Here is a 60,948-nt window from a genome sequence, read left to right as displayed (position 1 = left end):
TATCCCCTCTTACTATGAGGTCTACGTTTCTTCAAAAGACAAATGATTACCTCCAACGTGTATTCCTTATATTTAAATTGTAGCATACACAAGGTAATAGCCATGCAACCTATTACTGGGAGATCTAAGTGATCTTCAACTGTGTTATGTTCACACAATTGAGGTTGAGATTTTTTCAAGTTTTCACTTGAGTATCAAAATTTTGCATTCTTATTACACAAACATGATGGTTTTTAATTTACTACATGTAAATTAATTATCTCTGGTTCCTCATGTAGGCAAAGATGACCGCCAGAGAGTTTGAGGAGCTTGCCCTCAATGGCCACAACTACCCTACATGGGCTATGGACATCAAGATCAATCTTGCGTCCCATGGGATTGCGCGTGCAATCCAGCCCCCTGAGACTCTTCTCCCGGCTGGAGCGACGTCGCTGACAGAACAACAGAACTATGCTGCTTTATTCATCATAAGGCATCATATTCATCCAGATCTCAAGTCTGATTATTTACAGGAGGAATCTCCTAGTACTTTATTTCTGACCCTCAAAACGAGGTATGAACAGTAGAAGGCAGTAGTCCTGCCAGAAGCACTCCATGATTGGACCCATCTCGGTCTTCTAGATTTCAAGTCCATTGGTGAGTACAATCATGTGGTTCATAAGATATCTTCCAAACTGCGCTTTTGTTATAAGGAACCTACTAACGCGGAGAAGATAGAGAAGACTTTGTCTACTATGCTCCCATTAGATAGGATCCTCCAACAGCAATGCGGTACTCGTAACTATGCTGCCTATTACGAGCTTATTCATGTTACTTAAAGTTGAAAAGCATAATGAGCTACTCGCTAAGAATGGCTCTCAGTGCCAAGTTGGGGCACAACCTTTACCTGAATTTCATCTAAATGTCGCAAATAGACAGAAGTTCGATGATACCTTTCGGGGTAAACAATCCAATTTTGAGCATAGGCGAAAGCGCAATGGAACGGGAGATCCATAAACCCAGGCAAAGGAAAAGGCACTTCAAAGCCCAGATTTGATAAATCCAACAAGTGTGGATGCTACACCCATTCTACTGAAAAGTGCACAATGCCCAAGCATCTAGTTATGTTGTACAAGCAATTTCAGGGACGCAAAGCACCTCAAGGGAAAAGGTTTGAAGCCAACTTCAACCTTCATCCGCATAGCGCAAAAGGAGCTGGTGGTTGACACGATGTTCCTCCTGGACAGAGAAACGCCATGATCCCCCTTCCGCCTGAGGATCCAGCTGACACAGAGAACACATTCCTTGAGTACACCTCAAATGATGTGTTTGGCGACTTCGACTAGTCCCTCAATCTCCTTAGTGATCTACTTAATTATGTCCATTTGTGATGATTGTAATAAGAACATAAGTTTGTTGTTGTCTTTATATTGTATTGTATCAACACATTTGATATAATAAGATTGTATTCTATGTATTAACATGAGGTTTTCTTATTGAAAATTCTTTTGTTTTGTATATTTTCTACGGGGACAATCCGATGGAAGAGGAATTATGCCTTGCGGACAGTGGTACCACAAAGTCCGGCCTTAATTGGTTGTGCCTGACAGTGACTTTGTTGAAGGCATTGTTTTGAGAGCGCAGATCTTCTCCAGGGTGAAAACCTAAGATCTAGGATCGGGCGATGACGGTGCTTCTGCACTGTTTCCTTCTTGGAGGCGTCGCTTTTAGAGAATTAGGACTTCGGGTGTTGTCTAGGTGGTGGTTCGTGCTGCAGCTACGAGGAATTGATCACTGTTGTGGGATATTTCTTCTTCTTCTTCTTATTGTCTTTTAGTTGTGTGCATCCGTAATGTCTTTACGATATTGTTGCAGAGGTCGGGTGTAACTGGTATCTCCGCGATATTAATATATTTCCTTTGTCAAAAAAAATTCATAGACCTTTGCAAGATGAAAGTTCAAAACCGTGTCAGCGAAAGGAAGTTTAAACCGTTTTCCTATGACGGTTCTACATGAGTGTTATTATACCTGAGTAGTATGACAAAGTTTGGCCTATGGGTATATCTACACCCTATATAAAAATATAGTAATTAAATAACAAGTCAAAAAATCGAAAATATTTTTGAAATAAAGTTGACCTTTCATTGTACTTGTGAAAAAATCCACAAAAAGAAAATTCTCCCTTGACTTCTTAAAAAACAAATTTTAAGTCAAAATAGTGTGAACAGTGCCCAATAATAGCAAATAAAATTTGTTTCTTTTGTCAACGTTGGGTTTTTTTTCTTGAAAATTTATGTAATAGTGCAAAAGAAAGTCAAGTTTATTGTAAAAAAGTTCTAAACTATTTTTGACTTCTTTGTAATTACTAGTAAATGTGTATGTGCAATGCACGTTGATATTAGGTAATTTATTAATTACACGTAAATATCAGGTAGGATATTATTTACGTATTAAGTATGTGATTAGCATTGGCGTTAATATTTGATATGATATTAACTGCACACTAAACATGTTGAGCGCTCACCATTGGAGCAGCATGAGTCGTCGGATTGACCTGATTTGACGGCCGGGATTTGTTGGATCTGCCCCTTTGAGTCTTTTTAAATGGGTGTGGCTGGGTCTCAGTCGACTGAGATTTAATCAAGTCTCAGTCAAGTGACATAACAAGCAATAGAGAAAAAGAAAAACTGAAAATAAAATTTTGCACGGATCTCAATGTAATTCTTATGAATATAGCATCGACTGAGACTAGACAAAATTTTAGTCGACTGAGAATTAGCAAGACTGTTTTTATATTGATATAGATTTAAAAGAATCCCAGATAAGGTGTATCTACAACCAGGAACCAAGAGGTATTTCCCCGACAAAGTTCACACTCTTACTGAACAAGAGAGAAACATGACATACATTGTAAAAAGAAGAATCTCCGCTTTAAGTTACATTTTGCAAACACTTGAATAAAATTCTACTCTCAGTGTGTGCCGTTACATATGGTAGCTGCAGTCCTCGTCAGCAAAACCTAGCCCTGAGCGCACCGTGTCATACACGACCCTCTTGTTCTTCTGCTGGTAGTTCCCTATGATAGGCGTCTGGTCTTCGTACGGGAGGCCCGCCATCGCCAGGCACACCTGAGACCCGTCCTTCTTCGCCATGAAGAGCATCCCGGCGGCCTCCACGGTCACGTCGGCGCCGCCCTCGAGCCGCAGCGTGAGCAGCGGCACGTTCACCTCGTCGTGGCCCGTCAGGTTGTAGCACGTGTCGAGGAGCGAGAACTCCGGCGCGGCGGGGAACCCCGCGGCGGTGAACTGGCGCGCGAACTCGGCGCGCACGGCGCGGTACACGGACGGCGCCAGCCGCGAGATCACCGTGCCCGAGTCGATGAGCACGTTGCTGGCGCCGAGCCCCGACGCGGTCACCGCGGCGCCGCCGACGGACGCGCCGGTCACGTTCATGAAGTAGAACGGGGGCTGCGCCGGGTCTGCGATCATGCGGGTGTACGCCACGGCCGTCGTGTTGCGGTAGAAGGATGAGTCGCCCCCTAGGGAGAGGGACCCCGTGGAGTCGCCCGACGTGGTCGCCGGTAAGCAGTAGGAGAATACGCCGCCGAACCGGGATGCCGTCTGGGAGACAAGCGACAGCTCGGTCCGGCCGAGGCCCATGAGCCCCGCCGTGCCACCGAACAGGCCGTGGTTGCTGAGCCCGCAGCCAAACACGAAGCCGTCGAGGTTGGCGCCGCCGAGGCCGACCGTGTCCGTGGCCAGCACGCCGCGGCTGAACGACCCGTCGCCGTAGCCGAGCGCGTAGTAGCATCTCTCGTTGCCGCCGCCACCGCCGCCTCTGGCGCAGAACCCGGGCGCGCCGGTGGCCTCCTTCAGCGAGGCCGCGCAGGCGGAGGCGTTGCACGGGACGGCGGCGTAGGTGGCGGAGCTAGCGGGGTCAAAGAGTGGGTCCTGCTGCGCGTAGCAAGTACGGCAGGGCTTGCACTGCACCCAGGTGAGGTCGCTGCCGGTGTCCACGATGACGTTGAGCTTGGCGGCGGCGCCGGAGGAGTCTTTGCCGACCGCGATGGTGGTGACGTAGTTGAGTGTCTGGAAGCGAATGCCAGAGGTCAGCGGGACCTGGGCCGCCGCCTGGCGGGACTGTAGGGACGCCGCCCTGGGGAGCTGCAACGAGGCAGCACGAGCAGCGTCGGCGGCCAGGAGTCGGCTAAGGTATCCTTCGCTGCCGGCAGGCTGGTCGGAGATGGTGGCCGGAGAATGGTGCTTTAGCTCTAGCACTGTGGTTGCTCTGCTTGCTCCCTCTGCTTTCCTGTGCTCTCCTGGAGAAAGATGAGATGGACCAGAGCGACGAGTGTAAGAACCCATCAGGCATCAAAGACCTGTAGATTATACAAGTATTGTACGTACATGCATGCAGGTTGGAGTATCAGATTTTGGAACTAGATCATGATTTGGATTCTAGGTATGTATGGTATGGTTTCGCAGTGTCAGCACTCAGCAGCATAATAGGGCCACCGAAAAATACAGAATGTAAAATTCCACGTACGGCTGTCAGAGAATATAGATAATGTAAACTCGTATGCATGCATCTTTGTAAGACTGAGCCCATGTTGACACTTACCGTTTTATCATTCTGTTTTTTTTTTTGCGAGGACGTTTTACCATTCTGTTCACGGCTTCTCATTTTTGTTCTTCAACACCTCGAATTCTTATCGATCGGCAGTTGTACATATTTTTTTGAGAGTTTTCCCTAGGAATAGTGGATTGTGAATGTGTGGTCTACATAGTAAACTCTACCTCTCATAATGATATTGCCGAGGAATGCTTCGACCATACTTTTAGATAAGTCCAATCTAAGGTACAATTCGTACGTGGAAGCGAAGAAAACAAGTTGCTTACCTAGGATCTGAGCTTTGCTTTGTTGCGCGTAGCGGCCCTGGATCTTCACCGCGGCAGCACCCCACTCCAACTCACGCAGCGACAGCACCGCGCTCCTCTTCCCAACGACGACGGGGCCGCTGCCGGCGGCGGCCGCATTGCCAGCGACGGCGAGAAGCGCGAGGAGGCGGAGAAGAAGGTGGCGCCCGCGCGCAGAGCTGGAAGAAGCGGCCGCCATTGGAGCTGGGCTACTGTGGAGTGGACCTCGCTCGCGGGAGGGAGGGAAGCGAAGCTAGCGACCAAACAGGAAACGGGGAGCGCGCAATGGACAAGAGAACGTGAATGTGAGAGAAGGAGAGGATACGTACACGTACACTGAGAGTGTACATACCTACCGGGAGATGGATGGGATCGACATCTTTGTACTAGTTTTGAGCAGAGATGCTCGAGGTCGACGAGGGCGCCCACAAGAGAACAAAGAGAAGGGGGAGGGAGGGAGAGATCAGAGAATACGCTGTCACTTTGTTGGATGTATGCGATGTGCGTGAGAGAGAAAGCGAGACCGTGAGGGGCGCATGCATGCATGAAGGCACGACGCGGGAGCACGGGGGTACTGTAATTTTGTAGCTTTGTGAAATGTTTAGAATCACGGGCGCAAACAGGAGAGAGAAGAAGACGCTGGTGGCCTGCATCTCGTCAACTCCATCGACTCCTCGCGCGGGGATGCATTGCATGCGGCTTAAGTAGGTTAGCATTGGGAAATATATTTTGGTTCCTGGTTGTATATGCATCCTATATAATTTTTTTTAATATTTTAATAAAAAGTCAAAATAGGTAAGAACTATTTTGACAAAACACTTGACTTCCTTTTGCACTGATATATAAATCTCGACGAAAAAAAAAGTTGACCTCACAGCAAAAAAGACAAAATCTGTTTGCTATTATAGGTCACTATTCACACTATTTTAGCCAAAATTTTGTCTTTTTTGAAAAGAAGTCAAAAGGATATTTTTTGTGTGGATTTTATTTCTCACGAGTACAATAGAAGGTCAAGTTTATTTCAAAAATATTTTCAGGATTTTTTGACTTTTTGTTGAATTACTAATTTTTTCCCCATATAGGGTGCATATGTCCCCATAGACCAAAAATTCCCCTCCGTCTAGCATTACCCGTCACTCAATAATGCTACATCTACGAAACATACGTAAACTTCCTAACTAAATCTCTCTCCCTCCTGATTTTCATGGGATGGGCCCCTTCACCCCCCCCCCCCCCCCCCCCCCCCCCAAATCCTCCAATCCTAACTTGAACCCCTACTAACCAGTTTCCAAACATATTCGTACTACTCATCGGTGGAGGTAAATTAAAGGCCATATGGGCATACCGTCACAAAAGTTTGGCAAGCGGATATTAAAGGAATAGATGTCGAATGGACTCCTTGCTACCAACAAAGCAGTACTTTGTGCTTCCCTGTCAGTTCCTTTTTATCAGGTTATCTTTGGTTAGGATCACCTTTTGATCCAGATACACATGAAGATTTTAATTTTCAACGAAAATTTAAGTTTCGAAATATATTTATGGTATCATTGATGAGGTTCATACACATGGATTTGGCTGAAAAGCATTGGAAGTGTGCAACTTCCAACGGAATGTGTTTGTTTCCTCGCTAAGGTTGACTGTCATTAACCTTGTAACGAGGTGTATCTAGTCTTTTCATTTTCCTCCGATGAGTGTCCGCCGAAATTCAATATTTAGCTGGACTTGGCCCATGACCGTGGCAACAGAAACATCCTTCGGCTCACGGTATGAGAGAGACACAAGTATGACATAGCTAGAGGCTCATCCCTTAGCCACGCGTTCTTCCAAAATCTAGTGGTTAAGCCATTGACCACCAGGAAAGCTCCCTTGAAAAAACACTTTTTTTTTACCCTAATAAACCTTTTTTAGAAAGGTGAGTCACTTGGTTTGGCTTGAACCTAAGAGAGGGTTTTAGAGTGAGGGTACTTATTTTTTAGCACCACTTGCCAAACATCATCCTCAGTGAATATCTTGTAGAGCCATTTTCTCAACGAGCACATACTTTTAATACTAAGATCCTCCACGACCAGTCCTCCTTAGTTTTTTGAAAGAAAAATTGTATCCCATCTTGTGAGACTATATATGTGTTATGTTTGTCACATTGCCAGCAAAATCTAGATCTATAACATTCCAATCTTTTTTGTACCCTTTTAGTTATTTCAAAGCAGAACAACATGAACATCGGTAGACTCATGATAACTACATTGATTAGGCTTAGTCTTGACCCAATGGACATAAGATTTCTCATCCAACAACCTAGCTTGATCTCAAAGATCCTTGATACATTTACATTCCGTGTTGAGGAGTTTCCCAAACTAGATTGGAATGACATGGTATATAAACAGTCAAGAGACAAACTCGTGACCAAAAAAGTGCTTATACTGATCCTCTTCCCCTTTGTCCTTTCCAAAGGCAAAGAGCTCGCTCTTGTGGAAGTTAATCTTAAGACCCGGTAACTGCTCAAACAGATCAAAGATAAAGTTCCATAGTAAAGAGAAAGATTCTTTTCTTAGCTGCTTTTAGAGGCTAGTGCGGAATATAAGTTCTCTAGAAAGGCAACTAGGTGATACAATCCTATATGATGTGTTACAACTAACTAGCAAGCTACACAAAGTAATAACAACAATTAAAGCTAGGGTTCATAGACAACCGAAAGTAGTGGAGACGATGATGTAATCCGAAGTTCACATACTTGGGGTGTGCTAATCTCCGTTGGAGAGGGGGAACATCGAATGCTCCCACGACAATGAATGTCTCACCTTCTTCTCCGAGAACCTCAAGCAACGAATGCTTAGGTTCCCTACCACGAGGGATAGCTCTTGGGGCGAGCTCCAAACCCCCACAAGAGAGCATGGGTAACAAGCACATGATTTGGAAGCTCCCGAGAAACACCTCTAGTCTAGGGCTCCCCACAAATCCAAGCACCACTAGACTTGCTAGGATCTCGCGGAGAATCAGCAAACTCGAGTTGTTCTTCAATGGATTGGTGGAATAGGTGATCCTCTTGTCTCTCTAAAATATGGAGTGGATTGGATGGCTAGAGAGGGGGAGGAATCGAAGAATTAAACTTTTAGATCAATGGTGTGAGCGTAGTGGAGCCATCCCCTTCTCAAGTAAGATCTCAAGGAAGAAGGGGGTATATAAAGGTCAACCCAAAAATCTGCCTGTTGTGCATTGTCCAGCTATGTCGGATGTTCCGACAGGATGTCCGACACAATGTCCGAGCCTGTCCAGTAGACTCTGGATAGAGCCAGATATTGCCTCAAAATATATGATGTAACATCCCACCTATCGGATATTTTGTCAAACAATCCGACTAAATGTCTGACACTGTTCATAAGCACAAAACATAGAGAATTCATGGCACTCTTTCTCACATAGGGTGTGGATGGTCTTTGGCTTTATGTTAAGTGATTCCACACAAGATCCATGTTGCATCCCCTCTTAAGAGCACAACATATCTACGACTCAAAAAGGAGAAAGCATCGAGCAAAAAATTGGCATGTCGTCTTCCTTTGACCTTTTAGCTTAGGGGGGTGACCAACAATATGTTTCATTTACAAAGATGTGTAAACCAAAACATAGTTAGTCATCTAATCTCTATCACTATTAAACACCAAAACCATCATTAGGGACGGATTTCCTTCCGAAAGGCCAGACTGCCCTTTTACCGCTTACAATTTATGCTCCCCTACGTCAATTCAAATAAGCATGTGGTGTCGTTTTTTAGCGATACTTAGGTTGAAGTGTAATTGTTCAACTGAGCAATATAGTAAAGGCATGCAAAATGGTTAATAAGCTGATTTCTTATGTATTTCACGTCATTTCGAGAAATCAATAAACATATTATAGAATGAGTTATCTCATAGTGTATCTCTAGCATTTAATGTTATGAGATCCTAAAATTATGAGCAATTAAAATTAAATCAGGAAAGTGTAAATAATAGAGATAAATGTCTTATCTTTCTTCCTAAGAGATCATCTCTTAACTACGAGAAGGCAAAACTTGGTTTTCTATTTCTTTCTCTTCCACGACCACTTATTCTATGTGTCAGCTATATAGCATCATTGTGCACGTCCTAATAAGGAATATGACTAGGCACGGAACCGAACCGTTTGACTTAGTCAAAATAAGGAGAGTTGCTCCTGTATTGTCCCACATTGGGCAACAAGGAGACAACCCTAGCCGATGGTAGCCTTGGCTCCTTCTTCGTTCCTCCCCCACATTGTCTTCCATGGTTGTTGACAGGCAAATCCCGTGGGATGCACGACATCGAGGGGACCTCCTCCCTTCGTGCCAGGGTGCATCTGCACTAGATGGCGAGTGGGGGTAAATGTGCGCTTGGAGACTGCCAGAATTGCGGGAGGAGGGGGGCTCGTGTGAGAGATGAATCGCCGCACGTGGGTCAGATCTATGTTAAGGTGCATCGATCTAGGCTGGGGCGTGTGTCGTTGTGGATCGACTTTGCAATGGACATGCATCACAGCCGGTGGCAGCAACCATGTTGGCGTTGGCGTGATCATACTAATGGTGGCCACGATGGAGGACGCTGAGATGGCGTCCTCGAGAATGTCATTGACGGATCTGTCAAATGGCTACAATGACGACTAGATCTAAGTCATCACCTTACGTCTAAGTGTCCCTCCCTCTGTCATTGATGGATTCAAAGAAGGGGCAACAATGACTGGAAGTGATAATGCGGGCTACTGATGCTTTCTCCAGCAACGTGGGTGGGGGCCAGATCAAGCAATATCGGGGTGTGTCGAGCCCTTGTTAAAAGTGTTGCTTCGAAGCTCGGCTCAGGGACTAAAAATCCTAAGTTCAACTTTTGGTTGAACTTGTCAACATTAGTGCACATGCAACAATCCCTTCTTAAAGGATTTTTCCAAAATAGCAAATGATCGTTGTTTGAGCACATGTCATAGGGTTTGCGATAAGATTGTGAAGATTGGATGGTCTTAGTTTTTCTTTAAGGCCATGTTTGGCATCAACGATTGGCTTTACCTTAGCTATGTACATCACATGCCTAGGGTTATCCTGCTCTTCGAGAAAGTGTGTTGCTGTGCAACTACCTTTGTGGTTAATCTATCATACCACTACTCTAAAATGTGTTGTTGTGGAGTGCGGCGATTTGTGCCCGGACTCAGATGAGCCCGGGCGTGAGCAGTACCTCGAGTTGACATAGAAAAAAAGTTCAATTTTTTTTGTGGTGCAAGATGCTCCTGTGTGTGAACTCCGTGCAAAATTTTATAAAGTTTGGACATTCAAGAAGCTCGTGGCAAAAGAAAAACAAATTTTGAATGTCTGAGAAACTTTTTAAAATCGCACTGTTCATGCCTGATTTTGTCTTTTTGCCATGAGCTCCTCAAATATCCAAAATTCAGAAAATTTTGCATGAAGTTCACACACAAGAGCATCTTGCACCACAAAAAAATTCAGAATTTTTAAAACTTTTTTCTATTTCAAATCAGGGTACCCCACCTTCTCCCGCCGGTGTGGCAACTCGTGGACGCCGAGGCGCATGGAGCCGGCGTCCTCTTCCTCGTCCGGCCGCTCGTCCGGCTCGCCCTCCCTCTCCCCGTCAAGCCGGCCGGAGCCCCAGGACACGCCGACCGGTCGGCGCACCCGCGGCGGCGGCATCCACATCAACGAGCCCTCCCCCACCTCTGCCCGGCTCATCAGGCCGAAGGTGGAGCCGGGCCTCGCCGCAGAGTACGAGGCCATGGCTCGGGCTGGCTTCGACGACGAGGCTGCCCTCAAATGGGCTCGGGATGACTACCTCCGCGACGAGATGGTCCGGCAGCGCCGAACCCTCGAGGAGATAGCCGCTCGCTGGCGTGGGCGCGAGGAGGACGGCGTTGTTGTCCTCGACGACAGCAGCGACGAGGATGCACTTGGGCTGTCCAACCACCCGCGCATCGGCGACCCTGGGCAGGAGAGCAGCAGGGACGGCGGCCGCGATGGAGGCGGCGACGACCACGGCGGCGGCGACTACACGAAGTTCTACAAGCTCCTCGGCATGTAGAACTTCAGGGCGGCGAGGAACGGCGACGGCGGGGCCAGTAGTGTTTGTTCAATTTGTGGCCGAGTTTTGGTTTTGAAAGAACGAAAAAACGCCGTGGAGTTTGGCGGTTGGGAGCATAACATCCCCACGCCGCGGTTTTCGGCTTACCCCCATGCGGCGCTATTTGGACGTTCTTGTGGGGCCGGACGGCATGCTCTAAGTGGACTAATCCCGCGGTGCCCACATCGCCCACCTAGTTTACCAGCTGAAGTAGCCAAGCCCGTGAGGGGATAAGGCACCGCCGCCGCCTTCCACCTCCGCCATGGCCACGCCGCCGTCGTCCACCTCCGCCATGGCCACGCCGCCGTCGTCCACCTCCGCCATGGCCGGCCTAGCGCCACCGTCCACTTCCCCCATGGTAACCCTAGTTCCCCCCTTCATCTCCACCATGGACGCCGCTGCCTTCTTCCTCAATGTCCGCAAGAGGCCCATCGACCAAGAACCAAAATCAAGATCCAAGTGGAGAACAGTCAAAGAAGAAGCTGTAGCAATCTCCAAAAATCCCAAGGTAATCCCTTATTTTGGCTCTCGGCAAAATTGTTGGGTGAGTTAATTCAGCGATCTGAATTGTAGGCGTTGAATTAGGATGCCACTGCTTGGACTTTGAGCGTGGTTCCTTTTCCTGTTGTGTGTGAACAGCTGAACTGTAGGCGAGATGGCATATTTTTATTTAGTATAGATAGAAGTGTGCTGACTGTTGAGTGATATTTATGATGCAGATCAGTTTTTCAGGGTACCATATTTTGTTATGCCTTAAGCCCTTAGCTGAATGCACCAATTTGTTGGATGCCTTAAGTAAATCCATCCTTTACTGAATGTTTTGTGAAACTTGTGCAACTTGACTGAATGTTTTTCTTTTCAGTGCTGCGATCTACTAGTCCACTAGTTGATAAGCCTACAAACCGTCGAGACTTTGATTGCCTACAAAACTGGCTCAGAACAGCCGGTTAGTAAGTTTTTCTTTTGTTCTTCACAAAGTTAATAACCACAAGTAATCTCGTAATTTCTCTATTTTTGTGTTTTGCAGACCTAGAAAGATGCAAAGGTGTGTCATTAGAGCCGGAGGGAGAAGATCAAGGTATATATTTCTGCACTTGAATAAAAAATTATCCAAATCTCATATGCCTATCTGTCTGCAGAGATACGTCAAATTTCAGATGTATGACAAACTGTTTCCCTCATTGTCTATCTATTACTGGAGTATTATTGTTTAATGCTAACTGTTTGGAAGCTGCTCATTTTTCTCTGTGTTGTACTTCTAAAATTTGGCAAGTCGCGAGTTCTGATTCAAGAGTACTCATTCATGTTCTCTTTTTTGTTAGATTTTAGTCAGCTGAGTTGAAGAAGCAAGTAAGCCTGAAGAAATGGACAGATTGACATTTATACATCAGGAAGATATGAACAAGCAATCTTGTTGTGAACCAGAAACAGGTAGAAGGTGATAAGGTGGGCGTCGGAGTGAAAAGGAGCTCAGGCTGAAGGATTGATCTAATTACTGGTTATGTTGAGCAAACTGAATTTTAGTCTAATTTGTACCTGGATGCTTGTAACTTGTGTTGTTCCAGAAATAAACTGAACTTGTCTATAAAAATGTCTGAATGTCAATTTGCCGTGTTTTGTCTGAGGATATCCCTTTGTTGATGAACTTAGAGACTGATAATTACCACACACATACCAGTAATGTCTGATACAATAACTTAATTAGTACTACAAGCAGACCGACGAGTGTTAAGAGTCTGATTACCACACGGAGTACACTGCCCTGATGCTGACATGAATTAGGCAGTTCTTCAGTTATTAGCCTCCATAGTCTCATCTCAATCTCTAATAGTAACGCTGACATTCACTACTAGTGAACCGGTCCATCAGCTAGTCTTCTTGTTCGCCTCCTGAATCTAATAAAAAAAAAGGAAAAAAGAAGGCAGATAGAACCAAAGGTAAGATCTAAAGGCCAAGCAAAAAAACAGATCAAAACTCGAGGGAAGAAAAAGGGGTTGTTACCTCGCCGGAGCCGTTTGCCTGAGGAGGAAGCTGCGCGCCGGAGCCGTTTGCCTGAGGAGGAAGCCGCGCCTGAGGAAGCCGCGCCCGAGGAACAACAAATCCAGCTGCATACGCGCCGGAGGAAGCCGCGTTAGTAAAGAGGGGCAATCATTAGGGAGGGGAGGGTTTTTAAGTTGGAAAAGAACCATTTTCGCCCTCCATCAGCGTGGCAATTGCAAGACGAACTTCCTCCTGAATTTTGGGGCGGTCTTTTGCTGTCTCCTCAAGGATCGCCTTCTCCTTCTCCAGCTGATGGATTTTCTCGTCCTTCAAATCTTCAGTGTTTGGGGGGGGGGGGGGGGGGGGGGGGGGGGGCAAATGCTAAAAATGTTCTAATCTAAGTCTCCCTAGCGATAGCTGGAACGTAAAGCGCGTGCAAGGCAGCCATCCCGTACGGTTCGCCGCCGGCTGGCATGCTAGCCTAGAAGACTGGCAAAGTTGGAACGGAGAACAAAAGAAAATTGTAGAATAGCAGACGAAGGAATAAGATTGGTACCTTGCAGCAGAGAAGAAGGAGACGAGCGCGAGCTTCTGGATTCCTTGCTTCTGGAGGACGGGGCTGCTAATGGTGAACCTCTGGACCGTGTTTTGTGGGTAGTATATGAGATGAATCATCCGCTAAAATCTGTGAAATATAATACGTAAAGATTTCCTAAATTGTAATGGACAGAGCGGATGGCACTACAGCTAATCAGACCGAAAACGGAAAAGGGCGCGGTATGCGCACATGCGCTCCCTCCTCCCGGCGGGATGTTCCCAGAAGCTGCGGCGGGCGGTGAGAAGAGCTTCATTCTTGGTTTGATTAGGTGAAGCTCGACCATTCAGGCGCATGCCCAGCAAAAAATCAATGTATATAGCTGGTTTGCGCGAAAAAAGTAAAAACACTCAAAATTTGTTATGCTAGAGGATCGAACTCAGCGAACACGTAGGGCTAACCACCTGGACTACGACGAGGTACTGACCAATTCCAGGGCGAATATATAAAGTATATTGTAGCAGCGCAATTTATTACACACGTAAACATTTACTGTAGCGCTTTGATTTTAGATTATTTGAAAACTTTTGCAAAAAAGAAAAATAATCACGAATTACAGGAAAAAGGTTCATTGATTTTGAAAAAAAAAATCGGATTTTGGAAAAAGTTCATCGATTTTGAAAAATAGTTCAGGATTTTGAAAAAAAAGTTAATCGGTTTGGAAAAAGAGTTCATCGATATTGAAAAGTTCATCAATTTTGAAAAAGAGTTTGTCGATTTTGAAAAGAGTTCATCGCTTTTTTAAAAAGTTCATCGGTTTTGAAAAGAGTTCATCGATTTCAAAAAAAGTTCATCGATTTGGAAAAAATGTTCATCGGTTTTGAAAAAGAGTTCATTGATTTTAAAAAGGTTCATCTAAGATTTTGGAAAAAAGTTCATCGATTTTGAAAAAAACTCATCCACTTTGAAGAAAAAAGTTCACGAATTTACTTCGCAATTTTTTTTTCACGAATTTGAAAGAAGGGAGAAAAAAGAAACAGAGGAAAAATGATGAACAAAAGGTAGAACAACCCAGTACATTAACAAACGAGGCGGTCTGCTCGTTATGGCATCGTTCTCTGTTGGAACGCGTGGCAGGTTCGATTCCTCGCTCGCTCGCACTTTTTGCAATTTAAAACAGAAAAAAAAGCTGAAGGAAGTGGGACGGGCCGGCACGCTAATAAAACCAAGCATACGTGGGGTGTGCGCCCTGTATGAAATGGCCTATATTCGGCGCTATTTGGCGCTTAAGGCGCCGAATAGGATCTGGCGAAGGTGAGGGCGGAGGGGTGGCCGGGTGGGGAGAAGATGCTGTTAGAATTAATAGACTAGCCCCATAGTAATTTTTGAAATCTTAAATAGTGGCCCATGTGTAAAATGGCAAGTGGTGGTGTTAAAGTTTAGTCTCATCTCGGAAGTTGAAAAAGAGTTGGACCTCTTTATATAGTGGGTTTTCTTCACCACTTTAAGTGGTGTGTTGAGAAGAGAAAGAGAAGACCACACGCGCGCTCGCCGGGGCGTGGCGTGGCGTGGATGGCCCGCCGAAATTCGGTCCATTGCCTTGCAGGGGCGCAGCTTCCTTTTGCTGTTTTATTTTTTATGTCTTGGCAGACAAGTTAACGATTTCTTGTCCGGTAAGTATACGAATTAGAAACCAAGTCGGTTTGGGATTGTGATTGCGACACAATACCGCCTCTGGTCCTAATATATATACAGCTACCGGCGCCGGCCAAAGACACACCGAAAACACCTAGGGTTTTGCCTCATCTAGCAACTTGCGCCGCCGTCGTAGTCTACTCCATCCCAAACGCCGATGTGCATCGGCGCGTGGGAGAGCAGGTCTCCGGAACCTTCGTCCTTGCGATCCTGCACCGGGAGAGGACGAATTAGGTTTTTGGGAAGCGCTCTGCGCGACTGCTCAAATTCGTCATCACTAGTCGTCTTCTGTCCAAGTCGGGCAGTGCTACTCATCGTCGTCTTCATGCCGTCAGCAGCAGATCGTCGCCAACATCGTCATCAACACCGTCGCACCCACAATAGCTAACGAACAGTACGTCCAACATCATCTGTTCATGTCTGTCTCTACAGCTGTTGTTTCGTGTGCGCTGCTGTTCTGCATGATTTGTTGTTCTTTTAGATTGCTAGATTGTTGCATGCTAGTATCTTTTCTAGTCATGAATTATTTACTGGAATTAATCATGAACTTTCCTAATTTTTCAACAGATGCGGTGGTGCTGGGCGCCGGCTGCAGCTCGACCACTCAGATGAGTAGATGAGGTGGCGGCTGACTCGGGGTGGACTAGTGGTGCCATGGTGGTAGAATGGAAGGGGCGCAGGGCAAGGGTGGCAGGCGGCTAGATCTCTGTAGTAGTGGAGTAGTGGAGTTGGTGGGAGCCTGGGAGGAATCGTGGATGCGGTCTAGGTCAAGGCGTGGGAGTGGGTGGGCTTGTCTGGGCCGTACGCCACGGGCTGGGCCTTTCGGTATTTCGGTTAACCATTCATTTTAAATGTTTACTTAGTGAGATGCCATTTTTAAGTATTTATGTTGATATAAATGTTCAAAATGAATGGTATTTTTGTGCCATATCATTGAAATGGTTTAATGATAAACTTTGACATGTTTGATTGATGTTATTGAAATTATGGTGTGAAAGTTTGACGACAAAATAGTTATTGATGAATTATGAATCAATTTGTAACACATTGAATTGTATTATATATTGATGTTTTACGATAATGTTGGCTATTGGTTTAGTGAATGCTCATATTCTTCATTATGCGATTTTAAGTTTCTCTAGCCAAAACGAAACCAACATGAAATTTCGATTAGACATTTTATTTATGAGCATATGATTTATGGTATATGACAGTATTCTGACCAACGTTGATTATTGGCATGTACCATTTTGAATGAGCATATGACTTATGGTATATGACAGCAAAACGAGCTCCCGCACACCCCCGACGGCGCCGCCTCGTCCTCGTCATCAACGGCCTCCAGAGGCACATCGAGCTCTCCAAATTGAGCTTCGCCGCCACCCCCGCCATCGGCCGAGATTGCGAGCAATTAAGGAGGAGCGCCGCCAATGTCGCGACCCCAGCACGCTCCCGCTATCGCAGTCCGCCTCGACGCCACCGACGCTTCCCGCCTCGCCGCCAAAAATCAACTGCGGCAGCACCAGCGTGCCGCCTCCGCCATCACGCCGTCTAGATTGTCGCCCTTCGCGTAGCCTGAGCGGCGATATGAGCAGACGTTCTCTCTCTCTCTTGGCGGTACAAATAGGTTCGACATATCAAATAGGTTCAACATAGTTAAAAGGTAGCAAATCGACAACACCAACATAGCATACAAGTTCTTGTTCACAACTAGTTCAACTAAGCGAGTTCAACACAACCATATCACTTGTTCCTCCCTCTCTTGGCGGTACGGTCCTCACTTCTCTTCGAGCGGCCTTCGTCCGGCTTCTTCATGCGACGCCGAGTACGCTCTTTCTAAAACAGGGATGGACTCTTCCAGTCGTTCTTTGGCTGTTTCCCTCTCTTCTCCCGGGTTGGCTGAGTCGGTGGAGGTTCGTCATCCTCATCGTACTCCTCCTCCTCACCACCTCCTTCACCGACTTGCTCTCTTCCTCCTCAACAACGTGAGACGACGAGGCAACAGGGGTAGAGGAAGCTCCGCCGGCGTGGCTCGATGAAGCGATGGCACACATCGACCCTCCATGAGCAGGATCATGGACATCGGCCGCGTGAGCGCACCCAAGCATACCCACTATATTACGGCAACGGGTCATGAACTTCTGTAGTAGCAAACAACCAAGAACATAATATGGATCATATTTAGGGTTACAATTAAACTATAACATGGCCAGGAGGCTCGAATTTACCTTTATCATTTCTCTCAGGTTGCTGTCAGATTCCATGGTTCCGGGGTCATACGCAAGCGCGTTCGAGCCATCAAGAATGCTTCTGTTAAGCTCTGAAGCCTGCACGTGTAATCATCATTTGTATGTCAGTGACACTGACTAAAGCAGTTTTCACCCAACCGTTGACAGCTCAAAACAATAGAGAACAACACTTACCGCTTTGTTCGTCAGGGGAGCATACTCCCTAGCTCTCTGAGCTGGTCACGTTAGGCTTCATCCTCAGAGCCATCCTCCTCCAATTCGGCGATATCGGATTCCATCCACTGTGGCCTTAGGCGCAGACGGTACTTTAGGCCATTGTCATACCAGTTCATGTGTTCTTCACCGTACGCGTCCCAGTCAACCGCTCTCCTCTCGCCGTCTTTGCAATACCTCCTCTAGTCCACGCTTTCACGTGATCCGCGTGCTCGTGCCCCCAGTCTGTGATCGACTAACAATTCTTCCTACTCTTCCTGCAAGGCATAACCGCATAAGAAGCAGTGGATGCCATGATAATGTCAAGCACAAATGAAAACATGGCAAAATAGAGAACTATGTCCTCACTAGTGAAGGTGGAAGCCACCGGTGTCAGTGGGTTTAGCCAGTGGGGTATTTTGGAAGATACCAAATTGCGTGGCCACACGCTGTGGTAAGTGCCACTCGATGGCGTACACACATATCAATGGCACAATGCACCGCCAGGCAAGCCTGTCCTCGAAGCACATCGAGTTGAGCTCGAACTCCCATTCTCGGTCGTGGTACGGCCACCCGTTGACCTACAAAAGGATTGGTAAGAATCGTGAAAGTGGCAACAAAACAATTGGTAAGCTACTTGGTATACATGGTAAGTTGCTAGGTTGTCCAGCTTGTTGGTGAAGATCTTGTACAGTGTACTAGCCTTGCCCGTGTGGACCTTCACATTGTCGCAAGTGTACGCGGCGGTCGGGTATCGAGCACCATCGCCTTCTTCACCATACTCCGTCCATGGACGCCGGCAATCTCTCTCAGGACGGTTGACCGGCAATCGCTCCCACATCCAAATAGAGAGTGCTCAGACAAACCCACACATGTTGAAGGTCGCTTCGGTCCTCTGCGTTGCGTCATCCAGCTACAAACATCAAATGATGATCAGATAAACACAATCTAAAGCATCATACATATGTCCATAAATGAATATTGAGATTTTTATCGTACCGAGCGGTATAGGTAAGAGAGGCCGGCAGATCCCCAGCTGTAGCCCGCATCCCAGTCCTCCAGGAATCCTAGATACATCCAAAGGGTGCTATCCCCCGAGCAGTCTGGAAACACGACCTGTTTCAGAAGGTACCACAAGTAAGCCCTCGCGTACTGGTCCACGGTCCGCTCATCAGCATCTTGCGGGCATACAGACCGGTTCTCTTGGATCCACTTGAGTGGCACACCGGATGTTATGCTCCCCTTCATCGGAGGGCATTCACCGATGAGGGAGATGACCCTGTCCCGCCATTTGGTCCTCTCCACTCGCCTAGTGATAGCACGGCCCTAGATCGGTAGGGCCGTGATCATGGTGAAGTCCTCGAGTGTCACCGTCATCTCACCACATGGGAGATGGAAACTATGCGTCATGGGGCACCACCGGTCTATCAGTGATGTGAGAGTCGAGTGGACGAGCGTCGGCGCCTGTCATTTGAACTGAAGCATGAAACCTAGCAGATGTGCTCTCCTAAAGTACAACGTGTAGTGCTCGTCATACTACACCCGAACAGCCTTCGTGTGGCCCCTCATCCGCAACGGGGGTAGCATCCGTCAAAATGTAAATGGAAATAGTTAGTAAGTTCATTTCTCATAATAACCAATACAACAACTTGATCATAGATATTACCACTCCATTCTCCACAAAACGGGCGCGATGACCATTGTTGAAAGCATGGTCATGCATGGTGTACTTGATGGAGATGTCGGGAGCAAGGGGCCGCCTAAAACAATAGGAAATGAATCAAGTTCAAATATAAATGATATCATTTTCAACCAACATGAATCATATCAAGTTCAAATATAAATGATATAATTTTCAACCAACTTGAATCATTTTCAACCAACATGAATCATATCAAGTTCAAATATAAATGAATCATATTCAACCAACAGGAATCATATCAAGTTAAAATATAAATGAATCATATGATGGGAATATGAGCAATTTACCAAATGATTTTATTAATAGAAATACTAGATAAAACATGACTATTGCAGCAGAGATAAAATAAGTCATGCAATCGGACAAAGAGAAGGTAAATAGCATCTGCATGTAGGAACGAGAACCGAACATATCTTGAGCAGACACTAGAGCAAGAAACTGTGGCAGAACATCAAATAGAAAGAGCATGAGGACGTACGGAACAATAGCAGAAGCACCGGTCTTGGGGTTGGTGTCCTCGCTAGCCATGTCGTCGAAGAGGTTGTCGATGTCGGGGAAGAAGTCGTCATTGGGGAAGTGGTCATTAGAGTCCGGAGCGTCCGTGATGAAGAGGCACTACAACAAAATACACTTCCGTGATGATATGCGTTTGTCACAGTAGGTCATGTTTTCTGTCATGCATGTACATCCATGATGATTTTATGACAAAATCAAGATAGTCATACATGTGCTGTCGTAGAAGTGTTCCATGACATTACCAAAATTATCATCACAGAAGTGGCCACTTCCATGACGATAAATGTTCCATGACGATAAATGGCGCGTCATGGAAGTGCTTTCATCAAGGGTAACCGACACGTGGCATCCACTGTAACTGGTCGCCGTTAAGCTATCGGGTCCGGTTTTGGATCCGATAACCCGTTAGCAGCCCAGACCAATGGGGATTTTCCACGTGTAAAATTCTCAATGGCCAGAGGAACCACATGTCGGCTCATCGTTGGGACTGATGTCATCCACTCATTGGACAGGCGGCGCCTATGATACGTCGACACATGGCAGGGCCCAATAGAGGCCCATTCTGGTGAAAAGGCCGGCCCGTTTGACTTGGTCAAAAGGTAGCGGGCCGGCCCACGGAAAGCCTGTTAACAGCCTGTTCGTATATAGCCCATACACGGTCCGCTAACTCACGGCCCGTTACGGCCTATCCGAATTAAGCCCAGTAACATCATTTGGGCCGTCCAATATGATTCCAGCCCGTTGTAACTTCTGTCCCATGTATGGCCCATGACGTCTTTCGGCCCATATGAGACCCTTTGTAACTCTTGGCCCATTAACGACCCGTGGTGAAACTGGCCCGTGATGAACAGTGTACCGCTTTATACCCATTAACAGCCCATTATTCCATTGGGCCGTTTCCAACCAGTGTTATCTTTCGGCCTTCTCAGGGCCCATTTATTCTTGGGCTCATTTCCAGCATTCGGTTACTTATGACCCATTATTGGCCTTTTCTGCTTGTGGGCCAAATTCAGCCCGTGGTTACAGTCAGCCCGTTAACCCGTTGGGCCGTTTTCATAGCGTCATCAAATACGGCCGATTAATGACGGCCCATTATGGTCGGCCTATGAATGGGCGATTCCAAAACTAGCCCATTTACGACCCATAATGTGGTCTATTATTGGCCCATGTTTGGCCAATCGATCATACGGCCCGTAGAAGGCCCATTGATGCTACGACCCGTAGAAGGCCCATCGTTTCTACAGCCCATAGAAGGCCCATTGTTTCTACGGCCCATAGAAGGCCCATTGTTTCTACGGCCCGTAGGAGGCCCATGGTCACTACAGTAAATATGTAGCCCATGGTTATTGTGGCCTAGTTTTAAAAAATAGGTTATTGTGGCCACTAGCAAACCTCAGATCACGGACCCAGTCCGCATCATTTCTACTATCATCTTTCAACTTTTCTCTAGGAACATATCAAAAAATATATAGGAGCTATATCGCGAGCTATTGATCTACAACATAGATATGCAAATACTATCAGGACTAAGTTCATGATAAATTAAGTTCAATTAATCAAATTACTTAAGAACTCCCACTTAAATAGACATCCCTCAAGTCATCTATGTGATACGTGATCCAAATCAACTAACCCATGTCTGATCATCACGTGAGATGGGATAGTCATCAATGGGGAACATCTCTATGTTGATCATATCTACTATATGATTCACTTTCGGCCTTTCGGTCTCCAGTGTTCCGAGGCCATGTCTGTACATGCTAGACTCGTCAAGTTTAACCCAAGTATTCTGCATGTACAAAACTGTCTTGCACCCGTTGTATGTGAACGTAGAGTCTATGACACCCGATCATCACGTGGTGTCTCAACACGATGAACTGTAGCAACGGTGCACACTCAGGGAGAACACTTTTACCTTGAAATTTAGTGAAGGGATCATCTTATAATGAATACCGCCGTATTAAGCAAAATAAGATGCATAAAAGTTAAACATCACATGCAATCAAAATATGTGACATGATATGGCCATCATCATCTTGTGCTTTTGATCTCCATCTCCAAAGCATCATCATGATCTCCATCGTCACCAACTCGACACCTTGATCTCCATCATTGCGTCGTGGTTGTCTCGCCAACTATTTCTTCTACAACTATCGCTAACGCATAGTGATAAAGCAAAGCAATTACATGGCATTTGCATTTCATACAATAAAGAGACAACCATAAGGCTCCTGCGGGTTGCCGATAACTTACAAAACACGATCATCTCATACAGTAACATATATCTCATCATGTCTTGACCATATCACATCACAACATACCCTGCAAAAACAAGTTAGACGTCCTCTACTTTGTTGTTGCAAGTTTTACGTGGCTGCTACGGGCTTCTAGCAAGAACCGTTCTTACCTACGCATAAAACCACAACAATGTTTCGTCAAGTTTGTTGTTTTAACCTTCTTCAAGGACCGGCCGCAGTTAAATTCGATTCAACTAAAGTAGGAGAAACAGACACCTTCCAGCCACCTTTATGCAAAACTAGTTGCATGTCTGTCGGTGGAACCAGTCTCATGTGCGTGGACATGTAAGGTTGGTCCGGGCCGCTTCATCCCACAATACCGCCGAATCAAAATAAGACATTGGTGGTAAGCAGTATGACTATCACCGCCCACAACTCTTTGTGTTCTACTCGTGTATATCATCTACGCATAGACCTGGCTCATGATGCCACTGTTGGGAATCGTAACATGGAAAAACAAAAAAATTCTATGCACACGCAATGATCTATCCATGGAGGTGCATAGCAACGAGGGGGAGAGTGTGTCAACATACCCTCGTAGACCGTAAGCGGAAGCGTTTCACAATGCGGTTGATGTAGTCGAACTTTCTTCGCGCTCCAACCGATCTAGTACCGAACGCACGACACCTCCGCGTTCTGCACACGTTTAGCTCGGTGACGTCCTCCGCCTTCTTGATCCAGCAAGACGACGAGGTATGTAACACCCCGCATGTAACTTGCCATATTTGTAACTCCGACTCTTGCCATTTCCGGCTATGTGTTATGATATTCCCTCCGTGGTCGGGTTTTGTTTGTCGTTTTGCATTTTGTCATGTCATGCATTTTCATATCATGTCATCATGTGCATTGCATTTGCATACGTGTTCGTCTCATGCATCCGAGCATTTTCCCCGTTGTCCGTTTTGCAATCCGGCGCTCCTATCTCCTCCGGTGCACCCCTCTTGTTTTCTTTCGTGAGCGGGTGTCAAACTTTCTCGGAATGGACCGAGGCTTGTCAAGTGGCCTTAATATACCACCCGGAGACCACCGGTCAAGTTTCGTTCCATTTGGAGGTCGTTTGGTACTCCAATGGTTAATTGGGCATCTGCAATGTCCATTTGAGTGTCCAGCAAAACCCCCCTAAAAACCAGCCCAAAACCCACCAAACTCTCTCCCATGCTCTAGGTCGTTCGATCACGATCGTGTGGGCGAAAACCGCACCTCATTTGGAGCCTCCTAGCTCCCTCTACGTATTTATATGTGAGACCTCCCGTATACGAATCTCAGCCCAACCTCAACCTCAGGCAGACTCGATGGGTCGAAATGATTCAAGAGTACAATCCGAGTATTGAATATACTCCAGGCAAGGCCAACGTCATTGCAGATGCTTTAAGCAGGAAGGCTTATTGCAACAACTTAATTCTCAAGCCTTTCCAACCAGATCTTTGTGAAGCTTTCCGCAAGCTGAATCTCCAAGTTGTTCCTCAAGGCTTTCTTGCCAACCTCATAGTCTCTCCTACTTTGGAAGATCAAATTCGTGAGGCACAACTCCTTGATGCCATGGTGAAGAAGGTGAAACGTGGTATCGATAAGGGCCTTTCCAAATACAAGTGCTATCGCATTGATGACATAGACACTTTGTTCTTCGAGGACCGGATTGTGGTTCCTAAAGGTGATCTAAGGAAAGTCATTATGAACGAGGCGCACAATTCTCTCCTGTCCATTCATCCTGTAAGTACGAAGATGTACCATGACCTCAAGCAGTCGTATTGGTGGACTCGAATGAAGCAAGAAATCGCTCAATTCGTGAATGAATGTGATGTCTGCCGAAGAGTGAAAGCAGAACACCAACGACCAGCTGGTATCCTCCAACCTCTTGCTATCCCAGAATGGAAGTTTGATCACATTGAAATGGACTTCGTGACTGGTTTTCCAAAGTCCAAGCGCGGAAATGATGCTATTTTTGTTGTCATCGACAAGCTTTCTAAAGTGGCTCATTTCCTTCCAATCAAAGAATCCATCACAGCAGCTCAACTGGCAGAGCTTTACACCTCCAGAATTGTCTCTTTGCACGGCATTCCACAATTGATTTCTTTAGATCGTGGAAGCATCTTCACCTCTAAGTTCTGGGACTCCTTCCAGAAGGCCATGGGCACAAACATTTGCTTCAGCACAGCTTTCCATCCTCAAACTAGTGGCCAAGTCGAGCGAGTAAATCAGATTCTTGAAGATATGCTCAGGGCTTGTGTCATTTCCTTTGGCATGAAATGGGAAGATTGTCTTCCATATGCTGAATTCTCCTACAACAACAGCTTCCAAGCGAGTTCGGGCAAGGCCCCATTCGAGATTCTCTATGGAAGAAAGTGCCGTACTCCTCTCAATTGGTCAGAGACTGGTGAACGCCAAGTTCTTGGCAATGACTTAATCACTGAAGCTGAAGAAATGTGTAAAGTCATCCGTGATAATCTCAAAGCCGCGCAATCGCGCCAGAAGAGTTACTATGATAGTAAGCATCGTGATTTGGCTTTCGAGATCGGAGACCATGTCTACCTCCGCGTCTCTCCAATGAAAGGCACTCGTCGCTTCGGTATCAAAGGGAAGCTTGCCCCTAGATACGTTGGTCCTTTCAAGATCATTGGGAAAAGAGGCGACCTCGCCTATCAACTTGAGCTTCCTTCCAACTTCGCGAACGTGCACGATGTGTTCCACGTGTCACAGCTCCGCAAGTGCTTCAAGATGCCTGAGCGCACTATCAACTTCGAAGAGATTGACCTCCAAGAAGATTTGTCTTATCATGAGCACCCCGTTGCTATTCTTGAAGAAACTGAGCGCAAGACTCGCAACAAGTCAATCAAATTCTTGAAAGTGAAGTGGTCGCACCATTCCGACCGGGAAGCCACCTGGGAACGCGAGGACCATCTCCGTTCTGAATATCCAGAGTTCTTTCAGTCCTAGATCTCGGGACGAGATCCTCCCGTAGTGGTGGAGTGTTGTAACACCCCGCATGTAACTTGCCATATTTGTAACTCCGACTCTTGCCATTTCCGGCTATGTGTTATGATATTCCCTCCGTGGTCGGGTTTTGTTTGTCGTTTTGCATTTTGTCATGTCATGCATTTTCATATCATGTCATCATGTGCATTGCATTTGCATACGTGTTCGTCTCATGCATCCGAGCATTTTCCCCGTTGTCCGTTTTGCAATCCGGCGCTCCTATCTCCTGCGGTGCACCCCTCTGGTTTTCTTTCGTGAGCGGGTGTCAAACTTTCTCGGAATGGACCGAGGCTTGTCAAGTGGTCTTAATATACCACCTGGAGACCACCGGTCAAGTTTCGTTCCATTTGGAGGTCGTTTGGTACTCCAACGGTTAACCGGTCATCCGCAATGTCCATTTGAGTGTCCAGCAAAACCCCCCTAAAAACCAGCCCAAAACCCACCAAACTCTCTCCCATGCTCTAGGTCATTCGATCACGATCGTGTGGGCGAAAACAGCACCTCATTTGGAGCCTCCTAGCTCCCTCTACCTATTTATATGTGAGACCTCCCGTATACAAATTTCAGTCCAAACCCTAGCCCTCATCCCTCTCCACCGCCGGACACGTCCGGGCGGAGCCGGACGCGTCCACCGCCGCCACCGCCCAATCCGCGGCTGCCACGTCACCGCCGCCGTTCCCGCGCCGCCGCCGCCCGCCGGGCCTGAGGCCGGCCCGCCCGCGCGCGACCGGGCCCCGAGCCGCCGCCCGTTGCTCCGCCCTGCCCCGCCGCCTTCTCCTCGCCGCGCCGCCGCCGTGGCCCCGCCGCCTCGCCGGCACCGGCCACCGCCGCCGCGCGCCACGCCCGCCGCCCCGCCGCCTCGCTGGCACCGGCCACCGCCGCCGCGTGCCACGCCCCTCCGGCCGCCCTTCGCGACTCCCCTCGTCGGACCGCGCCTCCCCGCCGCCTTCCTCTCCTTCCCCGTCGCCGGCCGGCGAGTTCCCGAGCCCGATTGGATCTGGTGAGCGCGTTGACTTTCCCCTCTCCTTCCTCGGAAATTTCTCAGTCCTCTAAAATCTACAACAAGTGCTCATGTTCCTCAGTGCGTAACTTCTTGCATGTAGCTCCGATTCGCGCGTGTAATATGTCAAATTGTTTGTCTCGTGATGCTCTACATTTTGTTCAATTGCACCATGTTAATTAGAGGTCATCTTGATGCCCAAATCTCTGTTGCAAGAGGGCTAGTTGCTATTATCTGCTGGTTCTTAACAGAACTTGGAGATTTGTCATTTTTGTATCATTTAATCTGTGCATCTTATGGGGATGAGATCTACATGTGTTTTGTTGTATGCCATGCCATCTTTCCAAGGGTGTATGCCATGTAGTTTTGTGATCTCTGTGGTGACTAGAACAAGCATGCAAAGTAGGCTCCGTAATATTTCTGATTTCAGGGACTTGGTGATTTCTCGTCCTTGTCTGCTGTTGTTTTGTTGCCATGTAAACTTGATGATACAGAGAGATCCATGCATATTTTGGAGATGTTAACTAAGGATGTTTTGTAGCTATTGTTGTAATTGATCCATTCCTGCATTTGTTTGCAATTATGGAGTGCCATAGCATGACTCAATCTTGCTCTACTTTTGCTATAAAATATTTCTGGCAGATTCTTAACATGACATGCAATTTTGCCAAGCTTATTGTAGTTGATCTATACATTCTATGTATTTGTTCTTACCATGGTTAGCTTCTTAAACATGCCATCTTGCTGTAGGTATTCTTGGTTTGTCATGCATTGCTCTGTAATGAGTGCATCAAGCTCATAAACATGCCTACATATTATTATTTCTGCCATGCTCTGTTTTCTGCCAAGTCTGAAACCTGATAACAGAACTTGCTATGTTTACATGCTTGCCATCATATCTTCTGGTCCTTTTTGGCTTATGGTCAGTAAGGGACTTGTGTCATGTGCATTTAGTAGAACACTGCCATCTTGTTTTGCTATGTTAAGTTTCTGTAACATGTTGATTTCATGCTCTGAACATTGCTACCTGATGCTGTTTTCTACCATGTCCAGTTTTTCACCAAGTCTGTGAACGTGTTATCTTTTGCACTTTTGCCATGCTTGTTTGAGCTTGTTATGTTGTGAACTAGCCGTAGCTCAGTGTTCATCTTTTGTCAAGCATCTCCTGTAGATTACTGTCGTATGCTTTTTTGCTATGTTGGAGTGCTGTAGCTTTGTTGTTTGTTGCATCTTAAGTGCTATCATGCTGTTAATCACAGTTTTGTGTCATTGTTGTTTTGGCTTGCCATTTGCAAACCGTGCATCCGTTTCCGGTGATCTTTATATCGATTTCGACCGAAATCATCTCATGTTTCCAGTGGCATGCTTGGTTTGCCAAGTACTGCCATGTTAATCATTTTCCTTCTGGAGCACGCATATGCATCACATATCATATCTCGCATATCATACATGTTTTGCATCAAGTTGCTTGTGCATTTCTCGTGATTGATTGTGGTTCCGTTTGTTTGTGTTCTTGTCTTGGGTAGAGCTGGGAGATGAGTTTGTGAATAAGGAACCTGTTGAGTACGCTTACGAGGATCAAGCTTTCGACAACTCTGAGAACCTTGCAGGCAAGATGACCATACCCTCGAAATCACTTCTATCTTTGCTTGCTAGCTGTTTGCTCTATTGCTATGTAGCGCTACCTACCACTTGTTATATCATGCCTCCCTTATTGCCATGTCAGCCTCTAACCTTTTCACCCTTTCTAGCAAACCGTTGCTTGGCTATGTTACCGCTTTTGCTCAGCCCCTCTTATAGCGTTGCTAGTAGCAGGTGAAGATGAAGATTGCTCCATGTTGGATTATGTTTATGTTGGGATATCACAATATCTCTTATTTAATTAATGCATCTATATACTTGGTAAAGGGTGGAAGGCTCGGCCTTATGCCTGGTGTTTTGTTCCACTCTTGCCGCCCTAGTTTCCGTCATACCGGTGTTATGTTCCTTGATTTTGCGTTCCTTACGCGGTTGGGTGATTTATGGGACCCCCTTGACAGTTCGCTTTGAATAAAACTCCTACAGCAAGGCCCAACCTTGGTTTTTACCATTTGCTACCACCTATCCCGTTTTCCCTTGGGTTCTGCAGACTCAAGGGTCATCTTTATTTTAGACCCCCCCGGGCCAGTGCTCCTTCGAGTGTTGGTCCGAACCGAGCAGCCTGCGGGGCCACCTCGGGGAAACTCGAGGTCTGGTTTTACTCGTAGCTTGACTTATCCGGTGTGCCCTGAGAACGAGATATGTGCAACTCCTATCGGGATTTGTCGGCACATTCGGGCGGCTTTGCTGGTCTTGTTTTACCATTGTCGAGATGTCTTGTAAACCGGGATTCCGAGACTGATCGGGTCTTTCCGGGAGAAGGTTTATCCTTCGTTGACCGTGAGAGCTTATGATGGGCTAAGTTGGGACACCCCTGCAGGGTATTATCTTTCGAAAGCCGTGCCCGCGGTTATGAGGCAGATGGGAATTTGTTAATGTCCGGTTGTAGAGAACTTGTCACTTGACCCAGTTAAAATACATCAACTGCGTGTGTAGCCGTGATGGTCTCTTCTCGGCGGAGTCCGGGAAGTGAACACGGTCTGAGTTATGTTTGACGTAAGTAGGAGTTCAGGATCACTTCTTGGTCATTGCTAGATGACGACCGCTCCATTGCTTCTCTTCTCGCTCTCTTTCGCGTAAGTTAGCCACCATATATGCTTATTGCCGCTGCAGCTCCACCTCATTACTCCATCCTTTCCTACAAGCTTAAATAGTCTTGATCTCGCGGGTGAGATTGCTGAGTCCCCGTGACTCACAGATTCTACCAAAACAGTTGCAGGTGCCGACGATGCCAGTGCAGATGATGGCGTCGATCTCAAGTGGGAGTTCGACGAGGAACGTGGTCGTTACTATTTGTCTTTTCCTGATGATCATTAGTGGAGCCCATTTGGGACGATCGGGGATCTAGCATTTGGGGTTGTCTTATTTTCATCTGGATTTTGACCGTAGTCGGTCTATATGTTTGTATTTCGGATGATGTATGATTTATATTCATGTATTGTGTGAAGTGGCGATTGTAAGCCAACTCTTTATCCCATTCTTGTTCATTACATGGGATTGTGTGAAGATGACCCTTCTTGCGACAAAACCACTATGCGGTTATGCCTCTAAGTCGTGCCTCGACACGTGGGAGATATAGCTGCATCGTGGGCGTTACAAGGTAGTAGATGAGTTCCGGCAGCACGACGATGTGGTGACCGTGATGGTGAAGTGATCTCTGCAGGGCTTCGCCCAAGCACTACGAAAATATGACCAAGGGAGTAAACGGTGGACGGGGGCGCCGCACACGGCTAAGACAATGTTGTGTCCTTGTGTGGCGCCACCTACCCATGTATATATAGGTGGGAGGGGAGGAGGCAGCCCCTAGGACGCCCCAAGAGACCTGGCGGCAGCCCTAGGGCTGCTTCCTTGCCCTGCGCCCCCTCTTTCCTTGTAAGAAGAAGGGGGAAAGAAAGAAGGGGGGGGGGAGAGGGAAGGAAGGGGGAGTCCTACTCCACACTTTCCTTTCGTTTCCCTCCCCTCTTTCCTTCTCCTCCTCATAGGGCTGGACTCTATAGGGGCGCACCAGCCCCTTGTGGGCTGGTGTGTTCCCTCTCTTTTCCCATAAGGCCCATATCTTTGCCGGGGGTGCCCGAAACTCCTTTCCGGTGACCCGATAAGTACCCGGTACCCTCTGAAACACTTCCAGTGTCCGAATACCATCGTCCTATATATTAATCTTTACCTCTCGATCATTCCGAGACTCCTCGTCATGTCCGTGCTATCATCTGGGACTCCGAACAACATTCGGTCACTGTTGAGGATATAGACCTTAGAGTCACCCGCTAGGAGGGGCCGGGTTACTCGTATGGTCATTGCCAGAAGCCCGGAGCCAAGGTTGAAGACGATGGGCCAGAGATGGGCTAAGACCCGGATATGACTTAAGGCCTGTAATTACAATCATTGTTATTAAAGAACTTGTAGTGTAAGGCAAGAATAGTTGAGAGTCCGAGCCGGACACTCTTATGAGCCGGCCGGGACTCTGAGAGCTGCAGGGCGTCAACCTCCTTATATAAAGGGACGACCCAGCAGCGGTTTAGGGGCGACAACAATCTCATCGAGAGCCGGGCATAGCTGTTTAACTCCCTGGTGATCGTAACCCTAATCAATACCACCTCAAACTGGACGTAGGCTTTTACCTTCACCGTAAGGGGCCGAACCAGTATAAACCCTCGTGTTCCTTGTCCCGCATTAACCCCTTCAAGCTTCCTAGTGGCGATGGCTCCACGACTAAGTCCTAGCTCGAGGACATCTGCCGTGACAATTCCACGACAGTTGGTGCCCACCGTGGGGCCAGCGCACGGTGGATTTGAGTTCTTGAAGGGCAGCTTCGAAGGGCTCAAGGGATACGCTGTGGGCCGGATGACCAAGAGTCGTCGCGGCAAGCTCTACATCGACGATGCAAACTGGGGCCCCGACGCCGGCTCAATTGAGTACGGGTACCGGGTCCCCTTTGGCGGAATTCATGTTTTCATTGGCAAGATTGGTGAGCCGGGCCCTGAGCTGGGTCTCTGCGCTGATCTCATCGAGACGGCTCAGCTTGCGCGACCCGCCCAGGCCCGGCCTGCCTTAAGGCATGCTTTTGTGGGGTGCATCCATGGAGGACTCTCCGATCAATCTGGATCTGGTGATGAGACGGCCGCCGGCTCTGACGGCGAGTCGGCCACCGATGAGTCAACCTCGTTGTACCAACTTCAAGATGGCAGGCTCATGGGTTGTTCCGATGGTGACAGTATTCCGGACCTTTTTGGGCCACCAAGTCAGGTTGGAGTTTTTATGGCTGGTGCGCAGCCTGTTCAGAACCCCGCTGCTGGAGCAGGAAACCCGGTGCCTTCTCCGGCTCAGGTGCTAATGGATCTCACGGACAAGATGACGGCCCTGTTAACCGCCACGGTTGACCCGGCGGATCAAGATCAGCATGATGCGGAGGTGGCACAGTTAAAATTGGATCTGATAAAAGCTAAAGAGGATCTTGCAGCGGAAGCGATCAGGCTGGCTGCGGAGCGGGCGGCTCTCGATGCCCAGACTCAGCTGATTCAGGCGCAGTCCTTCCAACTCACGATGGATCAGAACGCGGCCAATGAGGTCATGAGAAGGAGGCATCAAAAGGCCCAGTCTCGACTCCCACCGGTTTACGATCCACGCAACCTCTTCAACACGCCAGGTGCAGGGTCTAGTAACCCGCCAGGGGTCATAGCGCCCGGGTCTGGACCCCTTATTCAGCCACGAGTGATGGGGCCTCCCCAGGTGCCCCCTGCCCTGCCTCAGTATGTGCCAATACCCCTGGGTCATTATGATAACCCGCTGGAGAACATGGTCGCTGCGGCAGCACGGCTGGCGGCTCTCCCAGTTGACGGCGACTCTCCGACGGCTATTGAAACCCGCCGGGTCAGGGAACTCCTGCAGACGGCACTGACACAGCAGGAGGCGTACTCCTACAGCCGGGATAGGATCCACTCGACCCCTCGTCCGGGGCAGAGCCCGAGTTACAGCCGGCACATGGTCTCAGCAATGCTCAAGTAACGTCCGACGCCATGACCCGCCCCCTGGCCATGGTCCGGCTCATAATGGAGCCTTTTATGCAGCAGAGCAGGACAAAGCGCGGCAAGAGGTGGAGCAAGTGCCTCAATTGACGGCTTACCAGACCCCCCCGGCTTATCCGACGACTTCCGTTGATGTGGGTATCCCTACCAGGACCGGGGGTGTCCCTTGTTTGGTGCCAGCTATCCGTAATGAACGTCTACCTAAGGACTTCAAGGGCCCTAGGAAGGTGCCTAACTACACAGCTGACTTACAGCCTGCAGCCTGGATCGAGAGTTATGAGATGGCCATGGAGCTACTGGAGGTCAGTGAGGCAGCCATGGCTAAGTACTTCACCATGATGTTCGATGGGACTGCCCGCACTTGGTTGAAAGGGCTACCACCGAACTCCATCGGATCTTGGGCTGAGCTGAAAGCCCGGTTCATCCAAAACTTCAAGGATACCTGTAGGCAGTCTATGTCAATTGTGGATTTGACTAACTGTAAGCAGCAGGAGGGTGAATCCACGACTCATTGGGTTCGCCGGGTCAAGGAGATCATACATTCATCAGATAAGATGGATGCCGGCTCTGCAGTCTTAATGTTGGAACAGAATTGTCGCTTCGTGCCCCTGAAGATGAAACTCGGGTGGCTTAAGCGCGACTGCAGTGACATGGGCACGCTAATGGCGGCTCTTGTCAAGTACGCCGATTCTGATGGTACCAAGGATCCCCCTTCAGATGATGAAAGGGCAGGGAAGGGAAAGAAGAATGGCAATGGCAAGGGTCCCCAGCATAACCCGGGGAACCAAGGAGGAGGCAAGCGCAAGGCCGATGGCAGCCTAGAGTTTGTAGCCAACGCCAGCTCACAAGGTAATAACCAGCGACGCAAGGGGAGACCCCCTCCCCGCGGCGGCGGATCAGGTCCGACGCTGGAGCAGCTGTTGAATGAACCTTGTCCAAGGCATGGCTCTAGAGAGAAGCCAGCGACTCATCTATGGAAGGATTGTGCAATCATGAAAGCCTTTAAAAACTACAATGGCCCGGGCGGCGGCTCAGGCGCCGGCGGCTTTCATGGCCCGGGGGGGCGGCTCAAATTCTGGTCCTCAGAGTGGTCAAGGGGGCTTTAATCAACAGTCTGGCCAGGGTCATCAACAGCAGCAGGGGGGTTATCAGACCAATCCAAAGCAGCTTAGCGGTGGACAGTATCATGTGTTTACCACTAGTTTGTGCAAGCGAGATCAGAAGCTTCACAAGAGGGCTGTGAATGCGGTTGAGCCGGCGGTCCCACGCTACTTGCGGTGGTCTGAGCAGCCTATAGTGTGGAGTAGGGAGGATCACCCTCCCCGGGTGGATAACCCAGGCCACTTGGCCTTAGTGGTGGCTCCTCAAGTAGGAGGATATAAGTTCACAAAGGTGCTCATGGATGGAGGCAGTAGCATCAACATCCTCTATTATGAGACCTTTCGCCGTATGGGGTTGGTTGATAAGAACCTCACCAGTCAAACACCATCTTCCATGGTGTAGTACCTAGTAAGTCGGCTTATCCAGTTGGCAAGATCGAATTGGAAGTGGCCTTTGGTGATGAGAACAACTACAGGGTGGAGAAATTGACCTTTGAGGTGGTCAAGATAAGAAGTCCATACCATGCTATATTTGGACGGCCGGCTTACGCCAAGTTCATGGCACGGCCGTGTTATGTGTACTTACAACTCAAAATGCCGGGTCACAATGGGACTATTACGGTTCACGGCAGCCGGAAAGTGGCTCTGGAGTGTGAGGAAGGCGACACGGCTTATGCAGAATCTGTGTGTGCTACAGAGGAGTTGAAGTTTTACAAAGACAATGTTGACCCAACAGATATGACCTCTCTGAAAAAGCCAACCACAGAACAAGAGCCGGCAATGAAATTTAAGTCAGCTGATGAGACTAAAGTTGTTGATTTTGTTCCAGGTGACTCATCTCAGCAGTTTAGCATCAGTGCAAATCTGGATCCAAAATAGGAAAGCGCGCTCATCGAGTTCATCCGTGAGAATAGGGACATCTTCGCGTGGAAACCTTCTGACATGCCAGGTGTACCTAGAGAACTCGCTGAGCATACTCTCAATGTTGATCCGAAATTTAAGCCGGTCAGACAGTTCCTTCGGCGGTTTAATGAGGAAAGGCGGAAAGCTATTGGTGAAGAAGTAGCCCGGCTCTTGGCGGCTGGGTTTATCGTTGAAGTTTTTCACCCAGAGTGGTTGGCTAACCCGGTGCTCGTACTCAAGAAGAACGGCACATGGCGGATGTGTGTGGACTACACGGACTTGAACAAGGCGTGTCCGGCTGATCCTTTTGCCCTCCCCCGTATTGATCAAATCATTGATGCTACGGCAGGTTGTGCACGTTTAAGTTTCTTGGATGCTTATTCTGGTTATCATCAGATCAAGATGGCAGTTAAGGACCAGGAGAAGACGGCGTTCATCACTCCCTTTGGAGCCTTCTGCTATGTGTCTATGCCCTTTGGACTCAAGTGTGCACAGGCGACTTACCAGCGTTGTGTGCAGAACTGTCTTCATAAACAGATCGGACGCAATGTTCACGCTTACGTGGACGATATTGTGGTCAAATCCATCAAAGAGGGAACCCTGATAGATGATTTAAGGGAAACCTTTGATAATCTCCGGGTCTATAAGATGGTGCTTAACCCGGCCAAGTGTGTCTTTGGTGTTCCTGCAGGCAAACTCTTGGGCTTCTTGGTTTCTGACAGAGGCATTGAGGCTAACTCGGAGAAGATCAAGGCCATCACCTCCCTGGCTAAGCCGGCGTGTATAAATGACGTTCAGCGCTTGGCGGGTCGCATCGCTGCGTTAAGCCGGTTTATAAGCCGTTTGGGTGAGAAGGCCATGCCCTTATATCAGTTGATGAAGAAAACTGATAACTTTGTCTGGAATGATGCAGCTAATACCGCCTTTGAGGATTTGAAGAAGCAGCTGGCAGAGCCCCCAGTCCTTGCTGCTCCGATTGATAAGGAGCCCTTACTACTGTATGTGGCGGCAAACGCGCGAGCCGTCAGTGTGGCTATTGTGGTGGAGCGCAAGGAGGAGGGTAAGGAGCATCCGGTTCAGCGGCCGGTTTATTATGTCAGCGAAGTGCTCATTGAGTCCAAGCAGTGGTACCCGCATTGGCAGAAGCTGGTATATGGTGTGTTCATGGCGAGCCGGAAACTTAAGCATTATTTTCAGGGTCATCCCATCACTGTGGTCAGCTCTGCCCCCCTTGGCGATATCATTCAAAACAGAGAGGCCACAGAGAGAATTGCTAAGTGGGCTATAGAACTTGGACCTCATGGTCTCAAATATGTGCCACGCACTGCTGTTAAATCTCAGGCCTTGGTGGATTTCATCAATGATTGGACAGAGTCACAAGTACCCGAGCAAAAGCCGGATAACACATATTGGACCATTCACTTTGATGGGTCCAGGCAGTTGGAGGGCTCGGGGGCTGGCGTTGTATTGGCTTCCCCTAAGGGTGACAAGTTCCATTATGTGCTACAGTTGATGTTCCCTTGCACTAACAATGCGGCTGAGTACGAGGCCTTGCTCCACGGTCTTCGGATAGCTAAGGAGATGAGCTTGAGCCGGGTAAGGTGCTTTGGTGACTCCGACTTGGTGGCTCAACAAGTATCAGGCAAGTGGGATTCTAAGGATCCTCTCATGGCGGCTTATCGCCGCGAGGTTGATGCCATTGCTGGGCACTTTCAGGGCTACCAAGTGGAGCACATTGATCGCAGGAAGAACGAGGCGGCTGATGCTCTAAGCCGGCTGGGCTCTCAGCGAAAGCCGGTGCCGCCTAACACTTTCCTGGACGTCCTGTATAACCCTTCAGTTAAGTTGCCTACAGAGGAAGACTTGGCTATCCCTGACCCGGAGGCACGACTAGTGGCGGCTCTTCATGTCATACCAGACTGGACAATGCCATATCTGGCTTATATAACCCGGGGAGAGTTGCCTGAGGATGAAACTTTGGCCAGGAAAATAACCCGGCGGGCTAAGTCAATGATTGTTATCGATGGCGAGTTGCATCATCGCAGTGTTACAGGGGCATTTCAGCGTTGTGTCTCCCCTGAGGAAGGTCAAGAGATCCTGCGTGAGATCCATGAAGGGGATTGTGGCCATCATGCCGGCTCAAAATCCCTTGTGGCCAAGGCTTTCCGTCATGGTTTTTATTGGTTGACGGCTCATGCTGATGCAGAGGACTTGGTCAGTAAATGTGATGGTTGCCAAAGGTTCTCACGACGGGCTCACGTGCCGGCTCAGGAGTTGAAGATGATCCCAATCACTTGGCCCTTTGCGGTCTGGGGGCTTGATATGGTTGGGCCTTTTAAAAGGTCCAAGGATAAGAAGACCCACCTCTTGGTGGCAGTTGATAAATTCACAAAGTGGGTGGAAGCTAAGCCAGTTAGCAAGTGCGATGCAGCCACGGCGGTTCAATTTATGAAAAAGGTGATTTTTCGCTTTGGCTTTCCGCACAACATTATAACTGACAATGGCACCAACCTTTCCAAAGGCGCCATGGAAGAGTTTTGTCAATGAGAGCATATCCGACTTGATGTTTCCTCAGTGGCTCATCCTCAATCCAATGGTCAAGCTGAGAGAGCTAATCAGGACATTCTGAAGGGCATCAAGCCCCGGCTTTTGGTCCCTTTGCAGCGGACGCCGGGTTGTTGGGTGGAGGAGTTGCCCTCCGTCTTATGGAGTATCAACACTACTCCTAACAGGTCTACAGGCTTCACGCCTTTCTTCATGGTTTATGGAGCAGAAGCAGTCCTTCCTAGTGACATCCGTCACGACTCACCTCGCGTGGCGGCTTACGTTGAGACGGATAATGAACAGGCGCGTCAAGATGCTCTTGACTTGTTGGACGAACAGCGTGATGTGGCAGCAGCCCGTTCAGCGATTTACCAACAAGACCTGCGCCGTTATCATAGCCGCCGGGTCAAATCCCGGGTCTTCCAGGAAGGCGACCTTGTGCTCCAGCTCATCCAGGATCAAACAGATGCACACAAGTTATCCCCACCTTGGGAAGGGCCCTTTGTGGTCAGCAAGAACTTGCACAACGGGTCATATTACCTCATTGACATTCGGGAGCACAAAGATTCACGTAAGTCGGAGGAAGAGACCCGTCGGCCGTGGAACATAGCTCAGCTTCGGCCTTACTACACTTGAGCCACCGGCTCTCGTGGTGTACATATTTCCCTCAGCCATGTATATATTATGATAAGCAATAAAGCAGGACCTCTGTCCCTTTTTCTTCCCCAAATATGCACGTGTTGCTTACATGATGACTTAAAGGAGGATCCGGCTTATGATCGTATTCGAATCTAGCCGTAAGCGGTAAAGTCACTTGGGGGCTTCCTGTTCAAACATGGGTCGTATTCGAACCAAAGAGAACATAGCTATCGATACCCATTTGATTGGCAAAGTGCCGAGCTCATTGGGAGGTTACCGTTGGTCATATTTGAATCATGGTTTACCCCCTCTGAGAACCGACGTGGATCGTATTCGAATCAGCGTTGTTAAACAATTCTAAAAGTCACTTGGGGGCTTCCTGTTCAAACATGGGTCGTATTCGAACCAAAGAGAACATAGCTATCGGTACCCTCTTGATTGGCATCGCCACACCCACTGGGGGCTATATGATCGTATCCGAATCTTGGCTTAACCCCTTTGGGCCGGGTCTCTGGTCGTATTCGAACCGGAAGCCCCTAAAGTTCCTCTGCTTTATCACAAGTTTACTCTGATTATGTCAAGGTGTGTACGGCCGGGTCTCACTTTACCGGCTTAACTTTGGTTTACAGTGTTCGTTGAACGCCATGGGTGTCATTACGACAGGTAAATCGGAGTTAAGATACCAACCATGTTACCCGGGTTATCTAAACCGGAAGTATGTTTACAGGCCGCTAAGTGTATTATTACGGCTGTGTTAAGAATATAACTGAGGACCAGTCTTTTTTGATTCATATTCCGGGTTATTTATCCAAAACACCTGATTCTCAGGGCGGTAAGCTGCCTTGAGACTTGTGATTTGCCTTTCTATGCAGGTTATTTAAAGGCACCTCTTTGAGGTTGAGAAAAACAAAGGGATGGTCATAACCCGGAGAAATATCAAAGAGACAACTTCAAAGGACTTTCGCATTCAATACGTGCATGATGGCACGGCAGAAATGAACTGTTGCACCTATTCTATTACAAAAACTCATCAAGTCTAAGACGGGTGGAATATTGTTTGGTAAACCGCCAGCCGAGTCACGATGCCCGCTGAGTTGAAGTCTCCGGCTCGTTCCTGTCTTCTCCTCCGGCTGATCCCAACACCTGGAAGGTTGATGACTTCCAGTCGATGCCGCTGAGAGCTTCGAATTGGGCTTCCTCGTCAATTAACCCGGCCGGGTCAATCTCCGGGGCGAAGGTGTGCTGACGAGCCGGAGGGATCAGGTTGAGGGCTTCATAGCGAGGGGTTGGAATCCTCTGATTCCCCGCATCATAACCCGGCTGGTACTTGGTCAGATCCGTGTCGTTCCCGATAAGGGTGGCCACCGGGCGTACAGCCTTCACGCACGCTGCGAAGTCCTTCTGGTCGAAAGCTGAGCCATCCTCCTTCAGACTTGGATAGCCAAGGGCGATGTCCGCCGGGTCTAACTCCGGCAGGAATGCCTTGGCCCGGCTCAGCGCGGCGATCGCTCCGGCTCTCGTAGAGGCCTGTCGTAGCTCTTGGATCCGCTAAGGCAGAACGGCGAGCCGGCGCAGGACTTCTGCCAGGTGAGTCGGCACCTCGTTGGATAGGGCCACCACAGCTAAGGCGCGCTGTGACCCGGTGTAGAGCTGCTCCACCAGGGTGTACATGGCCTTTAGCTTGGTGACCACGCTCTGGTTGAGGTTGGCACTTCTGGGACCTGTTTAACAAGATCAGATAAGCCGGCGACAAGGATGAATCATGAGATGTAAACATTCTAACATGGATGAAAGCCGGTGAGGCGACTTACCGAAGATGGCGGCCACCATTTGGGAAACCTGGCGCTTTAGGCCGGAGAGCTCGGCGGTCTTCTCAGAGAGAGCCTTCTCCGCCTGTTCCGCCCGGGTCACCAGTGCGGCCTTCTCTTCGGTCCAGGCTTTTCTCTCAGCATCAAACTCGGTCTTTAACTTTTCTTGCGTGGAAATGCTGGATACAAACTTGGCGTTTGCCTTTCGGGTCTCCATCTCCTGCATCTTCAGCCGGCTCTTGAGATCCGCAAGGTCCGCCTCTAGCTTCTTGCTCACAGCCTGTATAAATTTCCGGGTTATGACATGAGCAGTTACTATATAAGTCCCAAGCACTTTCCAAGCAAAGACACTTGGCACTTGGGGGCTAATGCATATTGAACGTATCTATCTACATACTGGCGGCTCAATTGAGTAAGCCGGAACCTAAGTCTACAACATATTCAAATCATAAGTCGTCGACTTGGGGGCTAGCATGGCAAAGGTAACTATGCAGTAAGTAAGAAGATAGCAGAAGGATACCTCAGATTTTTGCTGGATCTGGTTTACCATGGCGACCTCGGCGTCCCGGCTCTTGTGTACTTGGATGATGTAGCCAGAGATGAGCTCTCCAATGCTCAGGTTGCTGTAGTTGGAGAGGTCCAGATCCGCCCGATGGGGCTGCAGCAACTCCCCCTTAGCGGAGCACTTGGCCAACACGGTCAGTCTCCCCGGCTCAACAAACTCCGTCCGGGTGATTACCACGTCCGGGTCGTCTGCTGGTGGAGCTGAGCCAGAGGCCTCCGGGTTAACCGAAGCTTCGGTCGTTGCCTTGGTAGTTGGGGCAGTGGCTTCAGGTGCTGTGTCCATTGGAGTGGTAGCTTCGGGGGCAGAGGCAGCTGGTGGTTCTTGAACCGTCACATCCGGCTCAGGCAAATCCGGCACTCCGGCTGATCTGGTCTTCTTTGCTCTTTTGGTGAGTTTTGCCTGGGCACTGAAAAGACAGAAGTGTTAAGCACACAAAGAGTAAGTATAGACAAAGATAATGTAAGATGGTTGTCATTACCCGGGCGCGGTCTTGAAAGTCGGAAGACTCGACTGCATAGAGTCGCCCGAAGAAGGGGAGGTCTCCTGATAATTGGAGTCAGAAGAATTGAGTGGCTGACGGATAACACCCGCCAACGGATGAAAATGGTACAAGTGAGAAAAAACCTCAGTTCGACGCTTCCTTGTTGCGTCGGGTAACCCGGTGGAGAGATCGGTGTCCTTGTTGGTCCGGGTGTGACGCCGGCTTTCATGAACCTGTCGCTTCAAAATAAATTGAGGGTCTTGGTAAGCTAAAGGATGTGAAAAGCTTACTTTCCAGGTTACCCTTCGGACTTTCAGCTGTGGCAAGGGCTCCGAGTCGGAGGAAAGTGACATTACCTCTTCAACCACCGGGTTACTGGCGCCGGTGTCATCCTGTCAATGAGCAAGTGTTGATAAGGAAAACAGCAACAAATAACAAGTACAGCAAGAATTTAAAGGCTTGGGGGTTACCTCTGACTCGGAGCTGTCGCTTAATTGCATCAGCTCCGAAGCAGTAGGCCTGCTTCCTTTTTTGCGAGGGGCAGCTTTCTTGGCAGCTTTCTTCGCCTTCCTGGCCTTCTTGGCCGCCTCATGGTCATATTTGACCCGCCAGAACTTATCATCAGCCTGAAAAATACAATGATGAATTCTCAAAACGGTTCAGATGCAGGTTATATGCAGAAGGAGATAAAACATTAAAGTCAGCGGCTTACCGCTGGGGCTGGGTTGGTCTTGCAGAAGGGGGCTAACCCGGTCCTTCCGCAGTCTGCCAGGCTCTTGTTTAAAAGAGCCTTGGTCATCTCCTCTGCAACATCTTCTGGAAGATCATTGCGGCTGTGCCTCTGAGGGTCATCCTTTCGTCCGGTGTACTCACACATTAAGCCGGGGCGGCGGCTCAATGGGATCACCCGCCATGAGATCCAGACCCGGACCAGGTCGATCCCATTCAGACCATTACCCAGGAGAGCTTTGATTTTGTTGATCGTGGGGAGCAGAGGCTGGCGCTCCGCTTGAGTCAGCTTGTCCGACAGTGGGTGAGTCGGCTCCAGACGTGTTGGGCGAAAGCCGGGCAGCGGGCTTTCGTCAGCCGGGGATGTATCTTGGCAGTAGAACCAAGTCATGTTCCAATCCTTTGGGTGGCTCGGCGGCTCTGCGTAAGGGAAAAGACAGTCCCTACGCCGCTGGATGGAGATGCCACCTAACTCCAGACTTGGCCCATTGGCACACTCATTCTGACGGTTTAAGTAAAACAACTCTCTGAAGAGCAGCAGACTCGGCTCTTCTCCAAGGTAAACCTCGCAGAAGACTTGGAAATTGCAGATGTTGGACACTGAGTTGGGTCCTATGTCTTGGGGCCGCAAGTCGAAGAAATTGAGCACGTCCCTAAAAAACTTTGAGCCGGGCGGTGCAAAGCCCCGGCTCATGTGATCTGCAAAAATCACTACCTCCCCATCCTTTGGCTGTGGCCTTTCTTCTGACGGGTCAGGGGCACGGTAGGACATGATGTCTTTCTTGGGCAGATATCCTGACTTAACAAAATCAGCTAGGGTCTCGTTGGTCACGTTGGACCTCATCCAGTTGCAAGTGATGGGAGCCTTGGGAGGCATGGTGAAAGTTGGCAGTCTATGACAAAAAGGAAAATGTCCGGGTTAATTATAAGCCGGAGATCTACAGTTCCAACTAAGGTGGCGGCTTATGAAGGGGACTAATGATATATACTCAGGTACAGTGGGTTACTTAAGCCGCAGGGGCATTCAGAGTAAGTTGATTATCTACGGCCTTATCACAGTTAAGCCGGAGGAATCTACGAAGCATGGTTTTCTTTAAACCGGAGGATTCTACAGCGCGTGGTTTCTTTAAACCGGAATTATAAGCCACCAAGATTCAATGGTTGCAGTTTTTACTAAGTGTGGTAAAACAGGTTTCACATACTGCAGTAACTTTTTTGGATCAAAATGGTCGGTCCAAAGAAAATTTTCTAGACCTAAAATACGGGCACAGGGGATGTTCTTGAGCTCGAACGAAGCATTCATGCAGTAGAAAGAGATCTACGGACATTTGAAATGAGTCCTAAAACAACTGCCGCACTAGTTCTATACAAGGCTAAAGATCAAACAAGGGCAGTGACTAGGAGAACTACCGAAGCTTGTGGCAATGGCGAAGAACACGGACGAACCCTATGGTAGATCTATCCTACAGGACAAGCAAGACTTACCGGAGCTGGAGAGCCGCGGAGGTTGTCACGTTTCTCTGGTCCGTTCAGGGTGATGCAGCGGCCTGAGCTGGTGACGACGAGGAGACCCGCGGCGGCGACGGCGGCGGAGCTCGAGCAGCACGGGACAGTGAGAGGAGGAAGATGACAGAGAAGGGAGCGTGAGAAGAGCCCGTCGGGCCGGCCTATTTATAAGGCAAGGTCATAAGTGGGCGCGAGATTCAAGGAGACCACGACGTGGTTATCTCCCCACGGAACGCCTCGATTTTCGGGATGACAGTAAAGAGAAAGATCCGTTGCGGATCTGGCGGAGTAAAAAACGGACTTAATGGAGGATGACGTCACGGCGGATTATCCGGAGTCCAGAGGATGACGTCACGCCGGGTTATGGCCTTCACATGAATGGTAAGCCAGAGATTTTTTTCTGTCAGAAGAGTTGAAGATTGACATGAGCCGGCTCAAATCAATCTGGGGCCTAATGTTGAGGATATAGACCTTAGAGTCACCCGCCAGGAGGGGCCGGGTTACTCGTATGGTCATTGTCAGAAGCCCGGAGCCAAGCTTGAAGACGATGGGCCAGAGATGGGCTAAGACCCGGATATGACTTAAGGCCCGTAATTACAATCATTGTTATTATAGAACTTGTAGTGTAAGGCAAGAATAGTTGAGAGTCCGAGCCGGACACTCTTATGAGCCGGCCGGGACTCTGAGAGCTGCAGGGCGTCAGCCTCCTTATATAAAGGGACGACCCAGCAGCGGTTTAGGGGCGACAACAATCTCATCGAGAGCCGGGCATAGCTGTTTAACTCCCTGGTGATCGTAACCCTAATCAATACCACCTCAAACTGGACGTAGGCTTTTACCTTCACCGTAAGGGGCCGAACCAGTATAAACCCTCGTGTTCCTTGTCCCGCATTAACCCCTTCAAGCTTCCTAGTGGAGATGGCTCCACGACTAAGTCCTAGCTCGAGGACATCTGCCGTGACAATTCCACGACAGTCACCAAATCACATAACTCATATAATACTATATCGCCAAAGAACGTTAAGCGTGCGGACCCTACGGGTTCGACAACTATGTAGACATGACTGATGTCGCTTCAAGCTACGTCGGTATTTCTCCAAAGAGGAAGGGATGATGCAGCACAACGGCGGTAGGTATTTCCCTCAGATATGAAACCAAGGTTATAGAACCAGTAGGAGAACCAAGCAACACAACATAAACAACCCCTGCACACAAAGAACAACACCTCGCAACCAGACGTGTTAAAGGGGTTGTCAATCCTTTTCGGAGTACGGCGCCTCAAGATAGGCAAAGGACGTGAGGTAAATTGTATTAGATTGATAGGTCGAATGCCAAATAAAATAAATAAGAATAAATTGCAGCAAGATATTTTTGTATTTTTGGTTTAATAGATCTGAAAATAAATGCAAGAGAAAATAGATCGCAAAGGCAAATATGATGAAAAGAGACCCGGGGGCCGTAGGTTTCACTAGTGGCTTCTCTCGAGAAAAATAGCAAACGGTGGGAAAACAATTACTGTTGGGCAATTGATGGAACTTCAAATAATTATGACGATATCCAGACAATGATCATTATATAGGCATCACATCCAAGATTAGTAGACCGACTCCTGCCTGCATCTACTACTATTACTCCACACATCGACCGCTATCCAGCATGCATCTGGTGTATTAAGTTCATGAGAAAACGGAGTAATGCAATAAGAACGATGACATGATGTAGACGAGATCCATTTATCTAGTGCTGCAGATATAGATCTCATTGTTTTATCCTTAGTAGCAATGATACATACGTGTCGGTTCCATTTCTGTCACTGGGATCAAGCACCGTAAGATCGAACCCACTACAAAGTACCTCTTCCCATTGCAAGATAAATAGGTCAAGTTGGCCAAACAAAACCCAAATATTGGAGAAGAAATACGAGGCTATAAGCAATCATGCATATAAGAGATCAAAGAAGACTCAAATAACTTTCATGGATAAAAACATAGATCTGATCATAAACTCAAAGTTCATCGGATCCCAACAAACACACTGCCAAAAGACTTACTACATATGGATCTCCAACAGACCATTGTATTGATAATCAATAGAGAGAGAGAGAGGAAGCCATCTAGCTACTAACTATGGACCCGTAGGTCTACAAAGAATTACTCACGCATCATAGCAGAGGCACCAATGGAAGTGGTGAACCCTGATACGTCTCCAACGTATCTATAATTTTTGATTGCTCCATGCTATATTATCTTCTGTTTTGGACATTATTGGGCTTTATTATTCACTTTTATATTATTTTTGGGACTAACCTATTAACCGGAGGCCCAGCCCAAAATTGCTGTTTTTTTGCCTATTTTAGAGTTTCGCAGAACAAGAATATCAAACGGAGTCCAAACAGAATGAAACCTTTGGGAACGTGATTTTCGGAACGAACATGATCCAGGAGACTTGGACCCTACGTCAAGGAAGCTTCCAGGAAGCCACGAGGTAGGGGGGCGCGCCTACCCTCCCTGGGCGCGCCCTCCACCCTCGTGGGCCCCACGTTGCTCCACCGACGTACTCCTTCCTCCTATATATACCTACGTACCCCCAAACGATCAGATACGGAGCCAAAAACCTAATTCCACCGCCGCAACCTTCTGTACCCATGAGATCCCATCTTGGGGCATGTTCTGGAGCTCTGCCGGAGGGGGCATCCATCACGGAGGGCTTCTACATCAACACCATAGCCTCTCCGATGAAGTGTGAGTAGTTTACCTCAAACCTTGGGGTCCATAGTTATTAGCTAGATGGCTTCCTCTCTCTTTTTGGATCTCAATACAATGTTCTCCCCCTCTCTCGTGGAGATCTATTCGATGTAATCTTCTTTTGCGGTGTGTTTGTTGAGACCGATGAATTGTGGGTTTATGATCAAGTTTATCTATGAACAATATTTGAATCTTCTGAATTCTTTTATGTATGATTGGTTATCTTTGCAAGTCTCTTCGAATTATCAGTTTGGTTTGGCCTACTAGATTGATCTTTCTTGCAATGGGAGAAGTGCTTAGCTTTGGGTTCAATCTTGCGGTGTCCTTTCCTAGTGACAGTAGGGGCAGCAAGGCACGTCTTGTATTGTTGCCATCGAGGATAACAAGATGGTTTATTTATCATATTGCATGAATTTATCCCTCTACATCATGTCATCTTGCTTAAGGCGTTACTCTGTTCTTATGAACTTAATACTCTAGATGCATGCTGGATAGCGGTCGATGTGTGGAGTAATAGTAGTAGATGCAGGCAGGAGTCGGTCTACTTGTCTCGGACGTGATGCCTATATACATGATCATACCTAGATATTCTCATAACTATGCTCAATTCTGTCAATTGCTCAATAGTAATTTGTTCACCCACCGTAAAATACTTATGCTCTTGAGAGAAGCCACTAGTGAAACCTATGGCCCCCGGGTCTATCTTCATCATATTAATCTTCCAACACTTAGTTATTTCCGTTGCTTTTTTACTTTGCTTTTATTTTACTTTGCATCTTTATCATAAAAATACCAAAAATATTATCCTATCATATCTATCAGATCTCACTCTCGTAAGTGACCGTGTAGGGATTGACAACCCCTTATCGCGTTGGTTGCGAGGATTTATTTGTTTTGTGTAGGTGCGAGGGACTCGCGCGTAGCCTCCTACTGGATTGATAACTTGGTTCTCAAAAACTGAGGGAAATACTTACGCTACTTTGCTGCATCACCCTTTCCTCTTCAAGGGAAAACCAACGCAGTGCTCAAGAGGTAGCAAACCCCTCCGTGATGGTGTCTAGATTGGATCTGGTGGTTCTGGACTCTGCGGCGGCTGGATGAATATTTCGTCGCCTCCCCTAGGGTTTCTGTAATATAGGGGTATTTATAGAGCAAAGAGGCGGTCCGGGGGGCACCCGAGGTGGGCACAATCCACCAGGGCGCGCCTGGTGGGTTGTCCCCCCTCGGGACTCCCCCCAGGTGCAACCACGGCCCAACTTCTTCCTTTTGGTCCATAAAAAATCATCATAAAGTTGCGTGGCATTTGGACTCCGTCTGATATTGATTTCCTGCGATGTAAAAAACATGCAGAAAACAACAACTGCCACTTAGCACTATGTCAATAGGTTAGTACCAAAAAATGATATAAAATGACTATAAAATGATTGTAAAACATCCAAGAATGATAATATAACAGCATGGAACAATCAAAAATTATAGATACGTTGGAGACGTATCAATGACCGAGACACCTCTCCGGTCAATAACCAATAGCGGAACCTAGATGCCCATATTGGCTCCTCCATATTCTATTAAGATCTTTATCGGTCGAACCGTTATGACAACATACGTAATTCCCTTTGTCCATCGGTATGTTACTTGTCTGAGATTCGATTGTCGGTATCTTCATACCTAGTTCAATCTCATTACCGGCAAGTCTCTTTACTCATTCCGTAATAAATCACCTCGTGACCAACTCCTTAGTCGTTTGCTTGCAAGCTTATGATGTGTATTACCAAGAGGGCCTAGAGATACCTCTCCGATACTCGGAGTGACAAATCCTAATCTCAATCTATGCCAACTCAACAAACACCTTCGGAGATACTTGTAGAGCATCTTTATGATCACCCAGTTACGTTGTGATGTTTGATAGCACACAAGGTATTCCTCCAGTATTCGGGAGTTGCATAACATCATAGTCGAAGGAATATGTATTTGACATGAAGAAAGCTATAGCAATAAAACTGATCGATCAATATGCTAAGCTAACGGGTGGATCTTGTCCATCACAACATTCTCCTAATGATGTGATCCCGTTATCAAATGACAACACATGTCTATGGTTAAGAAACCTTAACCATCTTTGATCAACGAGCTAGTCTAGTAGAGGCTCACTAGGGGCACGGTATTTGTTTATGTATTCACACATGTATTTAAGTTTCCGATTGATACAATTCTTGCATGAATAATAAACCTTTATCATGAATAAGGAAATATAAAATAACAAATTTATTATTGCCTCTAGTGCATATTTCCTTCAGTAGCTGGTTCTCTGTCCAACTGGGTAGGGTTACAATCTGCGAGAGTCTGGGTTATGTGTGGTGGGGCTGGTTCTTGGGAAAGTACAACCGTGGTTCTATCTGCATCGACTGGTAGCACTATCTTTTCTGAAGACTGTGTTGTTACTCCCTTAGACACTGCCATCACCCTCTTCAATTTAAATGGCTGATAAACAAGAAAAGTAATTGAATGTACAAACATTGTATGATAGACAGGTGCAACGGATAGTGGGGAATAAAAGAGGGCATGAAATAATTCACATTTATGTTGTCTAACCAAACAGGATAGCATGACACAATTTAACATATATGATCGCTAACTAAACAGGATAGCATGACACAATTTCACATATATGATGGCTAACTAAAAAGGATGGAAAGACATAGTTCAAAATATGATGACTATGTAAACAGGATGACATGATATGACTATATAATGTGTTTATTAAATAGGTTGGCATGCCATAATTCACATACATGCCGCCTATGGAAACATGATAGCATGATATAATTCACAGATAGAATGACATAATTCAAAATATGATGACTGTAAACACTAAACATGATGAGATGATATAACTACATGATGTCTTTATTAAATGGGTTGGCATGCCATAATTCCGATAGATGCTGTCTATATAAACATGTTGACATGATATAATTCAAATATATGATTTATATACTAAGCAAGTAAGCAGATGGCAATCGCATATATGATGTAAAAACTAAGCAATGCAAGACAACATGCATGACATGAGTAATATAACCCTGCCAAGTTTGAGCATAGACCTCAGGGGGGAAATAGGACTGGTCATCTATCTCTGAATCCTCCTCTGAGGAGCTATCTGTAACAAGCAAGATGTCTGCTTTAGCAGGTAGCATTGTTTGCTCTGAATATCTTGTTTTCACTCTAGATACTTCCATCACCGCTTCAAATGGCTGATGCATAGGAAGAGTAGTTGAATATACAAACGTTGTCGACAAATGGAACATGTAATACAAAAAAGGATAGCATGATATAATTCACATATATGATGATTGGCTAAACAACAAGGCATTGCATAATTCACATATATAATGCCTTGCAACAAGATAGCATTGCATAATTCACATATATAATGTCTTGCAACAAGATGGTATTGCATAATTCACATATATGGTAATTAGACACTAAACATGTGGCATTCACACAGAGCATGTCTAAACTAAGCAAATGACATAGCAATGCAAGACACCATACACACGATATGAGCAACATAACCCTGCCAAGTTAGAGCATACACCTCGGGGGGGGGGGGGCATAGGAATGGTCATCTGTCTCTGAATCCTCCTCTGAGGAGCTATCCGTAACTAGCGAGATATGCGCTTCGTCAGATAGCATAGTCTGCTCTGAAGACCTTGTTTTCACTCCAGAATTTTCCATCACCGTGTCAAATGGATGATGCACACGAAGAGTAGTTGAATGTACTAACATTGTTCACAAATGTAATACGTAATGAAAAAATGATTGCCTGATATAATTCACATATAAGATGACTGGCTAAGCAGGATGGAATTGCAAAATTTACATATATGATGCCTGGCTAAACAAGATGGTGTTGCATAATTCACATATACGATAAAGAAACTAAATAGATGATATTCACACAAAGCATGTCTAAACTAAGCAGATGACATATTTGATGTATAAAGTAAGCAATGCAAGGCACCATATGCATGATATTACCAACATCAGCATGCCAAGTTAGAGCGAAGACCTCAGGGGGTAAATAGGAGTGGTCTTCTCCTTCTGAATCCCCCTCAGAACAGTTATCTTCCTCTTGATGACAATCTGAAATGGGTGGAGGGGGGCTTCCTTTGCGCCCACCATGGAGGGACGTCTGCATGAAATTTTATTGCCACGCAAGGCTCGTCTCTTTTGCTCTACATGTTCAATTCCATTGTGTACAATAACTGACATGCATAGGAATAAAACATAGTGAGATTATGTAAGGAGTGCATGTAGAAATCCAGAGTGATAGTAGCAACCTGTGGTTAGACCCAAAACCAATGATAGCAGGCAGATAATGGCTTCAGTTAAAAATACAGATAATGGCTTCTTTACTGTTTGTTTCCCACCCAACATGAAACTCATAGTAGACACAAGAGATTAACCAGATAGTAGATAGATACTATTGATTGCGGCCCCAATATGTACCCCACAACCATTTGAAAACTCATGTTTGAGCATTAGTTTGGAGCTGACTCAGATTCTAATCGGTAAACAGGACGATAAAGTAGCATGTAAAATTAAGCGATGCATAACGTAAGCAGACACGAAAGAGTGCGACCTCTCTTGCGGACCCGTGTAGTCCTCGAGGTCATCTGCTCGGTTGATGATGGTAATGCAGTTGTCGTGGCTGCCGGCAATGGGGAAGAAGATTTGAGGCGGTGAAAGACAGTCTGGAGGCCGGATCCCTGCTGTGGTGGACCCTTCTGTCATTGGAGCAGCTGAGCTGGGGTGGACGACGACGCAGCAGGAGCGGGACAAACCACATAAGGTTTTCTTTGACAACTATCTATAAGAGAAGTAATTCTGTAAGGGCTCATTTGAATTGGAAGATTCTAACAACGCAGGGATAGGAAATACACAGTAATAGGATAGTAATGCATGTGCAAAGAATTTAAAATCACAGGATTTCTGTCAATCTGGGTGTTTGGTTCACAGGAATGGGAAGGTCATAGGAATGCAAAGAAGCATGGTCAAATTAAGTCAAACCATAAGAAAATGTATAGTTATAATGCTATTATGCTACTATCACTTAGTCTTGTTCTTCATGAATAGAAATTTGAAAAGGAGGGCCAAGTGGATATTAAAAATTCCTACGGTTTTTCTTTGAAAGAGACACTAAAGGAACAAATCCTACAATTTTCCTTTTCTCCATTCCTTTGAACCAAATGCATTAATAGTAGTACCATAGGAAACTTTCAAATTCCTATGCTTTTCCTTCACTTTTCCTTTCAACCACTGGCAATTCTAGTAGGCAGACTTGAACAGGGAAAAGCCTACACTCAAAAAATGTTTTTGTGCTACTTCTACTACTTTGGACCCAGGCCACTGCCCTACTAGGTCAACTCCCAGGCCCATCTACAAATGCACAACTCAAACGCGCAAAAATTAATAATGATGGCGCTCAAGAGAGTCGATCACGGATAGCTAAGTTGCCTCGTACCTCACTGCTTGTCATATAGTAGGAGAAACTAATCATATTTCACGTTACTACATGTGCTCAGTGGACAATATATAAAATGTAGAGTAATTGTTGCTATACTTAGCGGCAACGAACCAAGTGGTTAGTGCGGCCTTGGTAGCACAGCGGGAAGTGGATGAGGCAGAGTTAGAAAAGGATCAACACAACCAAAGGCACGACAGCGAGAGCGACCCCAAGGACGCGGTAAGGAAGAAAGTGGTGCAGCGCCCAGTGTACTTCATCAGCTCCTTGTTACAGGGGGCTAGATCAAGGTACTCTGGCATGCAAAATTTGATCTTTGGTCTCATCATGGCCTCAAGGAAACTGCGCCACTACTTCCAAGCCCATGAGATCACGGTTGTCACTCACTTCCCATTGCAAAGGATACTCCAAAACCCCGAGGCTACCGGCAGAATAGTGGAGTGGGCTTTGGAGCTATCCAGTTTTGGTTTGAAGTTTGAGAGCACATCAACAATCCAGAGCAGGGCATTGGCAGAGTTTATTGCAGAATGGATGCCAACCCCTGATGTGGAAGTAACAGAGATAGTTATCCCTGACAAGGAATCACCCCAAGAATGGATCATGTATTTCGATGGTGCCTTTTCCCTGCAAGGTGCAGGAGCTGGCGTGCTCCTTGTTGCCCCCTTTGGGGAGCACTTAAAGTACGTCGTCCAGATGCATTTTGCCCGGCGACCAACAATACAACAAAGTATCAAGGGCTCCTTGTCGGGCTTAGGATTGCAGCAGAATTGGGAATTAAGAAGCTGATCATTCGAGGAGACTCACAGCTTGTGGTGAAACAAGTCAACAAGAATTGCCAAAGTCCATTGATGGAGGCATACGTCGAGGAAGTGAGGAGATTGGAGGAACGCTTTGACGGATTGCAAACAGAGCACGTACCCCGTGCGGAAAACAGCATAACCGATCATCTGTCAAAGTGTGCTGCGCAGAAGCTTCCTGTGGAACCAGGAACTTTTGTTCTCCGTCTCACTTAGCCCTCCGTATCCCCAGCAACAATGGCCGGGAAAAGGAGAAAGTTGGACACCGGTAAGCCTCTCCCAGTAGAGTCGTCCGCTCCTGCCAGAGACCTACCGGAAACAACTCCTCGCAGCCTGCCGGACCACACCCTCCAGCCGGGCCCATTGACCCTGCGAACGAGGCATGTGCTCCCGCAGCAGAGGAGGTGCCGCTAGTCCTCGTTGCCGAGCCCCAGGCTCGAACTTGGTCAAGGCACATTGTCCACTTCCTCCAAACCGGAGAGCTTCCCGACGACCAAGATGAAGCTGAAAGAGCAGCCCGGAGGGCCAGTATGTATCAGTTTGTCGATGACACTCTGTACATAAGGAGGCCCAAAGTGTGAAATTGAAGTGCGTCTGCCGGGTAGAAGGAAAGGAACTGCTAGCTGACATACAAAGGAATGTGTGGCTCCCACATTGGATCAAGGGCATTAATTGGGAAAGCATTTCGGCAAGGATTTTCTTGGCCCACAGCCCTCCAAGACATGGTCGAGCTAGTCATAAAGGGTGAAGCCTGCCAGTTCCATTCCAAAAAGCCCACCGGCCTACCCAAGCTCTTCAGACAATCCCACTATCATGGCCATTTTCGGTTTGGGGGCTCGATATCCTTGGCCCCTTCCCCCGACTCCGGGGCTTTGAATTCTTGTTCGTTGCCATTGACACGTTTACAAAGTGGCCGGAAGTGACTGCCGTGAGAAAGGTGACTGCTCAGTCAGCTATAAAGTTCTTGAAAGAATTGGCGTGTCGTTTTGGAGTTCCGGCAAGGATCATTACCGACAACGGCACCCAGTTCACGAGCCGCACCTTCATGCAATATGTTCATGCCCTCGGATGCAGGATCTCGTTTGCCTCCGTGGCACACACCCGGAGCAATGGGCAAGCTGAGAGGGCGAATGCTGAAGTGCTACGAGGACTCAGACCAAGAACCTTTGGTATGCTGCAGAAGCACGACAGGCGGTGGACCGAGGAGCTGCCGGTAGTTCTCTGGTCCCTCAGAACGACACCAAACCAAGCTACCGGGCAGACTCCCTTCTCCCTGGTCTACGGGACAGAAGCAGTTATCCCCACGGAACTCATTTATGGGTCGCCTCGAGTGCTTGCCTACGATGAAGTAGTGCAAGATCAGCACTGGCGTGACGACGTTGTGCTACTCGAGGAGAACCATCTCCGGGTTGCTACGCGTGCTGCATGCTACCAGCAAGCAGTGTGTCGCTATCATAGCCACATGGTTCATGCCCGGTGTTTTGAGGAAGGCGACCTTGTGCTTAGGCGCGTTCAATCCGCCAAGGGTACAAACAAGTTATCGCCGAAGTGGGAAGGCCCTTACCGGGTAGTACGAGTCACCAGACCTGGAGCAGTCCGTCAGGAAACCGAGATGGCATTCAATTGCAAAACGCATGGAATATTGAGCATCTCCGTAAGTTCTACCCATAAGGCGCTGCTGTCGGGCCCTGCCCGGCAGCCACCCTTTTGTATAGGCCTTGCCTCAGCTGCATGTAACCCCTTGTACAAAGCCAGGGCGATGTCCCTGTGCAAGAGAAAATAAAGAAGCGCTGGGGGCCCCTGACATTCCAAGATCACTGCATAAGAATTTCATGAGCATTTGCATATGCATATAGATAGGATCGCATCCTGCATTCATTCTCATCTACCTGAAGTTGCAGGTTCCTACCGTGAGCTTGGCTTCAACAAGGAGTTGGGAAGTTTCCCCGGCACTGCGATCCCCGGCAAGCCAAACAGATAAGTTCTACCTCTTGTCCATTAGTGTTCTGTAAGCTATAACTTGTGCATAAGGAAACCTCACCACTCTCTTGGAACTAAGGTGCTCCCATCTTTGGCTCGAACGTTGCTTCGGTCAGAATGGTTGCAGTGGCCTTTGGTAAAAGGGAGTTAGCGGTGGGCTAGTCTCTTTGTATTTTGCCCGGTAGACGAAGTTCTCTGGCAAGTAAAAGGTTGCCGGCAAGGTAGCCTGCCGAGAAAAACTCGTTTATTTACACTAAAGAGGCATCCCACCTCTGCATGGACATATGCATGCACGGGTTCTCGGCAAGGTTCATCTTTTTCATTAATATGCTGGTACAGGTAAAAGCATTACAGAACACAAACATGGACTAGAGAGATTACATTACTCGAATTAAAATTTGGCAATTGCTGACAGGTTTAAGATTGAAAAAAGATAAGTGCCCCGTGATGCCCTTTCTTGTCCCTCTCCTCCTAGGAACGACCGTCGAAGGCAAAGAGGGCAAAAGGAGCGCCTAGGCAGGAGCCCAGCCTGCCCCCTCAGGCTCCAGGAGAGGTAGCCCGGTGGAGGCGGGAGCACCGAGGAACGCGTAGACGGAGAGGACGGCGAAGGCGACCCGTCGACCACTGCAACCAGGGCCAGGAGGGCGTGGCTGGACTAACGGAGCTGCGCTCGAGAGGAAGCCTGTCGGGGTCCAGCTGGAAGGCTGCTGGAGGAGCCAGGGAGCACCATCCCCACCTCCGCATCCAACTCCCCAGCAAATCATATTGCCGGGAAAAAGATGTGGGTGCAGATGATGGTGCTGCCACCTGATGAAGATGGTGCGGGCGGCGATCAGCCAGAGTCAGAGTCGTCGCCCTCCTGCACACTGTCATCGTCATCAATGTCACTGTCCTCCTTGTCGCTCTCGCTCGAGGAGGAGCTTTCGTCGTTGGTAGAGCTCTTCGTGCAGCACCCTAAGCGACCTCCCGAGTGCCCAAAGATCTTGACGGAGAGTAGGCCGCTCTCCATTAAATAAACTGGAGAACGTGCCCCTTCGAGAAGCCATGGGCATGGGCAAAAGTCTTCCAACCACGGCGAAGATACATCACATGAGGGGCAGGGAAATCGACGTCAACCCACAAACTGCCATTCCCACAGCCCCTCATGTGCAATCTCAGAGCGCGTGGTTGCTCGAGCTCCATCTCCCGCGCAAAGGGAGTCGGAACGCGAAGATAACCACACAAAGGCTTGTACAACCTGATGATGAACTCCCGAGGCTGGTCCCCGACATGGCCCTCCGCCGGGGGAGGGGCCGCTGGTGGGGGCGCAGCCGAGGCGCCGCCCCGCCCTCCTCTTCCCCAGGCGCCATGGCGACCTCGACCTCGCCCTCTCCCTCCTCCCATGGTGGGCTCCGCCACCTCAGGCTCCGGAGAAGGAGGGATGCGCTATCGAGAAGAAGCCCTCGTCACCGCCGCTGGGTCGCCTCTGCGTCCTCGCGCCCCTCGCCATGGCCAGAAAGGAAGGAGCACGGAGGAGAAGAAGAAGAAGTGTGGGCAGAGAGGCGCTGCCCCTGCCCCTTTTATAGGAGGACAAAGCAGGGGGTTGGCTCTGAAGATGACCGCCCCGCTCCTCCAATGCGGCCTTCCTGCGCCCTCTGCAGTTCTAGGAGTCAAGGCCGACCCTCTGCTCCAACCATCAGCGCCCAGTTTTCAGCCATGGCACTCCTCCCCGCGCCCTCCGCATCCACCACCTACAACGCCCAATGCATGCGGGACACATGGTGGGTGTATGCAGCACGGGGGGCAAGTGGGATGAAGTTTCTGGCCCGTGATCGTAGGGCAAGGCGAATCCACAGGTCACGATCGAAGTTCTCCCGCAGCGTTGCGCACGACACGCGGGGAAATCAGAAACTGGCCTGGAATCAAGATTAATGAAGCAGCAATGAAGACCTCAAGAGGCCAAACCCTTCAGCACCCTCGCCCGTGCACTTATTAGGCCCTGCTCGACGATGCTCGGCAGCGCGTTCGGGGCAGGCCCAGGGGCTTCTATCGGTGCAACAAACCCTGGGTCTGTTGCCCAGACTATGCATAGGCACGGGAGCAAGATTGCGGCACCAGGCCACCCCAGGAAGCAAGAAATCAAGATCTTCGAGGAACCAACATGCAGATCAGGAGGACCAAGACCAAGCTAGAAAAGCAAGACACCACCAAGGGAAAAGCCTCCCCTGCCAGGCATGCAAGCTTGGCGAGGGCAGGGTCACCCCGGAAGGAAACATCCAAGACGCCCCGGCAGGGCCTGCCGGGACTCACAGAGGCAGAAGCCACCTCAACCAAACACTACGCCATGACCCACGTCGTCAATCAGTGTGGTGTCAAGCCGCAAAGTGACTAAGTGGCGGCTATTCTCCACATGGCGGCCTCTTTCTATAGAAGATACCTACAGTTGACACCCGTCCTGCGACGTGTCAAGCAAGCAGGCGTGGAGCTGGCAAGATAGCCCGACAAGGCTTGCCGGGCAAGCGATGATGTGACGCTGTGACGCATTTAATGCGTCCTATCAACCAGCAGAGTAGGTATGATAGCACTGTTTGTTATCTTATCAATGCATAATGACTACTTTGCCACTGTGGTGACCCCTTAATCTATAAAAGGAGGCCCATGGCAACCGTAGAAGGGGTTAGAAGGTTGGAGAACTCACACCCTCATACACGCGTACCCACTGCCGCCCCTGCCGGGCAAGTGTACTCCGCTCCACCACCACCATTCCACCATCAATCCACCAAAGCAGGAGTGGGGTTTTACACCTCACGGCGGCCCGAACCTGGGTAGAATTGCCTCTCTGATCTCTGCCGTGCTGCCCCACGCTCGTCTGCTCTTTGGACAACGCGACGCCCCCTGCCGAACCAGCAAGGGGCCCTCTGGTCCCATAGGTGGCCATGGTAATCCCGCGACACCTAGTGACAAGCATTAAGCATAGCAAAGTAATAGCAACATCAATCTTAGAACATAGTGGATGCTAGGGATCAAACCCTAACAAAACTAACTCTATTACATGGTATATCTCATCCAACCCATCACCGTCCAGCAAGCCTATGATGGGATTACTCACGCACGGCGGTGAGCATCATGAAATTGGTGATGGAGGATGGTTGATGATAACTCCAGATCTGGTCTCCCGAGGAAGAACAGGAGGTGGCGGCGGCTCCGTATCGTAAAACACGATGAATCCTTCTCTCTGATTTTTTCTCGTCGAACGGGAAGATATGGAGTTGGATTTAAGGTCGGTGGAGCCTCGTGGGACCCACAAGACTAGAGGGCACGCCCTCCACCCTTGTGGACAGGGTGTGGCCCCCTTCGGTTTATTCTTTTGCCAATATTTTTTATTAATGCCAAAAATGATCTCCGTGAAGTTTCAGGTCATTCCGAGAACTTTTATTTCTGCACAAAAATAGCACCATGGCAATTCTGCTGAAAACAGCATCAGTCCGAGTTAGTTCCATTCAAATCATGCAAATTAGAGTCCAAAACAAGGGCAAAAGAGTTTGGAAAAGTAGATACGATGGAGACGTATCAGCTCCCAATCGCCCCTTCATAACACAAGATCTTGTCTTTTTGGGAGAACGCCCCTGGCTCAAATCAACAGCAACACGCTCGAGCTCCGAGAACTGGCTGCCAAAGATCCTGTAGTCATGCTCACCAAGTTCCAGCCACTCACCTGCAATAAAAACAGAAGGAGCACAAAAAGGGTAAGTTCAAATACAGAATTCATGACAATACTAGTCAAGAAGTACAAGCTGGAAACAAATACAAAAGGTCATGCATACGTACAGGGTTCGATGCCAAACAAACCCCAGAAGTCAACATCAAACACATCGCTAGTCACGCAGGTATACAACAAAGTCTTTCTAATGTCAAGAATGTCTTCGTGGCTGTAATCCAACGTTTCAATCACACCATGATACGTCTCCAACGTATCTATAATTTTTGATTATTCCATGCTGTTTTGTTATCAATCTTGGATGTTTTATAATCATTATATAGTCATTTTATATCATTTTTTGGTACTAACGTATTGACATAGTGCCAAGTGTGAGTTGCTGTTTTCTGCATGTTTTTTACATCGCAGGAAATCAATATCACACGGAGTCCAAATGCCATGCCAATTTACGATGATTTTTTATGGACCAGAAGGAAGAAGTTGGGCCCTGGTTGCACCTGGGGAGTCCCGAGGAGGGGACAACCCACCAGGGCCCGCCAGGAGGCCCAGGCGTGCCCTGGTGGGTTGTGCCCACCTCGGGTGCCCCCTGGACCGCCTCTTTGCTCTGTAAATACCCCAATATTCCAGAAACCCTAGGGGAGTCGACGAATTTTTCATCCAGCCGCCGCAGAGTCCAGAACCACCAGATCCAATCTAGACACCATCACAGAGGGGTTCACCACTTCCATTGGTGCCTCTTCGATGATGTGTGAGTAGTTCTTTGTAGACCTTTGGGTCCGTAGTTAGTAGCTAGATGGCTTCCACTCTCTCTCTTGATTATCAATACAATGGTCTCTTGGAGATCCATATGATGTAAGTCTTTTGGCGGTGTGTTTGTTGGGATCAGATGAACTTCGAGTTTATGATCAGTTATATCTTTTTATATCCATGAAAGTTATTTGAGTTTCTTTGATCTCTTATATGCGTGATCTCTTATAGCCTCATATTTCTTCTTTGATATTTGGGTTTTGTTTGGCCAACTTGATCTATTTATCTTGCAATGGGAAGAGGTGCCTGGTAGTGGGTTCGATTTTACGGTGCTTGATCCCAGTGACAGAAAGGGAACCGACACATATGTATCGTTGCTACTAAGGATAAATAACGAGATCCATATCCATCGCAATAGATAAACGGATCTTGTCTACATCATGTCATCGTTCTTATTGCATTACTCCATTTTTCCATGAACTTAATACACTAGATGCATGCTGGATAGCGGTCGATGTGTGGAGTAATAGTAGTAGATGCAGGCATGAGTCGGTCTACTAATCTTGGACCTGATGCCTATGTAATGATTATTTCCTGGATATTGTCATGATTATTTGAAGTTCTATCAATTGCCCAACAGAAATTTGTTCACCCACCGTTTGCTATCATTTTCTCGAGAGAAGCCACTAGTGAAACCTACGGCCCCCGGGTCTTCTTTCTCAAATATTTGCCTTGCGATCTACTTTTTCCTTGCGTTTATTTTCAGATCTATTATACCAAAAAATACAAAAATAGCTTGCTGCAATTTATTTGTTCCGTGATGTATTTATCACATCTACAAATTTACCTCAGATCCTTTCCCTATCTTGGGGCGCCGTACCCCGAAAGGGATTGACAACCCCTTTAACACGTCGGGTTGCGAGGTGTTGTTATTTGTGTGCAGGGGTTGTTTACGTTGTGTTGCTTGGTTCTCCTACTGGTTCGATAACCTTGGTTTCATATCTGAGGGAAATACCTGCCGCCGCTGTGCTGCATCATCCCTTCCTCTTTGGCGAAATACCGATGTAGCTTCAAGCGACATCAAAAGGAATTTCTGGCACTGTTGCCGGGGAGGATCTTCAACATAACCAGATCCCTAATCACAAATCTCATCTCCTTGCAATTTACATTATTCGCCATTTGCCTCTCGTTTTCCTCTCCCCACTTCACAAAAATTTGCCATTTTATTCGCCCTCTTTCCCGTTCACCGTTTTCTTGTCAGATCTCTTATTTGCTTGTGTGCCATGTGTCTTTTATTTGCTTGCATCTTTGCTTGCTAAATATCTTTTGATATGGATCCTCATCCACTTGCTAATCTTTTTGAGAGATCCAATTATCATGAACAAATTGCTAGTGATTTGAGTACACTAGAAGTTTTGCTTGAGATTCGTGAATCTGATAATTGTGATGAAGAAATTTATGAAGTGATTCATGATAGCTCTTTGAATGAAAAACGTGATTGCAATGATTTTAATATAAATTCTATTAACGTCAATTGTGCTAATAATATGCAAAACCCCAAGCTTGGGGATGCTAATTTTGCTATGTCCACTACTTATTGCAATGATCATGATTGGGGTGATTCTTCTTATGACCTTGAAAATTTATTTAAGCTTCGTGATGAATATGAGATTTGTCGAATCTCGGGTTCGGGCAAAACCCTCAAGGTTCGAACACTTGGGTGCGCACGAAGATCTCTCCCTACCGAGCTACGCCCTCAGCCTCATCGGGATCTCCTAGCTTAGCTCGACGAACTCGCAACACAAGAGACACAAGATTTATACTGGTTCGGGCCACCGTTGTGGTGTAATACCCTACTCCAGTGTGGTGTGGTGGATTGCCTCTCGGGCTGAGGATGAACAATACAAGGGGAAGAACAGCCTCCTGAGGGTAGATGTTCTTGTGCTTGGTGGGTGTGTGGATGAACTGGATCTAGTCCGAGATGAGATGCCTCCTACTGTGGTGTCTAAACCTATTTATAGAGGCCCTGGTCCTCTTCCCAAATATCAAGTGGGAAGGGGGCCAACAACGGCCAATTTGAAAGGGGACAACTAGTACAAGCTTATCCTGACAAAAGTAGTCTTCGCCTGCCAAAGGCTCTGGTGGTGACGCCGCCCTGGGCTCCATGGTGACCTCCGTCTTGCCGTCCTGCTGGTCTTGGTCTCGTTGCGCCGATATGGAAACCTTTGCTTGACGCCTCGGTACTCCTCGATCGTCATGGTTGACGTCATTGGAACGTCGCGAGGTTTGCGTTGCCTTGATCTCTCCACCCCTCGCGAGCCAGCATGGTGAGGCCGCTCCCGAGGAGGTCTTGTGTCGTCCGCCTCGCGAGGCTTGGACCCTCACGAGGGTCTCGAATGCTTTTTGGTGAAGATGGGCCGTACGGGCCCGCTCGCAGAGCCACGCCGTGGGCCGCAGGCAGGCAAGTATGGGGACCCCCATTCCTAGAACGCCGACAGTAGCCCCCGGGCCCAAGGCGCGCTCGGACTTGGCTTCGAGGCGAAGCAAAGGGCAAGTGCGGAGCGCCGCGGGCCCCAACAGCCCGCGGCCTTGGTTGACGCATGGCGGTTGATTGGACATGGGCGTCTCCGCTTCCCCATGCTGCCTCGGCAACTGCCCGACTTGATGAGTCCCCGCTGCATGCAAGGAAAAACCATCATTACCTGTGATCGTGGGGGGCGCTGGTTGGCCTTCTCCTGCTATAAATGGGGAGGGGGCAGAGCCCCCGTCACCCATCTCTTCCCATTCCGCTCGCTTCTCCCCCTTTACTCCATTGCTAGTAGCGACACCAATGGCGCCATCGAAGAGGTTCTCCGCCGCGGAGAAGGGGAAGGCCCCTCGCGAGGGGCCCAGCTCTCCGGTGCCCAAGCGTGGACGTGGCCGTCCCCGCAAGCGCACCGCGACCCCCGCTGCGGCCTCCTGCAGCCGCGGCGGTGCTGCTTCGCGTGGCAGGGGTCGCCCCAGTCGTGGCAGCCCTGTCGATGAAGGGAGACGTGCCGTGGTCGCGCGGCCTCCCCGGCCGCGCTTCCACTCGGTGGAGGTGCTGCCGGAGTTCGTTGTTTGGTCGGAGAACCCGGTCGGCAACTGGCTTCAGCTCCTGCGCTTCTTCGCCGATGAGCTGCCGGTCGCAGGTCCAGGCGGGCTCTGGCTATAGGCGGATGGCTGCTGCAGCAGGGCTTCCTGGGTCGCGGTTGAGGTCTCCGTCGCGGGCAACATAGCCCTGGCCCGTGGCTGGACGTTTGCCCGTGCGCGCGGCCTGGGCAGGCGGTGCACCCTCCATTTCAAGTACGACGACGGCGCGACCCTCTACATTAAGGTGTTTGGGGAAGATGGTCGCCGCG

At 48.1% G+C, this 60,948-nt stretch overlaps 1 protein-coding gene and 2 long non-coding RNA genes across 5 annotated transcripts; 1 reads left to right on the top strand and 2 right to left on the bottom strand.

The window, feature by feature from the left end:
- Positions 1-2,834: 2,834 nt before the first annotated feature.
- On the bottom strand, positions 2,835-5,332 carry LOC109781981 (aspartyl protease family protein At5g10770). Its single transcript, XM_020340571.4, has 2 exons — positions 4,878-5,332; positions 2,835-4,297 (listed from the first exon to the last, which is right to left on the bottom strand). The coding sequence occupies exons 1-2, from the start codon at positions 5,092-5,094 to the stop codon at positions 2,964-2,966; spliced, it is 1,551 nt and encodes a 516-aa protein (XP_020196160.1). The 5' UTR covers positions 5,095-5,332; the 3' UTR covers positions 2,835-2,963.
- Positions 5,333-11,182: 5,850 nt separating this feature from the next.
- Positions 11,183-12,590, top strand: LOC120965300 (uncharacterized). Its single transcript, XR_005757991.3, has 4 exons — positions 11,183-11,507; positions 11,862-11,945; positions 12,027-12,077; positions 12,322-12,590. It is a non-coding gene; the product is annotated as an uncharacterized lncRNA (long non-coding RNA).
- Positions 12,591-12,632: 42 nt separating this feature from the next.
- LOC109781976 (uncharacterized) lies at positions 12,633-13,817 on the bottom strand. Of its 3 annotated transcripts, XR_006664554.2 has the most exons (4): positions 13,536-13,787; positions 13,186-13,288; positions 13,001-13,104; positions 12,633-12,894 (listed from the first exon to the last, which is right to left on the bottom strand). It is a non-coding gene; the product is annotated as an uncharacterized lncRNA (long non-coding RNA). The 3 variants fall into 3 exon arrangements; XR_005757992.3 differs by lacking the exon at positions 13,186-13,288 and having other exon boundaries at positions 13,536-13,817; XR_002237428.4 differs by lacking the exon at positions 13,536-13,787 and having other exon boundaries at positions 13,186-13,320.
- Between the last annotated feature and the right edge of the window lie 47,131 nt (positions 13,818-60,948).

The sequence above is a fragment of the Aegilops tauschii genome, chromosome 5, assembly GCF_002575655.3.
Source record: "Aegilops tauschii subsp. strangulata cultivar AL8/78 chromosome 5, Aet v6.0, whole genome shotgun sequence".
In the NCBI taxonomy this organism is placed as follows: domain Eukaryota; kingdom Viridiplantae; phylum Streptophyta; class Magnoliopsida; order Poales; family Poaceae; genus Aegilops; species Aegilops tauschii.
This window is presented reverse-complemented; position numbering and strand designations above follow the sequence as displayed.

What these genes read in the sequence shown, in the direction of transcription:
- LOC109781981 (XM_020340571.4), bottom strand. Translation starts at nt 5,094, where the DNA reads ATGGCGGCCGCTTCTTCCAGCTCTGCGCGCGGGCGCCACCTTCTTCTC. An exon ending in AAGCAAAGCTCAGATCCTAG is followed by an intron (nt 4,298 to 4,877) that starts GTAAGCAACTTG and finishes ATCTTTCTCCAG; the next exon opens with GAGAGCACAGGAAAGCAGAG.